Here is a 72,089-nt window from a genome sequence, read left to right as displayed (position 1 = left end):
ATCCAAGTTTAGATTGGCGCCGTAGAAAATGGAGTTAATGCATGATGCTCATGTTTGTCAGAAAAATTCGCTTTACTGATATGCTAGAAAACAAATAAAAGAAAAATTAATTTAGGGTTAACACAAGAGGGGGAAGCAATATGTCTTTGGAATGCAACTGCAATACACATTTTGAGGACAAAGAGGTTAATACAACACTCAACAAAAATGTACAAGGTAGTCCGGCAGTAGACGAACATTTTAAGCATTATCTGTATAGTGTACACATGCAAGCTAGCAATATCTATTTGGCTGTTAATGTACTATAAGACACCTAATTGCAGGATAAATATTTTTTCACAATACTTATCGTACTGCATATTGTCAATGCAATGCTTTTTCATGTAGGTGTCCATTCAAAAAAGCATTACGTTTAAATCAAAATATAACTTTCTATACTTGATTGATATAATGGAATTGTTTGGTATATACGCAACATACATACATTCAATGAATAGTTTTATTATAATAAAGTTAGTGGTTAATATAAATATAGGTTGGAACATATTGTATTGTATTTTTAGAATGAAGTTGAACAAAGACGACACGACATATTTGAAGAAATCTCCAAGATGTTTCACGAAAATCCATTGATGCAACAATTGGTGATTGGTGATAAAATATTTGTAAATGCTAAAGACAAATATGACCCGGAAATGGCGAAAATTAAGGTTGCTATCATCCGCGAATCAGAGAGGCAACCAACATGGGGAGAACCCCTCCCAAAATGCTTTATCCCTTTGGAGTTAGAATTTGCATCACTGATCAGACGAAAAATTCCTCTAATTACACTAGAGCATTTGAGGAAAATAAACTCATTGCAGCCGATAAGACCACTGTCAGAAGCTGAGTTGAAGGTATTTCTGAAATTTCAGCACTCAATTGGCAAGTTATTGTACTTTGATGAACATAAATTGGACGACCGTATTATTTTGTCTCCAACCCTTCTTATCGATGCATTTAAATCAATTGTTACAGACAGGCAATTTTGTGAAGGCGACAAGAAAAGAGAAGAAATATGGGATGCAATGGGCAAGACAGGGGTGGTACCCAAACACGCAATAGAAGACGTTTGGAAGGGAAAGAAATATGTAAAATTTTACCAAGACAAAGATTATCTATTAAATGTCATGACCCATCTGGATATATTGGTTGAACCGATGAGATACAATTCTAACCGAATGCGGATCCCTGCTGATGTTTACTATGTTGCTAGTATGGTACGAGCTAAAGATGATTCTGGATACCTGCAGTCAGCTGGCTTTACACACAGGAGTATTGCCATAGCCTTTCAATCATTATCATTCATGATACCTCCTGCATTATCCTTCAGATTTATAAGCTACTGCTTATATGTCTGGGCGGTCAAGACATACGGGCAGTCCAACAAGGACATGTTATTCCATAGGTCGGGGGTATTCACCATTGATCCATGTTTGGATATGTATATTGCCTGTGAAGATGAGATAATCATTTCTCGTCTTGTTCATACCACTTCAAACACACTCATAGCGAGAGATGTAGCTTCCAGCATCTGTGAATGTCTAACATCAGCCTTAGAGAAAATAAGTGATCTGTATATTAGAACAAGTAGTGATCAGACTCAAATCAGTGATACATCTTTTGTGACAAGAATGTGTTGTAACTCACCCGATAACCCATGCTTCCTGCAAGTTAACGATCTTACTGACACAGACCAATTGTGGATATGTCCTTCGCATGGCATTGAACATAGCATACACACAATCATGTCATGGATTGCAGAAAAGGTAGTACATGTTATTCAAAGTTAGTGTGAACTACAAGCAACACACTTATATAAATACACTCATAGTTCTATACGACATTTAAATTTTACACCGACAAACGTGCTTATTGTTGAGAATTATATCTATAATACTAAAATTACGAGGTCCAATTTGTCAGCCGTCATCATGTAAAAACGACGAATCAAAGAATTCAACTTTATATAAAACTAATATAGTACAAAGGTGTAGATTGAAAATTACACCACTCAAGGCCCTTTTGTTTTCCACGTAATTAATATTGCCAATAATTAAGAAGTTCCGGGTCGAGTCCGACACCGATACCGATAGCAGTAGTATATTCACCTGTTACCGATTACCTTATCTGTACGTTCCGCATCTGACAGGCGCACCACCAAACGGTGTATTCAGGATTAATATGCTATATAGTATTACACGGGTCATAATCACAGGGTTGCCACTACTTAATTGTCAAATTGTTACCTATCGTAGTATTTTGAACAGTTAGACTTTCTAAGATAACAATACGAATACTAAAAATCTGGACTAAAAATAAGGCGTATAGGTACAGTTTTCAATTTGTTAACGGACATGACGTAAAACAGCGAATCAAAGAATTCAACTTGATTTATAACTAATGTAGGACAATACTGTTGATTAAAAAATACTCCATTCCAGGACCCTTTGTTTTCCAAACAATTAATATTACCAATAATTGATAAGTTCCAGTTCGACGGGTTCAAACAGAAAGATTTGAAAGCAGAGCAAACTGTGTATCTTATAATCGGCATGACTTTATCAAATGACAATACTATAGTTATATACTTTAATTTAGTCACGGACCTGCGATATCACGGGTGTGTTCTAGTAATATTAAACATTACACTCCGAGTGAAATTGTCTTGCCAGAGACACAATGATATGTTTGTCAGCTAACCAAAAGGAAACAATAACTTAATGATAATGACGATGATCAATGTAAACACATTTGTTTGGCTGAAATGCTAGACATGGTTTTCTTCAAGTTTGACTTTATCTGTCATGCCTGTTAAATAGATACAAATTTAAAAATGAAAAGTTTATAAATGTATTTATCCCCGAAAACCAATTAAAATACGGAAAGGATTAATTCTTAATTTCAAACGGTATATACACTGATATATGCTAATACAAAACAAGTTTTTTAAATTTGACGATCGTTTTTTAATTTTAATCCCATCCATTTGAGGGTAAAACGAATAGTTTTCTGTATATATGTTTATACGTATGTACCGAAATGATGTAAAAAAATAGTTATCTTGCAATGCAACTTAATTTCATTTTCTTCTCAGGATGAAGTGAAGTGTAAACCAGGGTGCACAGGTATTGTACATGTTTAGAAATATATGTTTAAATATTAGAAATTATTATAAAATAAGGAATGTATCTCCCTCATGTAAAGCTCTGATTCCGTTCATGGATTTGGCTATACTTTTTGGACCTTTTGGATTATAGCTCTTCATCTTTTATATAAGCTTTGGATTTTCAAATGTTTTGGCCACGAACATCACTGAAGAGACATGTATTGTCGAAATGCGCATCTGGTGCAAGAAAATTGGTACCGTTAATTGTATTACTACCACTGGGTCGATGCCTCTGCTGGTGGACTATTAGTCCCCGAGGGTATCACCAGCCCAGTAGCCAGTACTTCGGTACTGGCATGAAAATACGGATTTTTGTGTTATTAAAATTTGCTGTTACAAAATATTAGAAATTATTATAAATTAAGGAATGTATCTCCCTCATGTAAAGCTCTGATTCCGTTCATGGATTTGGCTATACTTTTTGGACCTTTTGGATTATAGCTCTTCATCTTTTATATAAGCTTTGGATTTTTAAATGTTTTGGCCACGAACATCACTGAAGAGACATGTATTGTCGAAATGCGCATCTGGTGCAAGAAAATTGGTACCGTTAATTGTATTACTACCACTGGGTCGATGCCTCTGCTGGTGGACTATTAGTCCCCGAGGGTATCACCAGCCCAGTAGCCAGTACTTCGGTACTGGCATGAAAATACGGATTTTTGTGTTATTAAAATTTGCTGTTACAAAATATTAGAAATTATTATAAATTAAGGAATGTATCTCCCTCATGTAAAGCTCTGATTCCGTTCATGGATTTGGCTATACTTTTTGGACCTTTTGGATTATAGCTCTTCATCTTTTATATAAGCTTTGGATTTTTAAATGTTTTGGCCACGAACATCACTGAAGAGACATGTATTGTCGAAATGCGCATCTGGTGCAAGAAAATTGGTACCGTTAATTGTATTACTACCACTGGGTCGATGCCTCTGCTGGTGGACTATTAGTCCCCGAGGGTATCACCAGCCCAGTAGCCAGTACTTCGGTACTGGCCTGAAAATACGGATTTTTGTGTTATTAAAATTTGCTGTTACAAAATATTAGAAATTATTATAAATTAAGGAATGTATCTCCCTCATGTAAAGCTCTGATTCCTTTAATGGATTTGGCTATACTTTTTGGACCTTTTGGATTATAGCTCTTCATCTTTTATATAAGCTTTGGATTTTAAAATGTTTTGGCCACGAGCATCACTGAAGAGACCTGTATTGTCGAAAGGCGCAACTGGTGCAAGAAAATTGGTACCGTTAATTTTATTTTATTTATATTGTTGGATAACTTATTTTCTAGTTTGATTGATTTACGCACATTAAGAACATCTCAAATAGTTACATTTGTATAGTTGTAATCCAAAAAACTCAGTTTGATATGACTATTGCATTTATCGATGGACATAATTTTTATTAAAAAAATACACAATTTGTATGATAGCACAAAATTTGTTTTCTGGTGACAAGATAAAGAACATATTTAATTTCGATGAGTCTGACTTGCATTTTCTAAGTAACTTCTGCATCAGTATTGACGCCATTAAATGAAAAACTGTTCATACTTTCGTATTTGAAGCAATGATAAAGTTTGAATACAGTTTGCTTTCAACTCCAGGAAGCAAATATAACCTTTATGCTGAGCCTGTCTCAGCTAGTATAACCATGGGATTGTATCGCAATCTCGGCAAATTATAAAGAATAACAACTTGCGTGTGAAGCTTGTAGATTATAATTCCACCAGAAATGATACAGGAGTTTTACAGAGTGTGTAATGTTTGGTAAACTGAAAGAAATAAAAATACAATATTTTACAATATGTACGAAAGAAATATATGAATGTTTAATGCAATAATAATATCAAGTCAAAAACGAAAGTAGAATTCTCAGTTCAATTCATAGAAATAAACAATTACAGTTCGTATTGTTGAATAAACGTGGAATCCAAGTTAACGGAATTAACGGTATATATATTTAACAGTTTATAATTGATTTGAAACGTACTTGACGGTGATTTGTCACAATATCCGCAGGAGCAGTTTTGTCGTGGCATCCATTTGCAATAGACCGGTGAGGAAGAGAAAGTAAGCACTAGTGAAAATACGGAGAAGTCCAGATTATTTCCGGAAAATGCGGATGTCTAAAAATCCAATCAGATAGACTATACAGTGAATATAATTGCGGATATGATCCAGAATACTCCCCGTCTGAAATCTACCTGATATCACTATTATTCCATAAGATATAACACATATGAATGTCACTATATAAATCCAGAGATATATACATATATTTACACAGGAGAGTTCTCTATGAGAAGAATCATGTCCACGATAGGGCGTGTGTAGGTTGTGGCTTTTCCATTAACGATAACTCGCACTTCTGCTTTTCGGACATGTTCGTCTGAACTTTTAAATGAGTTCACTATAATTCCAACGGGCCATTGGGTACGGCAAATGTTTTTGTCCTTAAGAAGAATGACGTCTCCTTCGATGAGATCACGGCGATCTTCGGTCCATTTTCGTCGTTGTTGTAGTAACGGCAGGTATTCCTTCCTCCAACGGGACCAGAAAACACTGGCCAGAGCCTGTACTCGTCTCCATTCGGCAAGACAGAGATCTCGTTTGTCGAATTCCCCAAGATGGTCTGAAGTGAAAACGTAGTCGGTTTTCTGTGTCAATAACATAGCCGGAGTTAATATTAACGGATTCTCTGGATCTGTTGATACCGGTACCAGAGGTCTAGAGTTCACTATTGCTGAAACTTCTGCCATTAGTGTGTTCAGCACGTCATGTGTAAGGCTTCTTCCGGCTGCGTTTAGAAGCATAGAATCAAGAATTCTTCTGGTGATACCAATCATTCTTTCCCAGGCTCCACCCATGTGGGACGAATGCGGCGCATTGAAGATCCAAGTTGTACCAGAATTGTACAGAAAGTTCTTGAAGGGTCCATCTTCAACGTTGATTGAGTCAATCTTTAAATCGTCGATTGCGCCAATAAAGTTTATTCCACGGTCAGATCGGAAAATCTTTACTTGGCCTCTTATAGCGGCGAATCTCCTGACAGCGTTTATGAAGGCCGAAGAACTCATTTCCTCGATTAATTCGATGTGAATAGCTCTTGTCACTAAGCATGTGAATAAAATTGCCCAACGTTTTGAGTTGGCGTATCCACCACGTGTTTTACGTGAAATAATTGTCCAGGGTCCAAAGGTGTCTATTCCAACGTTAGTAAACGGAGGTGAAGGTTCAAGACGGTCCTCTGGCAAATCAGACATGATTTGATACTCAGTTTTTCCTCTGAGTTTGCGGCATGTCACACATTTGTGAATAATAGATGAGATTAAGCGTTTTGCTCCTACGATCCAAAATCCTGCGGATCGAATCGCTCCATCTGTGAAATGGCGACCTTGATGTTTTATCTTGTTGTGGTAGTGTCGAACTAATAATGTTGCTACATGATTGCGTCCAGGGACGATCAATGGTTTCTTTTCATGGAGGTTCAAGTCCGATTTTACAATACGTCCTCCAACTCGTAATAGTCCTCGTTCATCCAAAAACGGATTGAGGTTAGCTATCGGGCTCCGCTTATTAATTTGTTCCTGACGTTTTATACAATCTATTTCATCTCCATAAACTTCCTGTTGTGCAGATATTAAGATGAAATTTTCGGCATTTGAAAAACTATCCACAGAAGTCACTGATGATGCCTGTTTTGACCCGTGTAAACGAGAGAAACGTTCCAAAAAGGCTATCGCTCGCACAAGTGATGTCCAGTTGGAGAATCGATTGAATCTATCAGTTCCGATACCTTTATGCTCAGGTGTGGAAAATGTTTTTGCAACATTAACAGTTGCACGGATTTCTCCATCTTCTTCTGGATCTATTAGCTGGTATATATCCTCAGAATTCTTCTGTTCTGAGGAAAGAAGTTGTTTTGGTCCTAATAACCATTCGCTGCTGTGAATTTCATGGGCTGGTACGGACCTTGTTCCCGAGTCTGCGGGATTACAGTGAGTTGGTACATAATTCCATTGACTTGGAGAGCTAAATTTTCTTATTTTCTCTACTCGATTGGCGACATAGATGAAGAACCTTCTTGTCTCGTTACTGATGTAGCCTAGGACTACTTTACTGTCTGTGTAGAATTTTACAGTGTCTATATGTAAATCTAAATTATCCATGATGGTCTGTGTTATCTCGACTGCTAATACTGCAGCAGATAGTTCAAGACGTGGAATAGTATGACCACTTGTAGGTGCAACTTTAGCTTTCCCAAGAATGAAACCTATGTTTGGTTCTCCACTACTGTCGGTCGTGCGTAGATATGCAACAGCTGCTATGGCTTTTTCTGATGCATCAGAGAAAACATGTAGCTCCTTTGTGGCGGTTTTACTGAGATACGGCACGTAGGTACGTGGAATGCGCAGTGTTTCGATAGCTTTTAGAGTATCTCTCCAAGATTTCCACTCATCTGCTGTCTCATCAGTGAGAGGTTGGTCCCAATCGACGGTTTCTGATACTATTTTCCTTAATAGGAGTTTCCCTTGTATAATCACCGGAGCCAAGAATCCCAGAGGATCGTAGAGACTGTTTATCGTTGATAAAATTCCTCTCCGAGTGATCGGTTTGTTTTCTGATGATAATTGAAATAAGAAGTTATCGGTGTTTACGTCCCAGCTGAGACCAAGACTACGTTGTAGGGGTTTGCTGTCGCATTCTAAATCTAGATCTTTAAGATTTGAAGCCAAATCACTGGCATGAAATGCAGACATAACTTCCGCACAATTAGAGGCAAACTTGTGAAGGCGTAAGTTTCCATATCTTGCTAATGCTTGCTGTGTGTCCTTCATGAGCTTAACAGCTTCCTCTTTAGTGGGACATGACGTAAGACCGTCGTCGACATAGAAGTCTCTTGTAACAAAGCTAGTCACGTGACTACCAAACTCTTGTTCTGATGCTTGAGCTGCTTTTCTGAGTCCAAGCGTAGCAACAGCAGGTGACGGACTATTCCCGAAAACATGAACTCTCATGCGGTATTCGACAAGGTTCTTCTGTAGGTCATTGTCTTTATGCCATAAAAATCTCAGATAATTTCGGTGGTCTTTTCTGACAACAAAGCAGTGAAACATATGTTGAACATCTGCAGTTACTGCGACCATTTCTTTCCTGAAACGCAGCAGTACGCCCAAGAGATCGTTGGTCAAGTCTGGACCTGTAAGCAGGACGCTGTTAAGTGAAACTCCGTTACATTTGGCGGAAGAATCAAATACACCTCTTATCTGATCGGGTTTCTTCGGATGATAAACACCAAACAATGGCAAATACCAGCACTCCTCATGTTCGTGCAATGGTGGAGCAGACTCTGCATGATTATTGTCTAGGATTTTACTCATAAAAGTAAGAAAGTGTTCCCGCTTAACTGGGTTTCTATTCAAACTGATGTCTAACATATTAGCACGATGAAGAGCTTGTTGTCTGTTGCTTGGCAATGGCTGTCTTGGCACTCGGAACGGCAACGGTGCTACCCAACTTCCTTCCGAGTCTCTTACAAATTCGTTGTCCATCTGCTTCATGAACATTTTGTCCTCATATGACTGTCCAGGCTTGTCATCGTCTCTTGTTTTTTCAGAGTGGCGATTGTAGGTCTTTCGTTACGGGGTCTGTGTAGTTTTCCCGGATGTCAAACTTGCTTGTGCATGGTTGAAAGGTTGAAGGTTGTCCTGTAGGCAAAATATTGGTTATTTTGACATTTAACTCAAGAGGAACATGCTGCTTGTTAATGCAGGTTTCTCCTATCACTACCCAACCAAGTTTCAATTGTTGTGCATATGGAGTTCTGGGTGGTCCTATGCGCTGATCGAGGACATGGTGTGCCTCTATAAGGTCTCTGCCAATTAAGAGAAGAATTTGGCAATTTTCCTCTATTGGTGGAATGCTACCTCTAAGTTCTTTTAAATGAGGGTGGTGCATTGTTACTTCAGGAGTAGGTATTTCGTCCCTATTATTGGGAATATGATCACATTCAATCAGTACGGGAAGGTCAAACTTGTCATTACCATTGATTGATTCCATGACGAAACCTCTTCCTCTTTTGCCGGAAGTGACTACTTTGCCGGAGCATGTTGATAAAGTATAGTTTTCTGGTTTATCTTTGACGTCGAAAAGATTAAAGAATTCGGGCGATGCCAGTGACCGGTTGCTTTGGTCATCAATGATGGCGTACATGCGAATAACTTTGTACTGGTTATCTTTGTGATAAACATTCACAGGAAGTATTTTAGCACAAGATTTTCCACTATATGTATCTTTGCAGATCTCAGTACAGGTAGAGTTAACTGAGGTTGCCTTAGTTTCAGCCGATTCTATAGGCTCCCCGCCGTAGGCTTGCTTAGGCGATCTAGACTGTGAACTTGCAGGTTGCTGTGGTCTAGTGATGTGAAGTGCGGTAGTGTGTTGTTTACTTCCACATTCTTTACAACTTATGCTTGCATTGCAATCCCGGCTTCTATGTGTGGTAGAATCACAACACTTGTAACATACATTGTTTTCTTTTAAAAGACCTTTGCGTTCCTCTATTGACTTGGCTCGGAACGCTCGACATTCATTTAAGGAATGTTTTGTATTGTGCAGAATACAAAGACCTTGTTTGCTGGCGTCTCCAGATTGCTGCTCAACTGCTGTTTTAAATTTATGAGCACCAACTTTAGTCCTAGGGTAAGACGTAGACCTTGGCGCAGCACCTTTTGTATTTGGTGTGGCTTTTGACCCAAAGATGAACCCAGGATCATTCTTTGTTTTACTTATTTCCCTGATGAAGGCAGAGAATTCTGTGAAAGGTGGAAAGGCAACTTCATATTTGGACTTGTATCTTGTAGCCCTTGTTGTCCACTTTTCTTGGAGTCCGTACGGTAACTTTTCAACAATAGGATTAATCCCAGATGAGGAGTCAAAATATCCTAGCAAACATCCCAGCTTGGGATTTTCCTTGTGATATTCTATTTCTGATAGAATGTCAGATAGTTCGTAGAGACGTGTGTTGTCCTTATTTGTTAAGGTAGGGAATTTGGCAAGTTTACTCATGAGAGAGGCTTCCAACATTTCTGGAGCACCATACCGCTCGTCAAGCCTCTTCCATAATCTCTGTATCCCTATGGTAGGATTATTGGCGTTCGACGCTCTTATGCTAATGGCGTGTTTAGCAGACTCTGGACCGAGCCACTTGATCAGTAAATCGATCTGTTCTGAGTCAGAGACTTGTAACTCATCAGTCACATTCTTGAAGCTTGCTTTCCAAGTATGGAAGGATTCTGCCCGATCGTTAAAGCTCGTTAACCGGGAAAAAAGCAGGTCCTTACGTAAGAGGAATCTAGTTATCTCCGATGTGAGGTTGATTTGTTGCTGGTGTGCAACAGGGATCTCTTCTATTATGCCTTGTTTTTGGTGTGAAACAGGGATCTCTTCTATAAAGTCTTGTTTTGGGCGTAAGACAGGGATCGTTTCTTTAACACCCTGCTTTTGGTGTTCAGTAGGGCTCTCATCTGAAAGGCCTAGTCTTTGTATGCCGGTTACTAATCCCAGATCTGGGATAAAGGTAACTTCCGGTGACTTAGAATCGGAAGGTAAGACAGCAGATGTCTGTGACAGCAAGTTCAGTGCCGCGGACGGCACGAACGCTGGTGCTTCGTGGCTCAGCTCAATTTTAACAGGAAATTGCCTTTTCTTTTGAGGTGCTGTTACTTCCTTCAAAGCTGTTGATACAGGAAGTTTGTTGACAAAATCTTGCACACGCTGGAGCGGGTCTTCCTTTTCGTCAGGTAGTTCGCTAGTTGGCTATCATCGTATTCCAGGATACGAGCCTCGGCTTCTGCGGCTGCAGCTTCTCTCTGTGCTTCAAGAAGGTCAAATTTGGCTTTAAGTTGGGCCTTATCTCGGCTTACTCGTGCGGCTTCTTGTTGCATTTGAGCCTTCCTGCGCATAGCCTCTTGTTCTAACTGAACTGTTCTCTGTGCGGCCTCCTGAGCGACTTCTTGTTCCATTTTTGCCTTTTTGTGTGCTGCTTCCTGTTCCATTTCAATTTGTCTGAACAGGGCTTGTTCCTCTAACATTGCTTCCTGTTGTAGGATAATGGCATGTTTTTCTACAAAGGCTATTTTAGACATGGCAGCCTCTGCCTTGGCACGCTTTCTCCGTGCTAGGCTTGACATGTCTGACACGTTAGAGCTACCACTGCGTGAGGTTTTCTTACCTTTTGAGGTCTTTGTTTTAGTGGATTTGGCCTTTGTTAGGGCGAGGCGATGCTTGTGTAGTTTTTCCATAACAAGTTCCACTTTGGACAGACGTAAATCCAAAGAGAGTTTACATGCATCAATTTCTTTTTGACTCTCCAATGTTCTGGTCCTTTTCAGAAATTCTAGGTATTCATCTGTGAGCCTACGATAATTATTGCAGGCTTTAACAAGTTTGTCTTGGACTGTTAGGAGTTGCTGGAGATCGTTAGGGGGCGCTGTTACTTCCAATAACTGGGATTCAATGTCTGCCCAGAGAGCCTCTAGTTCCTGACAGAACTTGTCACGTTTTTCGGTGAAATCTCCTTGTCCTTTTTCCGTGAGGTCACGAACTCGCCTTGCCTCGGGATTTTCATCTGCCTGGATTGTATTAGATGGATTTTGTAATAGTTCTAAATCTGGAACCTTTCCCTCTGGGGTCTGTATCTCTTCTTGTTGTTCCTCATGACTGGGATCCATGTTGACTCAACGTTGTTAGGTTGCTGTCGAGTATACACAAGATATGTAGTCCACTGTCAGTGTAAAGGTATGTAAGTTGCTACGTTGTCGTTCCTTGTCTGGATATGTAAAGACAGGTTGTCGTCAATTTACTATGCTGAGCCTGACTCAGCTAGTATAACCATGGGATTGTATCGCAATCTCGGCAAATTATAAAGAATAACAACTTGTGTGTGAAGCTTGTAGATTATAATTCCACCAGAAATGATACAGGAGTTTTACAGAGTGTGTAATGTTTGGTAAACTGAAAGAAATAAAAATACAATATTTTACAATATGTACGAAAGAAATATATGATTGTTCAATGCAATAATAATATCAAGTCAAAAACGAAAGTAGAATTCTCAGTTCAATTCATAGAAATAAACAATTACAGTTCGTATTGTTGAATAAACGTGGAATCCAAGTTAACGGAATAAACGGTATATATATTTAACAGTTTATAATTGATTTGAAACGTACTTGACGGTGATTTGTCACAATATCCGCAGGAGCAGTTTTGTCGTGGCATCCATTTGCAATAGACCGGTGAGGAAGAGAAAGTAAGCACTAGTGAAAATACGGAGAAGTCCAGATTATTTCCGGAAAATACGGATGTCTAAAAATCCAATCAGATAGACTATACAGTGAATATAATTGCGGATATGATCCAGAATAACCTTATTTTGTAAATGCTTGGTTTTTGTGTAACATAACTGGTCATATAGCTTGTCAAATGTTCGGAAACTAAGGTGCCTTTGGCCAACAAAGTTGGAGTTTTAAAAATATTCAAAATGTAGGTAAGTCATATGGCGTGTAGGAGGTCGTAACTCATCAAGTGCTATCTAACAAATACCTCGGGCTTTTGACTTGGAACGGGTGCAAAATTAATTGGTAATATATAAACAAGACGTGGTGATATGTTTGACAATGAGAGAACTATCCATAAGAGTTTCAAATGACACCGACATTAAATTAGCCGTCTTTCAATCTGATAGGTATTAACTTCTCACTGGAGAAGATGAATTTAAAGAATATAATATATTTCATTTTAGTTTAAGTTTGAAAGCAATTTTGTGGTAAAATTATGTATAAGTTTTCCCTGTTTAATGTTGTTTTTATACATTATGTTCAGTTTCGGAATAATGCTATTTATATCACAGTAGTATGTATATGTTCCTTTTGGTGTTTTTGGTGAGATGCATCTCTTCTAATAATTCAAGGGCTATTTTGTGTTAATAAAACCATGTTGGTATTTATAAATATGCAGTATTTTCTATACAGTTACTAAAAAAGACTTCATGAGAGCGACACCATCAGACCTACACTTACGTCGTCTGTCCTTATTGTACAGTTCATTTGAAGCTAAAGAGATGGCACTACATATGGGATTGTCGGACAGGGAAGTTGAAACCATATTGGAAACTGAAGATCCAAAGACTGCATGCTTTGAAATTTTAAGACAATGTCGAGATAGCATGGTGGTGACATTTGAAGACGTCAAAGCGGCGTTACAGATAATAGGAAAAACAAGTATCCACATACTTTGCAAGGTACATCTTTTATAATGAATCTCAACATATAGAAACAGTGTTTGTCTAATCAGTGCACTTTGTTTTAAGTGATATATTTTATAACAATTTCAGCCTGATATATTTACCTATGACGAAAAAGTCCATAATAAATTCGTATATCGCATATATTACGCATACTGACGGTACCGAAGTCAATATGATAAATATGAATGTAAGTTTAAGATTATAATAGTATGCATCCTATTAAATTCCTATTGAGGCTTTCAAATAAGTCATAAGTAATCATCTAAATATAATGAGAACAGCTCTCAGACGTGATTGATGCATTTGTGATATAAAGGTATTTCTAAAGTAAAACATTACAGAGAAAACAAGCAGAAACATATATATTCTTTTGAACAAAAAATCTTAACTTTTTTTCCCGTGAATAGAAAAAAAAAACAGAATTACACCTTTCAGACAAACAAGTATAATTCGATATGTAAGTTGCCAGAACTAAAGTATAATTTGAAACACATCTTGCTAATAGACAGCATGAAAATTATATATATATACACATATAAGTAATTATAAGAATGTGTTTGTCTCTATTCTGATGACCTTTTTTTTTAATTAGCACTAGGCATACTTATATCACATGCACTTTTACTGTTTTTTACATGAAAAATGTGTTAAATTATATAATTAAAGTTGTGTAAAAGGTAGTTTTTTTTATTATTCTAGCTTGTGAAAGGCAAGCCTATTTATTTTGGTAAGTAATATATATACAGCATTCTCCTATCAGAATGATAAACAGAAAAAAACACAAAAATACTGAACTGAGAGGAAGATTCAAAACGTAAAGTCTCTAATTAAATGGAAATATTAAATGCGTTAACACATCAAACGAATGGATTAGAACTGCCATATTTCTGACTTAGCAACGGCATTTTCTTATGTAGGAAATGGTGGATAAAACCAGATTCTATAACTAGCTTAACCTCTAACTTTTATGTAACATGGTTGTAGGTATGGAGTTTCCCTTATATTAAGAATCAATGTTAAGATACATGTATCCGTGAATTTTATTGCACCTTCATTACATGTACAATGATGAAACAAAGTCATTTTAAAAGGTTCAATAAACAAGGGGAAATATATTACATTCTACAATTGAACATTTGACAGACAGTATTGTAAATTTATACAATGTTTTGATAAATGCGAAAAATATAAGATTTTTTATAAGACGTGATGTATCGTCACATTAGTTTTTAAGTAATCAGTGATTTCCAATAATAAATAGTAATATTTGAAGTTACATAATCTACATTCAACAAGCTGACGGTAATTACACAAACAAAATTATTAAATCCGGTCAGTAGTGATTTGATTAAAACCAATGACCATGGTATGTCTGTTTGTATTTGATCGAAGATATAATTTACAATCTGTAAGACTTCTATAGAATCACATGTAATGCATTTGTGTCCTCTGCTTTTATATGACTTTCAAAACACATGCATCTCGTTTAGAGTATTGATTGACATAGAGTTGAAACAACAGTCATATGTTATAATTAATTATAAACATTGCTGTTTCAAAAATAAGACCAGTAGCTTATCTTCGTGTTTACATCAATAGTTTTTCATTTTTCGAAATATTCGAAATATTCTACTAAAATACTCAACATGTAGCACATATGTTGTTGTTTTTTTATCTATCTTTAAATAACACAGACATGGAACCTGAGAAGTGGGATCTGGTACCTACAGCAGAACACATTGACAGATTGGCTCCATTGGTTGGGAAAAACTCCCTCCCGTTTCTAATTGAGCTTGGAATGGATTTTAATACCTGGGAACAGATCAGCCACAGACAAAATGAAAGAGATTTGGTTCGACTGAATCAGGATATCTTAGAAGAATGGAGATTCAAGTTTTGTAGGAAGCACAATCTGAAACCAACTTTACGAGAAATCGCACGTGCATTCAGTAACATTGGCAAAAATGTAAAAATCGTTGAAAACACATTATCAGATTTATTTTAACTTTTTTGTTTTTGTATTAAGATTGCGTTTCTCTTGTACGCATCCGATAAACACTATTCAAAACATTGTATAGAAATTATCTGAGAATAGATAAAGTTAGAAAAACTGTTATTAGACCGTTGGTTTTCCCGTTTGAATGGTTTTACACTAGTAATTTTGGGGCCCTTTATAGCTTGTTGTTCGGTGTGAGCCAAGGCTCCGGGTTGAAGGCCGTACTTTAACCTATAATGGTTAACATTTTAAATTGTTATTTGGATGGAGAGTTGTCTCATTGGCACTCACACCACATCTTCCTATATCTTGTTACCGCCATCTTGGATTATAAAAATAATAGTACGCAATCGGCCTAGTTCGTTTCAAATTTTGTGACAGATTTGAAACCAATGTAAGAAGATTTGGTGATATATGTATTTTTTGTTTCAGCAAATACCAAATATTTCTTTTGTTCAAATCAATTTTCAACTTACTAACTTAAGCGTAGTTAGCACAAACAGTATTTTTTAATGAATTAAAGTTAAAAAAAAATTGCATTGTTTACTTCTAGCAAGAAAACAAGTTCGGTGGCAACTTTTTTTTTTTTTAATTTCTTAATGTAATTATACTACAATTATTTATCATTGGTACCAAGAGTATAAATTAATACGCCAGTTTCGTCTACATAACAATCGTCAGTGACGCTCAGTTGAAAATAGTTTCAAGAAAAACATTTGTTCGTCTTTCATTTCAAAATTGTATTTCACAGATTTCATTTTATTAACATAAAAGGGTTTATTTTATATATATTTTTTAGAATTCCACTTTTTGAATTGGCCTTGTTTGTCATTTGTTTCTGCTCATCTTTTTTATATTACGTTCATCTTGTATAAACACTTAAAGCTTTTTTAATAACTTTTTAACAAAGTTAAAACTAAAATTACAATTTCATGTATGCACATTTAATATTAAAGACTTAATTAAAAGGAACTGTACACATTCTCATTTCATTTGTTATGTGATGTTGTGAATTGATGTGTCCTAGATACATTGAAACAGTGGATTGGTATGCATTTAATACTAATACTAAACGTGTCTCTATCAACAAATTTCAAAATCAAACGTTCATTGTCTGTGTTAACGCAAAGAAAATGTTCAAGTATAAACGTTACTTTAGTTAATAAAATAGCCCGCATGTAATGAGCATGCAGGTACCTACCATTTGAGACGGAATTACAACCACCACTTTTGTATAATGTCCAAGATATTCGCGCGTTTCTTTTCGTGTTCTGTTCGTCCTATAAAGTCATATGTGTATATCAAAACACGCTTTGAAACATAAACACTAGATATCCATTTTTGTCTTTATGATCTGTTGTTGTTGTTGTGTTCGTTTTTTTTTTTTTTTTTGGCTTATTATTAGAATAATGGAATGCACAAATGATATAAACAATAATTCAGCAATGTAAATGTATATGAGACAATAACTGAAAAAGTATAATTTTTATCAATAAGAACAATAATAAAATGTCTTTAGACTCGGTATTTTAATAGCACAAATCAAAGAACACACATTTAGGATCTAGGAAATGTTATCTGTAATTTAAACAATTACTTATCTGGAAACAATGGCAATTCAAAAAATGGTACAAACCAAATCCAGGTATTTCCTGTTACCAAAGTGAATCAATTTTAAAAAAGTTTTTAATGGGAATAAGGAATAAGTTTAAGACACTATTTGTGGTTCACTAGTATATCCTGAAACAGTTTATCAAATGCCAATTATTGATTTTAGCATTTGCAATACGAAAGGTTTAGAAATATATTAAAATATAGTCAGATATGTCGGTTAAACTTGAAAGAATCTTGAGTAACAGGACAACGGTAGCAGGACAGAGTTGGTAACAGAAAGGATTTTTTTCTCAAATACCTCATTTCAGATTGGTCACAAAAGCAAAGAATGTCATTTATCCTTTGAAACTGTATTTGCAAGATGAAAAATTCTGCCAAGGTAATAAAAAATTCTAAAATAAATTCCTTTCTGTTACTATCTACTATACTAGAAATACACAATGTTCTCTGCTGTTATCTAAAGCAAAAAAAACAACATTTTTTTCATTCAATATACTGTGTATTATTTTGAAATGTATTTAATATGGTGGTGATGATAACTTGTATTAAATGAAATGGTTGGCTTATAGTAGATTAACTTTTTGATTCATCAGTGAAATTGTCTTGAACATCCTTCCTGTTTTTGATAATGGTTATGCTGTTACTTTTTATCAGGTAACATGACAGAACGTTACAGAAAGAAATTACGCCGTACTTTTTGTTCATTTACTCGAATTTTGCAGAAGTTTTCTTCCATCTACATATCAATTTGATAAGATACTATAAAAACACACGTACTGTTATAGTGATGACAATGAAATATTCTCAGAAGGTACACAAAAAGGCTGTAACAGGAGAGAACAACAAAATTATTTTTCTCCAAATTCTGATCTTTGGGAAGTTCATTTTTTTCAAACTGGCTGCTATTCACCTTAACATGTGGGTCATAAAAAGGAATAACATGTTTGTCTATCAAACGTGTTCACAGGTGGAAACAAACCCAGCGGTAACAGGAAAGAAATTACCTCTGGGGACAACATTTAAAATACCCTTAACACTGCAAAATTTTCTTACATGCTTTAGTTTTAACTGATGAAAGATGGTACATGGAAATTAGACTTTTTCAGATATTGTCTCATATACATATTGAGGTGTTTTTATTGCAAAGGAATATATAATGTTGTGTACAATTTGGTTGCTATATTTTGCTTTGTATTTTGTTAGTTAATTTGTCAATTATGTTTTAGCTCTTCTTTTCATTATTTAGTCTTATATCTGTATATCTTTGTTTTATATTCTTATCTATAACCTCTAAGTTTGTTACGGAAATGTAATGTTTTCCAGGCAGCAAACAATCCATGTATCGTTGATTTAAGGTTCATATTTATATACCTTTATTTTTTTCTGGAATATGTTTTACACTGGGGAAAGTCCTAAACGAAAGATAGACTGCTGGTCTCATGCTGGTTACATCAATATGCTTATGTTCAAATGAAGTATCATAAAATGTTGAAGATAACAAATCAAGGTCACAAAACCGAAGGCGGACCTAACGTTCCATGTTCCTCTCCTGGCAAGCAACATCTCACTAGATTACTAATTTCAAGGACTCATAACTCCTAGCAGAGTCAACTGATCCCTCAGTTATTTCGGGATATTCGTTTTTACAAACGTCTTCTTGTACGTACATTTTATTTGCACAGACTCATACAACTTTTGAATGTTGTTGCAAATGATTTGCGATGACAAACTGTTGCAGTAGTATGTTGAGGTCAAACACTACTAGTATATAGGCATAATTCGTCAACGAAAATAAATAAACAGATATATGCATTGAAAAAGTATTTCATTTTAACTACAAGGCTGCATTAAAATCTGTTGTGAGTTTTCAATGGAGTTTTCGTGACATGAAAAGAGCTGACTGACTATGATAACGGAACACAGTTCCGTGGGGTATGATATAAACTGAGGAAAATGATCCTGGTATTTCTTCTTTTTGTATGGGTAAATATTTAGCATAGGTACCAGGCTTAAAATTTGAAACGCCAGACACGCCTTTCGTCTTCATTAGACTCAACAGTAACGCACACATCAACATAGTTAGAAAGCCTAACAAATAAAAAGTTTAAAACTAAACATGAAATCATGTAAAACATTTTGATTTCATTGCAACAGACCCCATGATGTTGTAGCAGACCTAATTATAAGTTTTTTATTAATTTATTTAGACAGTTTTTTGTTTCTTTTTTGTTGATTCTGTCGAAATGTTTAAAAATATAAACCATTTCAAGTAGAATTATATTATTTACTTATTATATAAATATAGCTTTTATTAATATCATAAATATACATTTGCTTAATAATAAACACTTTGAAATAAATGTCGGTGTTTCTTTGATTTCTATCTTGTGGATGTCCATGATTTGTTAAATAAAGGTGGGTCGCATATCAGTGATGAAAAAAGCAAAGACAATTAAAAAAAAAGCAAGTGGGGATACCCTTGGTTTTCAGTTAAGATGTTATTACTACATCGGGATCTCTTTCGCGTGTTGTGTTTTTGTATGGTTTTTCTCTTACTGAGGTGTAAAAAATGTTTCTATTATTACATTAGCGTTTATGCAATGATGGTTATTGAAGAAGCATTGCTTGGCTGACACATATTGTCTTGAATTGTGAACAAATCATTTCCTAATGGTAAATGGACCACCGTTTGATAAGTATTTATGTTTTGTTATAGCTGTTGAAGATGATAAAAAAATGAGATCATCATAATTAACTAAGAGCAATAATATATTGCAAAAACAAAGGGCTCTAACCAGAAATACCGTAAGAAAGTAAAATATAGAAACAAAAATTTTGCAATACAAACAACTTGAATCTACGTTTACATGAATAAGATTGCATTATCATAGATCAAGATATATGAATTACTTGGCTCCTCTCTGAACCTTTTAACTTTTAATTAAAGTTCGATGATACAGTTATCAACAATTTGTAATGTTCAATAAAACGAAAGTATCTACTTGGTTAAAATGGTTTTGTATCTGATAACATCTCTATTGTCAAGAAAAGTACTTGTTAGGAATACCTCATTGGGGTATATGCGAATGATTCGTTCACATAGCACACATAAAATATTCATGTGTCAATTACTTTATTCTGTTTATTAAGGTCACCCATATTCTTGGTGATATTATTCCGCATTTTCATGGTAGGGCATCGTATAGCTAACTATATGATCCTATGCTAAGGGCTTTCCTGTGGCCTACAATCGATAACGCAACCAACACTGATATGTTTTTTCAGTTCTCATGAATTTTCATACCTTACATCTGAATCAGAGTTGTCTCTCTCTAGGTTTCCTTGTTACAAAAATGTACTTCTTTTTTCTTTAATATTCTAACTGGTCATGCTCAATTGAAGTTAAGGTATTTCTTGAACAAAATCCTGATAAAAAAATAAGACAAAATTTTAACATACTATATCGCTATATTACAACAGAGATCAGTTGTGTGGCTAGGTATGCGATCGGGATCTATACTTCATCACATGGAGGATAGTCACTATGGTAACAGTTTTACACCTTCGAGGCCTAGTCCAAAGTCAGCATTAAAACTGAATTGCAATCGGTATTCTTTACCTTCATGCACTTGATTGAGTTTTCTATATTTTTTATATGGTTTTCTAAAAAGTTATACATGTCACCACGCTGTAAAAATATTATTGAAAAAGCGCAAATGTTTTTTTTTTATTTTTATTGATTGTCCGAAAAAAAACTATAAAATAACTGTTCTCTGGCCATTACTAAATATCAAATGTAAGAGTTAGTAAAATTGAGAATGGAAATGGGGAATGTGTCAAAGAGACAACAACCCGACCATAGAAAAAAACAACAGCAGAAGGTCACCAGCAGGTCTTCAATGTAGCGAGACATTCCCGTACCCGGAGGCGTCCTTCAGCTGGCCCCTAAACAAATATATACTAGTTCAGTGATAATGAACGCCATACTTATTTGCAAATTGTACACAAGAAACTAAAATTAAAATAATACAAGACTAACAAAGGCCAGAGGCTCCTGACTTGGGACAGGCGCAAAAATGCGGCGGGGTTAAACATGTTTGTGAGTTTTTGTGTTTCAGTTGTCTTCCTTTCCTCGGTAGATTATATATATTTTGCTTAATTATAATCGAAACTCACCATCATGTCCATTGATTTTTTTTCTCAAGTAACCACTAGGCCGTTTTTGTAGTGATAACTTGATTACCAGACCAAATATTTCATGATTTTTTTGAATTATTTCATATTCAAGGACTGTAATTTTGAAAGAGAATGGGATTATGAGATTCCAATAGTCCAATAAACATTGGAAGTATTATAAGAAAGTATTAGAAGTGCAACCAGTTAATGTGTCTAACCTCTAAAAAGTAAAATCACAAAAGTACTGAAATTAGAGGAAAATCAATTCGGAAAGTCCATAATCACATGGCAAAATCAAATAACAAAACGCATCAAATACGAATGGACAAGTACTGTCATATTCCTGACTTGGTACAGCCATTTTCAAATGCAGAAAATAGTGAATTACACCTGGTTCTATAGCGCTAAACCCTCTCACTTTAATGACAGTCTCATCAAATTCCGTGCTATTTACATTGATGCGTTAAATAAACAGAAACAATACATACAATAGTCAAAATATAGGTACATCAGTCATCATCGTATAACAATTTTAAAAGGGACAATTTAACAGAACACAAAAACATCTACTAGCTACGAACATATTCATTGATTTGAGTGTCTGACGTCAGAAAATTTTATACAATGCATAAATTTGTCGTTCAATGAGCATACAAACAATTTTAAAATTTACATAGGCAATGTTAGCATACAGGGTTAAAATATCCAAAGTATGTAAGAATAAATTTCAGAAATAGACCGAAATTTAAACTAGTCCAAAAGTTATATATAGAATTTATAAGAATCCACAAATAGTTAATTCCACTACGAGATTGAATGATTTTGACGTTTGTGGTTCAACGTATATTGTAATTCATAATTATTATAGAAATATATCATAATGACATAGAATAGAACAATATCATACTGACGGGATCTTTTAAAGTACAGAGTCATGTTATAAGAACAAAAGAAATACAAAAAGTCGCATATACAAAACAAACCACCAAAAAATGAAAGCCAATAGAAACACATTGACGAGATGTATAAGTACCGAGCCACATCAAACGGATATCGCATAAAACTATTCAACAGTAAAAGTAATATTAATAATAGAACAAAGACAAATGAAAGATCTATAAAACACGTTGTTAAGATGATTAACAACATCAGTACGCAGAAGTTGATACGGAATATTTATCAAAGGCCTTGGTACCTTCCGATGAACTTTTTTAGAAAAAAGGACGAGACGTTCGTTGACATACCCCTGGTTCATCAACTTTCTACTCAGACACTGATGACGTTTTTCAAAGTCTGAGTAGGAGCTGCAAGCTCTTGAATATCGAACAAGTTGGGAAATATATATCCCATATGCAGGTGAAGTTGGTATATTGCTACTAAGGTGGGGGAAATTTATAATTTCAAAATTAAAATCGTCTCGTTTGTTATAGATTTTGGTACTGACATGACTGTGTAAGTCAAATTCGTGATATAAGTCTAAAAATGAGGCAGACAAAGCCGTGTCTGTTGTTTCTTTAATCCCTAATTCTGAGGGATATATTAATGGAACCCAATCAGAAAAGTTCGGATTGTTTATGGAAAGAACATCATCAATATATCTGAAAGTGAAATTAAATAATCTGCTTCTTTGATCCTCTTGTTTTTGACAAGTGTCTGGAGGAACTTCGATTCATATGAAAATAAGAAGAGGTCGGCAAGAAGAGGCGCACAGTTTGTTCCCATAGGAATGCCGACTATTTGTTGGAAAAGTCTACCTCCAAACTCAACAAATATGTTGTCGATAAGAAACTTCAGCATACTGACCACTTGTTCTTCTGTGTAGCATGTTTTATCTTTTTGTTTGTCACTATCAACGAAATATGCCTTATGAAATCCCAAAGATATAAATTTATAGCGTATGCTACCATTTTTATGTTGAAAGGCATTGTGGATTATTTCTTTTAGGCGATTTTTCAATTTCACATGGGGAATGGTGGTATACAGGGTTGAAATATCAAAAGTTTTGATGGAACTAATTTCAGAAAAAGACCGAGATTTAAAATTGTCTAGCAGATCTCTAGAATTTTTAAGAATCCACATGGTTAATACCACTACGCGAGTAAATGTACGTAAGGGAATAACTCACAGATTTTAATCCTTTGGAGGATACACTTGTTTAATATTGCATTAATTTTGTCATTTTTGAGAAATCTTTTTCGTAAAGTAAAATAACGTAGCATGAGATGGGGGTTTTTGAATTTTTTTATTATGGCCTGGGATTATGTTTTTTTATGAATTTTCCAGTTTTTAGCTCACCTGGCCCAAAAGGTACACTTGAGCTTTTTTTATCACTCGTTGTCTATCGTCGAAGGGAATTGTCCGTCTTCGTCATCAATTTATTTTTTTACAATAATCTGCTCCTCCAAGTAAAACTACTGGGTCAAATTAAACAAAACTTAGCTTGTTCTGTTAAACTTAACCCTGCTAGTCCGATCAATTTTCTTTATAGAGGGATCTCCCCATACATGATTTACCTTATGTGTGTATCTCCTCCATTACCACAAAAGATATCCACAACTGCTTTCTAAATTGTTCAGTATATCTTCATCATACTTTTGTCTTTTTTTTACCGAGGCAATCCGGTGATATCTTGCAGAAGTAATACACATTCACTCTTGAATTTCACGGTTTGTCAATGTTACTCATAAACTATGTGCTGTAAAGACCTAAGATATTTCGATTTTATATCTTTCGTTGATAACTAGGAAACGCATGTCATGGTGAAAATGTAATACTCTAAAGGTTGACTATTGTTAGTGCATGCATCTCCCTTTAAACAACGAAAGCTAGATAAATAAAAAAACAAGTTTTGAGTTTTTGACAGGAAACCAATAGATTGTTAAGTATCACTGGTATGAGCTTTGTCAATGTCTCAGATTCACCATGACACCGTTCTGAATACTTGTTCTTCTTGCTCGATTTGTTTCTGTCTTGCATTTGGCAAGTACTAATTTAAACTCTGCTGCCAAATGGTAACCTTTAAATCTTGCGAAAACAAAATGTGTTTGTAGAATAAATCTGTGCGTCTTTTTTTGTATTCTAAACTAATTCAATCTGAAGGAAGGGTTTGTATATACCATGACGAAGTATGTGCTACACGTGGTTTCGCAAGGCGATTGTAATTGTACATTAATGAGTATATCACTGGTAACCATTGTATTTTTCAGAAGGACGTATGTTGTTGGTCAATTGACAGCTTTTTTTTAAACTTTCACACATTCCATCCATATATTTGTTTTAGGGGCATGTTTCTTTTAAACTTTTTTGGTTTCACTAAAAAACGACAGGTTTTTGTCAATAATATTTAGCAAGACTTCTCTTTAAGTTTTACTAAAAAAACAGACAATAACACGTTGTCGATATTCATCGTTTTTCAGCATTTTTTTTCAAATTATCTGAAAATATGTTTTTACATTCCATTTTTGTTCTTTATATAAGAAAAAGACCGGTGTATTAATATATCTCAAATTATCTAAAAGAAATAATTAAATTCAATATTCTATATGCAAAATCTTCCGTAATGCAATATTTCAATTTACCTGAACAAAAATCTTTAAATTAAATATGTTAAAATAAATCATTTATTCAGAAATATTTCAAAATATCTAAACAAATGTCTAAATGTAATAAACATAATATATTTTATAAATAAATAAAAATACTTCAAATTATCTCAAGGATTGTCTCATTTCAATTTCTAAATATCATTTTAAACGCAACATATATCAAATTATCTGAATAAATGTCTAAATTTGATATTTGTTTTTGTAAAAAAAATCACAAGCAAACTGTGTACTAAGATTTTTTAATCATCCGAAAAAAAAAATTGAATTCAATATTTGTATTTGTTTAAAACCAACATCCGTTATGCAATAATTCAATTTATCTGAAAACAAATTTTCTGTTATGTGAAGACTGTCGTGAGATAAATACACACAAAAGCAAGTATAAGAATATTGTTGGAGGTTATGTAAAGACTGTGCTGAGATGAATACACACAAAACACTAAGTATAAACATGTTGTTGCAGGTTATGTAAAGACTGTCCTGAGATAAATACGCACAAAACACCAAGTATAAGAATGTTGTTGTCTGTCATGTGAAGACTGTCCTGAGATAAATACACACAGAACACCAAGTATAAGAATATTATTATCTGCGAACCTACATATGAGGATGGTGTTGTCTACTATTGTGATAAGGATGTTGATTATACACAATCAATTGTTTCTAAGAAAGGAAATACAATATGTCTCCAACATATCACAGCATATTTATTCCGAAGCCAATGGCTTACAAATATTAGTATTACTACAAAAAACAAAGCTTGTTACATAAATGCACAATCAATGGGTCACAGTAAACAACAATTTAATGTGTGTGTTTCTTCATTAATCTCATTGTTAAAATAAATATCATTTTTCTATTTTCTTCTTTGTCGATAATGTTGATAATGATCATTTTTCCACATCATCGATAATGTAAATGACGCTCACGCTTTCGTCTTTGTCAATAATGTTGATTATGTTCACTCTTTCCTCCGGATCGATAATGTTGATGATGTTCATTCTTTCCCATTGGTCGATATTGTTGATGATGTTCATTCTTTCCCATTGGTCGATATTGTTGATGATGCTCACGCTTTCCTTCTGATCAATAATCATGATAATGTTGATGATGTTCATTTTTCCCCCTTGGTCAATACTGTTGATGATGTCCATTCTTTCCCATTGGTCGATATTGTTGATGATGTTCACTCTTTCCACCTGATCGATAATTTTGATGATGTTCATTCGTTCCTCTTGGTCGAAAATGTTGATGATGTTCACTCTTTCCACCTGATTGATAATGTTGGTGATGTGCATTCTTTCCTCCCGGTCGGTAATGTTGATGATATTTACTCTTTCCCCTTGGTCGATAGTGTTGATAATATTCACTCTTTCCCCTTGGTAGAATGTGTTGATGGTGTGCACTCTTTCCTTTTGGTCGATAATGTTGATGATGTTCACTCTTACTTCCTGATCGATACAGTTCATGATGTTCATTCGTTCCTCCTGATCGAAAATGTTGATGATGTTCACTCTTTCCACCTGATCGATAATGTTGATGATGTTCATTCTTTCCTCCTGATTGATAATGTTGATGATGTTCACTCTTTCCTCCAGGTCGATAGTGTTGATGAAATTTACTATTTCCCCTTGGTCGATAGTGTTGATAATGTTCACTATTTATCATTTGTCGATAATATTAATGATGTTCAATCTTACCTCCTGGTCGATTATGTTGATGATGTTCACTAATTATCCTTGGTCGATAATGTTGATGATGTTCACTCTTTCCTCCTGATTGATAATGTTAACGATGTTCACTCTTTCCTCTTGATCGATAATGCTGATGATGTTCACTCTTTCCCCTTGGTCGATAATATTGATGATGTTCACTCTTTCCCCTTGGTCGATAATGTTGATTATGTTCACTCTTTCCCCTTGGTCGATAATGTTGATTATGTTCACTCTTTCCTCCTGATTGATAATGTTAACGATGTTCACTCTTTCCTCTTGATCGATAATGCTGATGATGTTCACTATTTCCTGATCGCTAATGTTTATGATGTACAATCTCCCCTCCTGTTGATAATGTTGACGATGCTCACTCTTTTCTGTTCGATAATGTTGATGATGTTCACTCTTTCCCCTTGGTCGATAGTGTTGAAGATTTCCACTCTTTCCTCCTAATCGACAATGTTGATGATGCTCACTCTTTCTTCCTGCTTGATGATACTGATCATGTTTACTCCTTCCTCTTAGTCGATAATTCTGATGATGTTCACTCTTTCCTCCTGGTCGATAATTTATGATGTTCACTCTTTCCTCCTAATCGATAATGTTGATGATGTTCACCCTTTCCTCTTGGTCGATAATTATGATGATGGTCAATTTCTCCTCCTAATCGATAATGTTGATGATTTTTTCACTCCTCCTTTTAGTTGACCATGTTAATGATGGTCCCTCTTCCTCTTGGTCGATAATGATGCTGATGTTCCCTCTTTTCACTTGGTCGATAATGTTGCTGATGTTCAGTCTTTCCTGTTCGATAATGTTGATGATGTTCACTCTTTCTTCTTGTTTGATGATACTGATCATGTTTACTTTTTCCTCCTGGTCGATAATTTTGATGATGTTCACTCTTTCCTCCTGGTCGATAATGTTCATGATGTTCACTCTTTCCTGTTGGTCGAAAGTGTTGATAATGTTCATCCTTTCCTCTTGATCGATAATGTTGATGATGTTCACTTTTTTCCTCCTGATCGATAATGTTGATGATGTTCTCACTCTTTCCTCCTGTTGATAATGTTGATGATGCTCACTGTTTCCTTATCGCTAATGTTTATGATGTTCAATCTTTCCTCCTGTTGATAATGATGATGATGTTTACTCTTTCCTCTTAATCGATAGTGTTAATGATGTTCACTCTTTCCCCTTGGTCGATAGCGTTGATGATTTCCACTCTTTCCTCCTAATCGACAATGTTGATGATGCTCACTCTTTCTTCTTGCTTGATGATACTGATCATGTTTACTCTTTCCGTCTGGTCAATAATTCTGATGATGTTCACTCTTTCCTCCTGTTCGATAATTTTTATGATGTTCACTCTTTCCTCTTTATCGATAGTGTTGATGATGTTCACTCTTTCTTCTTGGTCGATAATGTTGATGATGGTCAATTTCTCCTCCTGATCGATAATGTTGATGATTTTCTCACTCCTCCTCTAAGTCGATCATGTTGATGATGTTCCCTCTTTCCTCTTGGTCGATTATGTTGCTGATGTTCACTCTTTCGTTGTGGTCGATAATGTTGTTGATTTTCACTCTTTCCTCCTGGTCGATAATTCTGATGATGTTCACTCTTTCCTCCTGGTCGATAATGTTGATGATGTTCACTCTTTCTCCTCGGTCGATAGTGTTGATAATAATCACTATTTATCCTTTGTCGATAATGTTAATGATGTTCACTCTTACCTCCTGGTCGATTATGTTGATGATGTTCACTAATTATCCTTGGTCGATAATGTTGATGATGCTCACTCTTTCCTCCTGATTTATAATGTTAATGATGTTCACTCTTTCCTCTTGATCGATAATGCTGATGATGTTCACTCTTTACCCTTGGTAGATAATGTTGATGATGTTCACTCTTTTCCCTTGGTCGATAATGTTGATGATGTTCACCTTTTTCCCTTGATCGATAATGTTGATGATGTTCACTTTTTTCCTCCTGATCGATAATGTTGATGATGTTCTCACTCTTTCCTTTTGTTGAGAATGTTGATGATGTTCACTATTTCCTGATCGCTAATGTTTATGATGTTCAATCTTTCCTCCTGTTGATAATGTTGATGATTTTCACTCTTTCCTGATCGATAATGTTGATGATATTCACTCTTTCCTCTTGGTCGAAAATGTTGATGATGTTCACACTTTCCTCCAGGTCGATAATGTTGATGATGTTCATTCTTTCCTCCTGGTCGATAATGTTGATGATATTTACTCTTTCTCCTTGGTTGATAGTGTTGATAATATTCACTCTTTCCCCTTGGTAGAATGTGTTGATGATGTGCACTCTTTCCTCTTCGTCGATAATGTTGATGATGTTCACTGTTACTTCCTGATCGAGAAAGTTCATGATGTTCGTTCGTTCCTCCTGGTCGATAATGTTGATGATGTTTACTATTTCCCCTTGGTCGATAGTGTTGATAATGTTCACTATTTATCCTTTGTCGATAATGTTAATGATGTTCACTCTTACTTCCTGGTCGATTATGTTGATGATGTTCACTAATTATCCTTGGTCGATAATGTTGATGATGTTCACTCTTTCCTCCTGATTGATAATGTTAATGATGTTCACTCTTTCCTCTTGATCGATAATGCTGATGATGTTCACTCTTTCCCCTTGGTCGATAATGTTGATGATGTTCACTATTTCCCCTTGGTCGATAATGTTGATGATGTTCACCCTTTTCCCTTGATCGATAATGTTGATGATGTTCCTACTCTTTCCTCCTGTTGATAATGTTGATGATGTTCACTATTTCCTGATCGCTAATGTTTATGATGTTCAATCTTTCCTTCTGTTTATAATGTTAACGATGCTCACTCTTTCTTCTTGCTTTATGATGCTGATCATGTTTACTCTTTCCTCTTAGTCGATAATTCTGCTGATGTTCACACTTTCCTCCTGGTCAATAATTTTTAAGATGTTCACTCTTTCCTCTTAATCGATAGTGTTGATGATGTTCACTCTTTCCTCTTGGTCGATAAATATGATAATGGTCAATTTCTTCTCCTAATCGATAATGTTGATGATTTTCTCACTCCTCCTTTTAGTCGACCATGTTGATGATGTTTACTATTTCCCCTTGGTCGATAGTGTTGATAATGTTCACTATTGATCCTTTGTCGATAATGTTAATGATGTTCACTCTTACCTCCTGGTCGATTATGTTGATGATGTTCACTAATTATCCTTGGTCGATAATGTTGATGATGTTCACTCTTTCCTCGTGATTGATAATGTTAATGATGTTCACTCTTTCCTCTTGATCGATAATGCTGATGATGTTCACTCTTTCCCCTTGGTCGATAATGTTGATGATGTTCACCCTTTTCCCTTGATCGATAATGTTGATGATGTTCCCCCTTTTTCCCATGATCGATAATGTTGATGATGTTCACTTTTTTCCTGATGATCGATAATGTTGATGATGTTCTCACTCTTTCCTGCTGTTGATAATGTTGATGATGTTCAGTATTTCCTGATCGCTAATGTGTATGATGTTCAATCTTTCTTTCTGTTTATAATGTTAACGATGCTCACTCTTTCTTCTTGCTTGATGATACTGATCATGTTAACTCTTTCCTCTTAGTCGATAATTCTGATGATGTTCACTCTTTCCTCCTGCTCGATAATTTTTATGATGTTCACTCTTTCCTCTTAATCGATAGTGTTGATGATGTTCACTCTTTCCTATTGGTCAATAAAGTTGCTGATGTTCACTCTTTCGTCGTGGTCGATAATGTTGATGATGTTCACTCTTTTCTCCTTGTCCATAATATTAATAATGTTCACGCTTTCCTCTTGATCGATAGTGTTGATGATGTTCACTCTTTCCTATTGGTCAATAATTTTGCTGATGTTCACTCTTTCCTCTTGGTCGATAATGTTGATGATGTTCACTCTTTCCTCTTGATCGAATATGCTGATGATGTTCTCTCTTTCCTCGTTGTTGATAATGCTGGATGATGTTCACTCTTTCCTCTTGGCCGAATATGCTGATGATGTTCACTCTTTCCTCTTGGTCGATAATGTTGATAAAGTTCATTCTTATCTCTGTCGATAATGTTGATGATGTTCACTCTCTGCTCCTGATCGACAATGTTGATGATGTTTTCACTCTTTCCTCTTAGTCGATAATTTTGATGATGTATTCACTCTTTTCTCTTAGTCGAATATTCTGATGATGTTCCCTTTTTCCTCCTGTTCGATACTGCCGATGATGTGCACTCTTTCCTCCTTGGTCGATTATGATGATGATGATCACTTTTTCCTCTTGGTCGATAATCTTAATGATGTTCACTATTTCCTGATCGAAAATATTGATGATGTTCACTCTTTACTCCGGGTCGATAATGTTTATGATGTTCACTCTTCCCTTCTGTTGATAATGTTGATGATGTTCACTCATTCGTCTTGTTTGATGAGACTGATCATGTTTACTCTTTCCTCCTGGTCGATAATTTTGATGATGTTCACTCTTTCCTCCTGGTCTATAATGTTCACGATGTTTACTCTTTCCTGTTGGTCGATAGTGTTGATTATGTTTACCCTTTCCTCTTGATCAATAATGTTGATGATGTTCACTTTTTTCCTCCTGATAGATAATGTTGATGATGTTCTCACTCTTTCCTCCTGTTGATAATGTTGATGATGCTCACTATTTCCTTATCGCGAATGTTTATGATGTTCAATCTTTCCTCCTGTTGATAATGATGATGATGTTCACTCTTTCCTGTTCGATAATGTTGATGATGTTCACTCTGTCCCCATGGTCGATAATGTTGATGATTTTCACTCCTTCCTTACAATCGACAATGTTGATGATGCTCACTCTTTGTTCTTGTTTGATGATACTGATCATTTTTACTCTGTCCTCCTGGTCGATAATTCTGATGATGTTCACTCTTTCCTCCTGGTCGATAATTTTTATGATGTTCACTGTTTCCTCTTAATCGATAGTGTTGATGATGTTCACTCTTTCCTCTTTGTCGATAATGTTGATGATGGTCATTTCTCCTCCTGTACGATAATGATGATGATTTTCCTACTCCTCCTCTAAGTCGACCATGTTGATGATGTTCCCTCTTTCCTCTTTGTCGATTATGTTGCTGATGTTCACTCTTTCGTGGTGGTCGATAATGTTGTTGATTTTCACTCTTTCCTCCTGGTCGATAATTCTGATGATGTTCACTCTTTCCTTCTGGTCGATAATTTTGATAATGTCCACTCTTTCCTCTTGATCGATAGTGTTGATGATGTTCCATCTTTCCTCTTGGTCGATGATGTTGATAATGAATACTCTTTGCTCCTGATCTATAATGTTGATAATGCTTACACTTTCCTCCTGATCGATAATGTTGAAGATGTTTACGCTTTCCTTCTGATCGAAAATGCTGATGATGTACACACTCTCCTCCGGGTCGATAATGTTGATGATGTTCAATCTTTTCTCTTTGTCGATAATGTTGATAAAGTTCACTCTTTCTTTTTGGTCGGTAATGCTGATGATGTTTACTCTTTCCACCCGATCCATGACGTTCTCACTTTTTCCTCTTGGTCGATTATGTTGATATTGTTCACTCTTTCCTTCTGGGCGATAATGCTGATCATATTACTCTTTCCTTCTTGTCGATAATGTTGATGATGTGCACGCTTTCCTTCAGATCGATGATGTTGATTATGTTCACTCTTTCCTCCGGGTCAATAATGCTGATATTGTATACTCTTTTCTTCTTATCGATGATATTGATAATGTTTTCTCTTTCCTCCTGGTCGATAATGATGAAGATGTTCACTTTTTTCTTTGTCGATAATGATCAATTCTTACAACATTTCCCCCAGGCAAATTATGTTTTCCCCGGAGAGGCTTCATTGATATGATTCATTTTACATCATAATCATAATCATACTGATGGAGGATATTTGTTATCTGAAATAACTATAACGATTACATGTATAGTTGTTTATTTTGTTGTTATTGATTCGTTCTCTTTTTAAACGTGTATATATATTTTAGTTGGTGCACGTGTACACAGATTTGGTGAACAAGAAGAATGGTGACGTTTTTTTATTATTATGTATACTCTGGAGTTTTTGTATATTTTTTGGTTTTTAGTTATTGTAATTTGTTTGTTCGTCGTGTTTATGATCTATTACGGTGTTGTAAGTTTTAGTGAAGCTAAAGATTTTGACTTCCCCTTGGATCTTTTTTATTTTTATTCATGCCGGATTGAATAAAATGCATGATAATGAGACTGTATGTAGAAATATAAAAAAAGTGTATAGGAACCTGCTACAATTTTATGAGCAATCCGACATATCAAACATGTATATAAACTATGCATGTCTCACTCGCCTTACCAATCATTACTCTATTGTTTAATCACAATTACAAAACAGATCTAAAATAGAGCAGCTCGAAATAAGAAAAAAACCACCCAGTTAGTTGAAACACATCATTCCATTAATAAAACAATTGGTGATGGTAACCGTATACATTTATAACGGAATGTTAAGAATGTAAAAAAACAGTGGAGTATGTTTTATGTAAAGTGTTGCAAGGTGTCGATATGAAATGTCGATTATTACATTTTGTTTATGAATATTGATAATGAAAGAAACATGTGCAAACATATGACGCATATGCAAAATCGTTATTGCACACCAGGTCCATCCTTCTACTACGTAATAAGATTAAAATTCGTTATTGCACACCAGATCCATCCTTCTACAACTTCATAAGAAGAAATGCGTTATTGCATTCCAGATCCAACCTTCTACTACGTACTAAGATTAAAATTCGTTATTGCACACCAGCTCCAACCTTCTACTACGTACTTAGATTAAAATTCGTTATTGCACACCAGATCCAACCTTCTACTACGTAATAAGATTCAAATTCGTTATTGCACACCAGATCCATCCTTCTACTACGTACTTAGATTAAAATTCGTTATTGCACACCAGGTCCATCCTTCTCCTACATAATAATATTAAAATTCGTTATTGCACACAAGATCCATCCTTCTACTACGTACTAAGATTGAAGTTCGTTATTGCACACCAGCTCCATCCTTCTACTACATAATAAGATTAAAATCCGTTATTGCACACCAGGTCCATCCTTCTACTACGTAATAAGATTAAAAATTGTTATTGCACACCAGGTCCATCCATCTACTACGTAATAAGATTAAAATTCGTTATTGCACACCAGGTCCATCCTTCTACTACCTACTAAGTTTAAAATTCGTTATTGCACACCAGGTCCATCCTTCTACTACGTTAATAAGATTAAAAATCGAAGAGACGACATCGTTCAAAAACAATTATCATTCTAACTAGAGCTTGCTGTCATACATTGGGGTAAGTCTTTGTTTATTCTATTAGAAACATGTACATGTAGTATACAGTCTAATATACATTTTCGTAAATTAATCGATACCAACGTTTACTCCTACACCTATGCCTACAAGTAACCTTTATGATAATAACTCATCTCAGTGTTTACAGAAACCACAGGCATTTATTGTATAATGTTTTCTAATTGAATTTAAATACTGTATAAAACTTTTCATATTTTTGAATGTTTGTTACTTTTTAATCTCTGTTCAGTTACTAATAGTTTAAGGAGTAGGTTCAGTAAGACCCCTTTTTGCCCCAAAATATAACAGTTTTCGAAAATTGTAAAAATATAATGTTTAAGCTATATTTTGGAAAGTAAAATGCTTCTTCTACATAAATATGAGCTTGTTTGACAATACAATGCACAACTATCGCGTTCTAGCATCATTGAGTAATGCTTAATTTATATCAATTAAAATAGACACTTAAGTGTTTGAAAAGTTTCAAAAACCTTCGTTAGATGAACCTGAATGTTGACCAAGAGTTTAAATCATGCCTCCGTAAATTTTACGGACGCCATTAGCAGTTGGTTGACCGATATGGAATAACCGTTTCATATATGATATCGGATATGTTCATTACGTCGTAACTACAATCCCTTTCCCTTTTATGTGTGTGACCTACCGATCGAATTAGCCAAATTTCAGGATTTGTTATAACATGAGCAACATGACGGGTGCCACATGTGTAGCAGGATGTGCTAACCTAGCGGAGCACTTGAGATCACTCCTAGTTTTTGGTGAGGTTATAGTTGTTTATTATTTAGTTGTCTATGTTGTATCATGTGTACTATTGTTTGTCTGTTTGTGTTTTTCATTTTTAGCCCTGGCGTTGTCAGTTTAGTTTATTTTCGATTTATGAACTTGAGTGTACCTCTGGTATCTTTCTCTTTTTAAATATACGTGTTCATTTCATTGTTTGGGGGGATTGGGGGGGGGGGGGGGGTGAAAAGTAGGGTGAGGATGAATTTAATTTAGTGTTTAGTTTTAGGAATTGTATTTTGGTGAACTTAAACAAAAGTGTTTTTTTAATATCTTTTGCTTTTCTTGATTTTTTTTGCTTTTAGCACTCTTTTTTTGTATAATATTACAATAACAGCATTTGTATCTTATTCTTGAGTCACCGAAACGTCCAGTACAAATACCGAAACCTGTAGGTTTACATTGATTTAATACATGATTTCTCTATAAGAAATAAGATTAATTATGTTCCGCCAATTGTATATATAAAGTCATGCATGCAAAAATAAGATAAAATGAATACAAAATTCAACAAAAACAAAATAAAAGCTGTACATAATGTCAAATCCCTTACGACATTGTGTAAAATGTGGTGCGTCTTGGATGTTATACATGCTGCTCTCTACAGTGCCGAGCTAGCTACTAGCCCTCCTCTTTTGGGTATCCATGGGAGTCTATCAAAGTGTGTTTTCCTTGATCTGTCTCTTAATCAATCTACGAGATTTAAACAACTACAAGCTAATATCGCCTTAAATTAATAACAGGCAGTCCCTCTAGTATTGTTCCGACTCTTAATAACCTTTTGATTTAGTTTGAAGTCTAAGAAAACTGTTTTATAATAATTGATTGTCTTTTTGGCCTTAGCTGTAGCAACGGATCGAAATAACTTCAACGTGTAAGTTATCTTATTTTTAATATTAAGCATGTTTCAGAGATCTACTTGTGTTTGCCTTATCTTAAAACCTTTCACGTTATTTAGTTGTTCGTATACAGAGTTTTTCTTTTTCTGTTGTTTGCATTCATGTTTTTTCTACTGTTTGGTTGTTCATGATATTGCTTTAAATCACTGTTATTTGTAATTCTAATATTTACAATGTAAAAGTTGAGATGATAAATCAGATTTGTCATTTATTTGCAACTTTATGCACAGGTTTTTTGTGTACACACAGTTTTGATTTAAAAGAAAACAGACATGCTTAGAACATACAAAATTAATGCAAACATACTTTAATATCCCTCTCATGGTTAGAAAAAAACGGAATTAATACAACCATAATGTAACAATTCTCTCATGGTTAGAAAATACATAGACTAAAACTTGAATCAGATGCATTTGAAATCGAACAAATATTTGCTAGGATTAAAAAACTTTCGAATACAAAAAGAAATAAAATCACTGTTTATTATTTATTTCTGTTAATGTTTTGTTAAGGACTTAAGCATTATTCGTCAATAAATGTCCTGGGTTTTGTTTTTCTAATGTTATTCTATTTTAAATATATATTATTGTATAACGGCGACAAAAAGTTTACCATTATTTGCGGAAACCTGATTTTAGAGATATAAAATGCATACATATGTATTTACTAAGGATAATAAAAGTTACTCACAGAAGTTATATATTAAAAACAGGTTTGAAATAGACGCCATTTATGACATGGTTTTGTTTTGTGTATGCAATCGTTACATCGTTACGTACACGACATGTAATGTATACAATAACTGTGGCATGTTGCTATCACGGCAGTTAAGAATGGATTTATAAATGTTTAATTTTAAACTTTATATTATACATTAAAAGAGCTGTTTTTTAATTTGAACAAATTGAAGGTTTATCAATTTATGTCTTTTTCTGTATTACTTGTGCTGTGGCATGGATATCTGTCTATTTGACATATTCGAGGATGGTAAAGGGAGGTTATTTTTACACGGAAACACGTGAAATAAACATTTAATAAAACGCTGCTCTGAAAATAAAAATTGGGGTAAAGGAAGCACGAAAAATTAAATCGTGAAAATTAAGGAAAAAAGTACTAGAAGTTATTATTCAGTCGTTATTGGAGATCACACAGTCATGATAATGGACACGAAGACCATGTGGTCACCTTTTCGCTTCCGTGTGTTGCATCCGAATCAGGGAAACAATATTCATAACTTGATCACAATTAATATCCTGGGAACACATTATTTAAAACAATCTCCCGACTGACTTCGAATTTAGTCCTGGTTTACATTTTTTGTATATCTTGAATGTTGGACTAGCACAAGAAGTTAAGAGTACCAAAAACGTAACACGGAAAATGAATAAGAGGAAACAGTAATAATGCATGTCGAACCAATTACGAGAAATAAAACGCCAAAACATGTGGAATAAAAAGGCCATAAATGCAAATCACTTTTTACCACCCTCATATTCCTTTTACATGTTTGATAACCTTGTCAAAACTCTATTTCAATTTTTACAGTAAAATTAAAGGTTCAACTCGGTGAGTCATACATAGCTTCTGACCTTTCCATCTTAAAGTTGTAAACAAGCCCCCCTTTTTATGCGATTAAAATTTCTTTTTACTTATGATTCAATCATATGATTTCAAATAGGCAATGATAAAAATTCATGATACGTTGCAAGATATCTTGGGAATGGTACATGCTATCCTGATCCTGATCCTAAGGTCAATCCCAAGATTGTCCTAATCGTCCCCCTTTTTCACGTGTAAAATTTCAACTTTTCAGTACAGTTTCATAACAACATGATATGCTCACATTTCAAAAATACGATAACTTAATCACAACAATTAATATAAATACTTACGATAAAAATGTAAAAGCTGTATACAGGAAAGATATTGATAAAAACTCTGCAGAAATCACTTATGGTCTCGTTAGTAATGTAATGGTCTAGGACATAAAGAACATAACTGCTGGAATAAAACTTTTATGTGAAATGGTGGCAAAGAAGATCAAGCCAATGATATTAATGTACACAATAACTTCGATATACTCTATTCTGTTTAATGTGATTTTTGTCAAAATGATAATTTAGATTGTATTTGTATTTTGAGGCCTTCTACAAATAATAGTAAATCTTGTACAAATGGTAATAAATATCGAAGTGAAGTATCCATTATCTAGAATGATCAAAATGATTCAGATCAAGAGAATATACTTGCATGTAATTATAACATTAACGTGTCATAATATACAACATACTTTACCTAAGATTGATCAAATCAGATCAAATTTTGAAAGTCTAGGAAAAACCCAAAAATCAGATATCATTGGCATGTGTGAAACGTTTTTAAATACGAAAAAATGTAAGCGGGATTCTAATGAGGTAAATATCCCAGGGTATAGAAATGAACGAAAAGATATGGAAAATAAAAAAATGTGGGGGATGGATAGTTTACTTTGATAATGATATTAAACATGAAAGAATGGCATTGTTAGAGATTGTAAACATAGAAACTGTATGGTTTAAGATTTTTGCAAAACACAAAGAATCATTTTTATTATGTTTTGTATACATACCACCTAATAGTCAAACCTCTTGGTATACTTATTTTGAAAATGAATTTGTCAATGGCTTATCTATAAATGATAATATATTGCTAATGGGCGATTTAAATATTGATTTTGTGAAGCCTCTTCCTTCTAAATAGTCAACTTTTATTACAACATATGGTCTTCATCAAATGGTAGTTGACCCTACCAGAGTTACTTCTTATAGTGTCAATTTAATTGATCATATTCACAGTACAAATCCAACAAGTCTTATCAATGTAGTATTACCATCATACGCCCCAGGTTATCATTATCCTGTTAGCTGTCCTGTAAACAAATTTGCGAAGCTTATTAAAGACATTTTTGATTCACATTTTGAGATCAAATACAGAAACTTCAAAACATTTAATGATGAAATCAAATCAACCATTCGATATTATACAGAAAATCACTGATCCAAACGAAGCAATGGACATGTGGAATTTCTTACTTGTCAATGTATTTGATAAACATGCACCTGTTGTTACTAGACGTGTTAAACAAAAAGTATCAACCTGAATGGTATACTAATGAAATTGGTGAATCAAAATTCCAAAGAGATCATTTTCACAAAAAGAAAGACACTGAAAATTATAAAAAATATAGGAATGAAACTAGTAAATTAATCCGTTATGCAAAAGCAAAATATTTTATGGATGCAATAGATAATGATAAAAACTGTAAAATTCTTTGGAGGCATTTAAAGGATATGAATTCAACAAATAAACAGGATAGATAACGATAAAAACTGTAAAATTCTTTGGAGGCATTTGAAGTATATGAATTCAACAAATCAACAGGAAATACAGGAAATACAAACACGAAGGAAAAGTACTTATAAACAAAAATGATATTGTTAACTGCTTAAATGATCATTTTAGCACAGTAGGTGAAAAGCTTATTTCAAATCCTCACCAAAGTTTTAAATCTGAGAAAATCTTTGTCAATTCAAAAATAATTGATGATACTAAATTCGAATTATATACTGTCACAAACGACGAGGTTCTACAAGGTCTGAAAAATCTAGACACACCTAAATCAACTGGAACTGATGGTGTTGGACCAAAAATTTTAAAACTATCAAGGCCGATTGTAGCAAGCCCCCTTGCTCACATTATAGACCTTAGTTTATGTAGAGGATTATTTCCTAACATATTAAAATCTGCTAAAGATGCTCCCATATATAAAGGAGGGGATAAAACAGACCCAAACAATTATCGACCCATTTCGAGTTTACCCACTGTGTCAAAGTTATTTGAAAAGACTGTCTTTAAACAACTATATCTATACTTAACCACACACAAATTATTAATACAACAGCAGTCTGGATTTAGAGAAAAACATTCTTGCCATACAGCACTCATTAAAACAATTGATACATGGTTAGAAGAATTGGACAATGGAATGTTTTACCGCCATTCTCTTTTTAGATTTTAAGAAGGCGTTTAATACGGTAAATCACAATATACTTTTATCAAAACTCAAATTATACAAATGTGATGACCACTCTGTAAATGGTTTTCATCGTACCTCTCTCAGAGAATGCAAAAAGTTAAGTTAGGAATCAGAATATCAAACTGTGACTTTTGGAGTTCATCAAGGTTCTATACTTGGACCTTTATTGTTCCTCATTTATATACATGACTTACCATTAACCTTAGAATATACAGAATCTGATCTATATGCTGATGATACAACATTACATTTGTCATCTAAATTTATTGTAAATTTAAATATGTGTTTTAATAAAGACTTAGACAATGTTATTAAATGGTGTAAAGAAAATGATATGACGATACATAGCAAGCAATCAAAATGTATGCTTGTTGGATCAGACAGAAAACTGGTAAACTGTAATGAATGTTTATGTGTTTTATCACAAGATAATATCGCTTTTGATAATGTTAAAGTTGAAAAACTTCTCGGAATTCATATTGATAAAAAACCTATCATGGTCAATTCAAAATGATAAAATATGCGAAACTATTTTAACCAGAATATATTTGTTAAAAAGGTTGAAACGTTATTTACCATTAAAGAGTCTTAATTTCTTTTACAATAGCTATATATTACCCATTATTAACTACTGTTGTACAGTATGGGGTCTTACCACACACAATAATCTGGAGAGGATACATAAGCTCCAACGTGCTGCAAGATTAGTTTTATCTGTTTCTTTTGATTTTCCATCAACAGTAATGTTTAAAAAACTTGCATGGATGACTATATTTACGAGGATACACTATTTTCAAGCTGAGTTAATGTTAAAAGTGTATGAATGGTCCAGCACCTGACTATCTATCTATTAAATTTACTGCTTGTGCTGATCTTTATTATTATTGTCTGAGATCGACAACATCAGGACTTCTTCATGTACCGAGACCTAATTCTGATTTTTTAAAAAGAACATTTAAATATTCTGGTCTTATTACCTGGAATAATTTACCAAATAATATTTAGAAATAGATAATTTAGATACATTAAAGACCAACTGTTAAAACTTTCTCACTGAACAGAATAAAGATGCACGAAACTAATGCATATTTTTTCTTCTACTGAATTCATATATCATACGTTTTTTGATTGAGTTAAGTCTGCCAATTGATATTTTATTGTATGTTTTTCTATGTTGCGATGTTATGCTATTGTTTCAGAAAAAGGAAGAAGGTTTGGATCCATTAAAACGTTTAATCCCGCTGCAAATTTTTGCACCTGTCCTAAGGCAGGAATCTGATGTACAGTAGTTGTCGTTTGTTTATGTAATATATACGTGTTTCTCGTTTCTCGTTTTTTTTATATAGATTAGACTGTTGGTTTTCCCGTTTGAATGGTTTTACACTAGTCATTTTAGGGCCCTTTATATCTTGTTGTTCGGTGTGAGCCAGGGCTCCGTGTTGAAGGCCGTACTTTAACCTATAATGGTTTACTTTTTAAATTGTTATTTGGATGGATAGTTGTCTCATTGGCACTCACACCACATCTTCCTATATCTATTCATTAATATTTAAACTGCTATATTTAACTGTATTATGTATTTGATTTTGTATGTATTTTTGTCCGTTTTCTATTTGTATTAATAGTTTTTGAAGGCCTCATGGAAGATTAACATGTAATTGTTAATTGTGCTACCTTCGTTAAATAAAGAATTTTATTATTATTTTATTATTATTTAGCGGATATTCAAACGTTGGCAACAAAAACAACAGCGCATGCAGATATATATCTGAATGGTCTTAAAATATAAATGTTACAATGCCGCGAAAATTCAAATCGTGATTTAAATAGATCTATCCGTTGTTTATATTACAAGTTGTTAACCATTGTTTATATACTTATGTATACGTCTTTCTCTTTGAATTGATAAGAAGAATAGAAAAAAGAAAGAAATGAAAACAAGATATTTGACATCAAGTCAAGGAAAAAGAGGGGGATATCTTTTAAGGAGAAGGGGTTATTCACAAATATTTGATTTTATATTCACTGTATGATACTTTATACACGCTGGTTCTTTTACTAGTATAATGTTTTGGGGTGGGGTGAAATTTTGGAAATTTCTATTATTTCAATATTTGTTGTGCGAAGTTCATGATTAATCAGTAATGCCTATATACACTGCAATTGTTTTATGTGTGATTCTATAATCACCACAACAACTAGTGATAAATCTACTAAATATTTTATTTAATGTGAATATCGTTGTCAATTTAAAAATAATTGTGATGTGTCCAATACTTCTTTTTTGACAATTCTGGTATCCACAACTACTGTGTTTTATATATTGTTTAACCAATGTTGATTCAGTGTTGGTATTTCGACACAATGTTAATTCAACGTTGACACAATGCACTAATTTCAACGTTGAATCAATGTTGAATATTTGTTGATCACTGTATAACCTAAAATCAACAAAGAATCAACGTTGATTCAGCAAAGTGTGCCTGCAGGGATTGTTTTTGGATACACATTACTGCAGTCCCTTTTGCAAAGTATTAAACTTACTTCCGGCGTTCGATACATGGTATACGCTGAGCGCAATAACTAGCATGTAACACAAGTTCATTACGGTCCTGAAACATTTACATTATTCGTGAACAATACAGTAGAATATGTATAATGACTTCAAATAATTGATCATTGATTTGTTATACGCAAAAAATAGTTCGCTGAAATACTTTGAGTGTTAAACATGTTACATAAATATAGGAATATTAATTGCAGAAACTACCTACATAATATCTTTTGTTCATGCTATTGAGATATTTCCTCCATTGGCGCTTTTGAATATGAGGAAAACTAATAAATATAAACACAAATCAATAAGTTATTTATTAAATACTGAGTTAACTATATAACATTTGCGATCACAGAAATCTCAAATGAGAACAGTATTCATGCACCTAAACGAGTTATACGAAAACGGAACTGCAGTGTATAAGTCACAGACAAACAAGGATATTCAAACTCATGTGTCGAAAAACAAATGAAAACACCATGCATGGCGTTAGAAAATAACCAGACAAACAACAGTACTTGCAACAACATATAAACTCACAATTAGGCAATATAGACCCAACCACGAGCCGCAAGTGAGACAAATGTAAATGTCTTCGTTTTTATATCAAACCCCGGACTAGGGAAATCACTTTCAGAAAATTTCCTCTTGTTGCTTGCCACTAAAAATATCACTGCACCGGGTGTGTGTTTCGACAATAATTGTTTCTTCTATATAGACAACAGTAGTATACCGCTGTTCAAAACTTATTAATCGATAGAGAAAAAAAAAACAAATCTGGGTTACAAACTAAAACTGAGGGAAACGTATCAAATATAAGAGAACTACGACACAACAGAGACACAGCACCGAAATGTTGAACACATATTCTTCAATAATGGTTTAACAAAGTACATCTTTTTTGAATTGCATTTAATTTATTAAACAAGCGTTATCTAAAAGTTAGATTAAATGCCAACTTGTTATATTCTATGTTACTACATATTGAGATATACATGATTTAACAAAGACATATTTGATCAGAATAATTGTTAAATACTCCCGCTGTCTTTATTCATATATAGAATATATAAAATTGAGAATGGAAATGGGGGATGTGTCAAAGCGACAACAACCCGACCATAGAGCAGACAACAGCCGAAGTTCATCAATGGGTCTCCAATGTAGCGAAAAAAGTAGAATCACAAAATACTGAACTCAGAGGAAAATTAAATTGGAAAATCCCTTATCACATGGCAAAATCAAATGAGAAATTTTCGTACCTGGTGGCGTCCATTCAGCTGGTCCTTAAACAAATATGTTTACTGTATATTCAGAAAATATTGCGTGCATTTATTTTTGCGATTTTGTCATTTCAAACTTAAATGCGATTTTAATTTTAACGAATCTGAGAAAAATCCATGCTTAATTGTGTTTAAATTATTGCGTGTAAAACTTGGTTGCATTATTCGCAATAATTAAAACCTCGCAATAATTTCTAAATTGACAGTACTAGTTCAGTGATAATGGAGGTCATACTAAACTCAGAGTTATACATAAGAAACTAAAATTAAGAATCATACAAGACTAAAAAAGGCCAGAGGCTTCTGACTTGGGACAGGCACAAACAAGAAGATGGACATGCATGTGACTAGTAGAAGATGCCGAGCAATAACAGAACAACACAGCAACGATACAGCACTAATTATATTGATGGCATCAAATAATACTTAAAAAAATATTATCGAGTATCGACACCATATTGTTATTTATTGTTTCCATAGTCAACTTAGTTTTTGGAGGGGTTCGTGTTGTTTATTCTTTAGTTTTCTATGTTGTGTCATGTGTACTATTGTTTTTTTCTGTTTGTCTTTTTCATTTTTAGCCATGGCGTTGTCAGTTTGTTTTAGATTTATGAGTTTGACTATCCCTTTGGTATCTTCCGTCCCTCTTTTATACTGCTTGATAAAAAAACAGCAGATACTAAGCTAGGTCGAAAAATACCTAATTCCTAAATATTTTCATTAGACCAATGGCGAGTTTGTAAAGCTGGAACTCTCTTTGGGAACAAGCCAAAAGTATAAAGGAAAAGGTGTAGCATCGATAAGATCATCGTTTGCGATACAAAATAGCAACAATTTTAAAAAATCACGATGCGAGTAAGTTTTGTTATTCAGGCATTTTTGTAGACATCAGAATATCTTAACAAAGCCACACACACTAGAAAATTGTAAGCATCAATGCAAATGTTGCTCTGAAATTAATGACTTATCCTTCGAACATTATCGCTTTTTTCCTTTGAAACCAGCTTAACCATTGTATTTAGAACAAAACACTGCTGGCTTTGAATCAATATCGCATTTTCATCGTTCGTCTGTCCCGCTTCAGGTGTAGTTTTTGATGTAGTTGAAGTCCAAGCAACTTGAAACTTCGTCCACATGTTCCCTATGATATAATCTTTGTAATTTTAATGTCAAGATAGAGTTTTTACCCAATTGTCACGGTCCACTGAACATAGAAAATGATAGTGCGGATGAAGCATCCGTGTACTATCGACACATTCTTGTTTATAGTCAGCACTTTGGTGTTGACATGTATATTAATTATATATAAAAAAGAAGATGTGGTATGATTGCCAATGAGACAACTGTCCACAAGAGACCAAAATGACACAGACATTACTAACTATAGGTCACCATACGGCCTTCAACAAGGAACACAGCCCGTTCCGTATAGTCAGCTATAAAAGGCCCGATAAAACAATATAAAACAATTAAAGCGATAAAACTAACAGCCTTATTTATATAAAAAAATGAACGAAAAACAAATATGTAACACATAAACAAAAGACAACAACTGTATTACAGGCTTTTGACTTGGGACAGGAACATACATAAAAATGAGGCGGGGTTAAACATGTTAGAGGGATACCAACCCTTTCCTAACCTGGGACAGTGGTATAACAGTACAACATAAGAACTAACTATGAAAATCAGTTGAAAAGCTAAACTCATCAGATGGATACAAATACAAGTGGGCGTAACCGGGTACTTTAAATCCCGACACAAAAAGACACAAATAACAGACCTGAGAGTGCTCGCAGTTATCAGACGGCTAGTTCAAATCAACTAACAACTCATATAAAACGCATGCATCTAAGACTACACCATCAATTCTTACACATCCAACATCCAATGGATTTAGATTAAAGACGTCATAAACAGCCAGAGAAAAACATGACCTTGTGCAATGCCAAGTTACAGGTATCGACGGATTGTAGATCCATGAATATGTAGATGTAAATAACATACTAGAAATATATAATTAGCTTTTAATTTACTGATAACAAAATCAATATTTATACCAATAAAAACAATATTGAAAGATCTTATTACAGTGTTGAATAGGTAAACTTTTAGAATCAGTTTATTAAAGAGTTTACATGGATCATTTCTAAATTTCCGGGCACAGTTAACAACATGTCCGTAAAAATGAGGATGTGTTTTCCCGTCTGAAATAAGCTTTCTACAGGTACAACCAAACTCCAAAACCAAATCTTTATATCTATGGACAAATTTAGTAAAGGTTTTAAGTAATTTATGTTAACGATATCCCTGGTTTGATAATTTACCAGTAATACATAGAATGCTTTTGTTAAAATCAAAAACGTCACAACAGACACGGGTATATCGAATGAGCTGTGAAATATAAACACCGTTAGATGGTGCCAAAGAAACATCACCATCTACAAATAGAAAATTAACAATAGGGAACGAAAAATTGTCTCTTTTGTGGTAAATTTTAGTGTGGAGTTTCCTGTTTATAACCGATATTTTCTAAATCCAGGAAAGGACAGTTAGTATCGAATACATTTGATTTATTTAAAGTAAGTTCCTTAGGGTAAATTTCACCAGTATATTGAGAAACTCTTGATTATTTAACGAAAAAATATCATCAAGATAACGGTAAGTTTTGTTGAATTAATCAATTAAATGCAATTTCGACGGGTCTCTACAGAGTAGGTATCACCAGCTCAGTAGTCAACACTTCGATGTTGACATGATAACTAAACATGTGGTCATTTTTATCAATTTCCTGTTCACCATCTTTAAATTTTTCGAAAAACTAAGAATTTTATTATCCAAGGCATAGATTACCTTAGCCGTATTTGGCACAACTTTTTGGAATTTTGGATCCTCAATGCTCTTCCATTTCGTACTTGTTTGGCTTTATAAATATTTTGATATGAGCGTCACTGATGAGTCTTTTGTAGACGAAACGCGCGTATGGCGTACTAAATTATAATCCTGGTACCTTGATAACTATTTACACCACTGGGTCGATGCCACTGCTGGTGAACATTTCGTCCCCGAAGGTATCACCAGCGCAGTAGTCAACACTTCGGAGTTGACATAAATATCAATAATGTGGTCATTTTTATAAATATCCTGTTCACAAACTTTGAATTTTTTGAAAAACTAAGGATTTTCGTATCCCAGGCATATATTACCTGAGCCGTATTTGGCACAACTTTTTGGAATTTTGGATCCTCAATGCTCCTCAATTTCGAACTTGTTTGGCTTTATAAATATTTTGATATGAGCGTCACTGATGAGTATTTTGTAGACGAAACGCGCGTATGGCGTACTAAATTATAATCCTGGTACCTTGATAACTATTTACACCACTGGGTCGATGCCACTGCTGGTGAACGTTTCGTCCCCGAAGGTATCACCAGCGCAGAAGTCAACACTTCGGAGTTGACATGAATATCAATAATGTGGTCATTTTTATAAATATCCTGTTCACAAACTTTGAATGTTTCGAAAAACTAAGGATTTTCGTATCCCAGGCATAGATTACCTTAGTCGTATTTGGCACAACTTTTTTGGAATTTTGGATCCTCAATGCTCTTCAACTTTGTCCTTGTTTGGCTTTATAAATGTTTTGATATGAGCGTCACTGGTTAGTCTTTTGTAGGCGAAACGCGCGTCTGGCGTACTAAATTATAATCCTGTTACCTTTGATAACTGTTAGTCATAAACTGTTATTCGTAACAGTACAGAAACAAGTCTGCTATTAAAGGGGCACAATAAATGCCCATGGGGATACCAACAACCTGTCGATAAACTGTGTTGCCGAAACGTACATACATATTATCAAGAAGAAAATTAACAGCTTCAATCATCTCATCACACCTCCAGTAAGTATATCTAGCATATTTACCTTTCTCATTACAGAAGAAGGCTTAAAATGAGTTGCAGGAAAAATATTTGCATTCAGCTTTAAAAAAAGACCATTTAATAAGATAATGTGGAAGTGTAGTTTAAAGAGTAGAAAAATCAAAACTGTCAACAGAATCAAAATGACCATCAAAAGCACGTAATTTATCTTAAACATCCAAAGATTTTTTTACACTCCAAAAATGGTTTATACCACTATGTTCATATATTTTACTACAATAGTTTATGATAAGCTCTTAAATAGTAGTTAATGAACTAGTTAAGAGCACTGAAAGAGTAATTGTAGAACATTTACTGGAGGCCGAGATGAAATATATGGTAATTTTTATAAATTTCCTGTTACAAAAAAAAATGAATTATTCGAAAAACTAAAGATTTTCTTATTCCAGGCATAGATTACCTTCGACGTATTTGGCACAACTTTTTTGAATTTTGGGTCCTCAATGATCTTAAACTTTCCCATCGTCACCAACTATTCGTTTATTGTAATGCATCACAGTGTATGGTAAAACTCAGTCACATCCGTCTTATTTGCGTTTAAAATTTCAAACTTACACTTTACTGGATAATTTGTGTGCTTTAAATAATCAGGAGTTTTCTAATTTTACTGCAAAACTGTACACGAAGGATAACTTGAAATAAATGTTATAATAAGTGGTTACAGATGGGTACGGTCCTAACCTGTACAGCAAGTTAACATGATAACCAGTCATTTGGACTAGTCAAAGTTAACATGTGACCGGATTTAGGACTTGGTCCTAGGACTGTTTTTATGTCTGCCAAAAAGTTAAATTGTCTTGTCATAGGTTTACAGAAGTTAACTTCGAAACCAGTCCATCCGTAAAGTTAACATAAGTTAACTTCAAAACCAGTCCTGCCACAAAGTTAACATAAGCAGAGACATACATATGTCTCTGACATAAGTTAACTTTTGTTTTGACAAATCCGATCGAACCCAGACCTGTTCCCAAGTTAACTTTTGACTGGTCTGCTCAACACTAAGTTAACTTGTAACCAGACGTTCTTCGTCAGTTTTTAAAAAATATTTTTAATATCTTTGTTTCGTAGTATAAACATCGAAAATAAAGTAAAATTAATACTTCCGTTATATAAACAGGATTAGATACAAATATTTGAAAATAAAAACTTGCTTGTTACACAAATTTATCTGTGATCTGCCAATCTATCAATTAAAAAAACGATCTTGGTTACAATATTCCTATACCTATTATATTCAACCATATATGCACTTTATTATGTATATATATGCAAGGACGTATACTTGATGTTTGTTATACGTCCTTGATCTGTGTAGGCACAATCAGTAATATTTTAATTTCAGGAGAAAATTTATCATACAAAATAAAAAATTAAAACACATGACTACAACATTTTGTCTGCACAAATTAAGAGTCCCAGCATGTGCTCCTTATATTCAAAATATTGATATGTAACAAAATTTCAAGAGTTTCATACCTCATGCTGACTTGCAAAACAAAATATTTTTACCGCATCGACCACAACTGACCACATGTGCACTTTAATTTGTAAATCTATATACCCGCATAGTATATCAGCCATATTTTTTATGTCAGGATTCAATGTATAATAGATTGTAAAGCAATATTGCAATACAATAACAAACATTTTTTGTTCGCATAAATTTAAGGTGCTAGAATGTTCTCCTTTTATTCAAAATATTGATACGTAACAAAATTTCAGTAGTTTTGATACATGTACCTCATGCTGACTTGTACAACTAAAATATTGGACCGCATTGATCAAAACTGACCATAGGTGCAGTTTAATTTATAAATCTATATACCATGTATACCCGCATAGTAAATCAGCCATATTTTTTGTATCAGGATTCAATGTACAACACAATGGACAGCAATATTGCAATAAAATAACAACAAAGTTTTGTTCGCATATATTTAGGGTGCCAGAATGTCCTCCTTTTATTCAAATATTGATACGTAAGAAAATGTCAGTAGTAATGATACCTCATGCTGACTTGTACAACAAAATTGTTTGACCACATTGACTAAAACTGACCATATGTGCACTTTAATTTTTAAATCTTTGTGGCTGCATTATAAATCAGCAGTTTTTTTTAAATGTTGTGATGGATTCAACCTGGCTCCTTTATGTCTCCTGATCCCGAAATCCGGGGCTTAAAAACACAATTTCCCGAGGTCCTGAATTTAAATAAAATAAATCCCGGCGCCGAAAATCCGAAAAAAAAATTCCCGGATCCCGAAAGGTTCAATCCCGAAATCCCGGGCTTAAAACACCCGATCCTGGAGTCCCGATAAAGTTCCTATCCCCCTCCTTGTTTTATGTTTTAAGAGTATATCAATTAAACATTAAAAATAATTTTGTTGTATAATATCTAGTAGAATTTTCGGGGGGAAACAATGCGAATGTTGTTTACATATTTTAATTAAAGCTCAAGTCTGATATGAAAACTTTTAAACACGATACTCTATCATAAGCATATCAGTCATCAGGTCTGGTCTGTATTACACCTTATCGCTATTTGTCCGCCATTACTGGATATCACACAAGTTCCCGTGAATAAAACGGAAAGGTCGAAAACGCTTTAGTGGAAAACGCGGAAGTGAAAATGGGTGTTTTATAACTAATATCTCTCGAATCGCTAAAGCTAAATTAATAAATAAAACTGATTTTGAAAGCTTATATAAAAGTCTATAAGATAAAATTAAATAAAATATATTTGAATATTCTTTTTTACCGAAAATTTGACCGGAAGTCTTTCGTATTGTGACTCTGGCAACACATTTTTGAACATTAAAACTTAAATTAACGGAAAGGCATATAACCCGGTCAAAACTGTAAATTGATTCTTAAGGACAATTTAATGACAAATAATATGATATAAAGAAAAATATAAATACATTATATAAAAAGGATAAAAAGTTGACCGGAAGTCCCCCTTGTATATAAATGATGAAGTCAAATTTTCAACTTTGAACTTTAATTCACAAAAAAAAAATAGAGCCCTACTTCAGTCGTCGATTCAATTTGTTTATGTTAAATATTTTAGCTTGTTCGGTCATTTAAGACGCCAAAATTGAAGTTTTAGTACGAGGAATATCTCAAATATGCAAAAAACCCTACTCAAAGACACATACCGAGACACCAAGCCGATATAATCTGGTCATCTGTGTGCTGTTTAAACTCTTATGATGTCATTTTGACGTTATGAACAAACTTTCTGAAAATATTTTACATACTTTGCATCTTTGTAAAACACATGTTGTGCAAAATATATCAGTGAAGAGGATTTTCCGCTCTTTGACCTGTATTACCCGTATCTAAACGTGTACATACATCGTGTAATGTATGTTTTAAATTGTGTATTGTTGCGGTGGTTTAGAGGGGAAGACGAACCATCAGATAGTCGCTTTGATCTACGTTTTGTGCTTAAGTCTTGTAAATGTAGATGCATATTGATAGAAATGTGCATACATTAATCAATAAAGTGAAAAGCTAATGTAGTTCAATGATAATTCAAAGAGAAACAAATGATCAAAAGCTGTCCAATTTGACACATACCTAGTGATTTCGATATTTGATAAATATAATTTCAGTCGTTGATTTTATGAATTAAAATGAAATAATTTGCTTCTGAATTGTCTGCCCATAGATGGCGTTTATGTTAAGTGATTTGTGTGATTTGGCGGTTAAATCATTCGGCACGACAGGGTCTACTCGATAGGTCACGTTAATTTTTCTAGCTGTGTTAGTTGATTTAGTACGTTCGAATGTAGTCTTGGATTATGAAGGTGAACCCGATATTTTATTGAGAACTGTTTTAACTGCTTTAAATCAATAAAGTAGAGGTATTTAGCCAATTGTTGGTGATAGAGAGACGGATAAATTTGGTGGACTTATGGTTGAATTGCAAGGTGATAACCAGTTGATGGAGTATCATGTGAAGAGATAAAGAAAAAGGGAACATACTACTCTTGTGGGTCCTAAACACATTACAGGTCCAGCAGTCCATATGTCAACAGTAGTAAATCAGCCACCCAAACCTGGGCTCAGTGAAATTTTGAAAGATGAGTATTTAAATTATCTATAAATTTAACTATGATAGATTGATTATAATTTGACCAATGATTATATTGAATATCAAGTAGGTCAATCTGATATTATTGTTAAGGATAGACTTAGCAGAAACATTCAATTTTAGATGGATATTGATACGCCTATATTTATTATAGATAATATTAGAGATGGTTGTATATTACCTTTCTATTCAAATACAATATCGATCTTTTGTTTGTTAAATAATTTATTAGTTTTGAAAAATACCTCTTTTGTAAAATCAGCGGTTACTGATTTATTAGCGATGATGTAATTGTAGAGATGTCAAAAATTCACTTTGCTGTGAATCCTTTAACTGTTTCTGTTCAGTCTAAAACTAACTAAACACGCTTAGTATTAGATTTGAGAGAGAATATGACAGATATTTGCGGAAGACCAGTGTAAATTTTGAAGATATGCGTATTGCAAAACATTACATTTATCCCAATTCATATACGTTTAGGTATGATAAACATTATGCACAACAGCATGTCTATATGTTTCCATCTCATAGTAAATATCTATGATTTGCATGTGACTTTAACGGTGTTACTGCTTGTTATATTTTTACTAAAATATCTCATTAAAATGGAGAGGAGAAGGAAAGCAGACTATTATGAACTAAGACGATGCATTCGGTGCACATGACGATGAGGAATTATTTGATACAATAAGTAGCGGTTTTATACCTAAGGCTGAAAAGTTTTTGGACTACTACTAAAAACCTAACATATTTAAGGACCTTTTTACTATTCCTGACAATTGTATAGACAAGATAATGAATAGCATTTCATACATTGATTTGTGTTTAGCAAAACGGAAAAGTATTTGCTAGGAAGGTAGCTTCTTTGTTAGGACAGCTTATATATATTTCTCAAGTTATAGGCGATTTTGTATATTTATTGACAAATTTGTCTAATGAAATAAATAGTATTCATTCATGGAACAGTAATATACACTTTTCTGTAGACAGTATTGGTCTTATTAAAAAAGATTTTGGTTTAAAATGCACATGAAGCCGATTAATGTTAAACCTTTTTAATCTGAAGTTCTTGCCAGACTATAGAGTACAGCGAAAACCCATGTAATATTGTTCACGATACGTGGTAAGAATGTGGGGTTTCTACAAGTTCCAAGTGGAAGGAGTTCACAGTAGTGAAAAATGTATTTTTGTCGTTGATAAACTTTTTAGCTTGCAACAATATAAGATTAACCGCAATCAAAATGTTGTTAGTAAAGGGAGCACAACATCAATATTGCAAAAGTTAACTTTTAGACATTTTAGCATATTTATTGCTCAATGTTTTTATTTACATGGTAGTGAGTCTATGTACTGAGAATACCAGAGCAGATTAGCTAGTCAGATTGTTGATTAATATGATTGGCTATAGGCTAATTCTGAATTTGTATTTCAGATAGGTGAATCACTTAGGGGACCTCATGAGGTTGATTAGTTTCCCTCTGATGACAATATTAAATTGATAGTTTTTTATTCCAGATTTTGGAATGATAATTCGTCACGAATTGACTCTTTCACGGTTGATTGGCGAGGGATTAACGGGTTGTTCGTTTCACCTGTTTCATTGTTCCCACAAGAATAATTGTATATTCGACAGTGAAAATTAAACTGTTGGTACTTTTACTTTATACTGGCTCTCTGCTGGTTTTTGGCTAAAACCTTTTTTCATATGGTGATGGTTTAATTTCTGAAGTGACAAATTTTATGGAGCTTCCTACTTACAAACATGCTTATATAGCTGTTTTGAGTGAAAAGGCCATATTTGGCATTGTTAATTTAACATTTGCATATTAGCATTAATGATGGATTTGTCATCCAGTTATAGATCACCTTAATGTGAGCATGTATTATAGATCACTTTGATGTGCGCATGTATATGATAGATCTCTCTTGATCTCTTGCATGTATATGATAGATCTCTCTTGATCTATTGCATGTATATGATAGATCTCTCTTGATCTCTTGCATGTATAGGATAGATTTCTCTTGATCTCTTGCATATATATGATAGATCTCTCTTGGTCTCTTGATATATATTACTAGCTTTACTAGAATTTGAATTTCAGTTAGTTTTTTTAGTTGAGATTTCATGAAGTTTGCGGATAACTAAATGCATAGTACTTAGCTGATAGTTACAATTTTAGATTGCTTTTACTAGTTATGTTTCATTTTTTAATTACAAATATAGTTTTGCAGGCACTCTGCGGAAGAATTGCTGGATTTACCTGCTTCGCTAGTTAGCAAAGTGTATTTACTCTCAAACCTAATGTAGAAATCTCGAACAGTTTGTACTTCTAAAGGATATTCAAGTTGTCAGAGTCTTTTACGATGGAATAATTGGCCTGAATCAAACAGAATTGAAAATGGTTATGTTGTACCAGCAAAAGCTTTTTACGTTGCGAATATATTTAGCTGCATTGACACATTCGAGAAATACTGTTAGTCCAGTTGAACAACCGTTTTACTCTTTACAGTGGATACATTCTCTTATTGGATTATCATGTTTATCGACGAATTCGTCTTTAGTAATTAACCTACTAGATGATGTGTTCGCATATATTGGCTATTCCTACGAATATAAAGGAGTCTGTTTCGGTAGATTTACTGCATGAAATGTGGGATGCTATGTTTTCTTTTGGTGACTTGTATAATCAGCGTATTTAATATTTGTAAGTGTTTCATTGTTTTTGCGAGTTATGAGTTGCTTTATATTCGACGAAGTGATTATTTTAAGTTATTTTAGATCACTTTATGTCTATTGTCATTTAACGTTTCAAAACAGGCATATACAGATTGAGAGATGGCGATTCAGTATTAATTGTTAGTACTCATTCGTATAAGTGTCAGTGAAAACATGGAATTATTTTTGCATTGGGCTGATATTTCTAGCAATTTTGACGAGTTTATTTTATTTATTTTTCGGATTTTGACCAAATGTTTAGATGTTGATGTTTTACGTTTAAATATGTCAGTGTCATACTTTTGGATGCGAGAGCTCTTTATTGGAGTTTTCAGTCGTTTGTTCTTAATATTAAGCGTTATGGGTTTTACAGTTTTAGGTCTGATGGTGCTAGTGCTTGTGCTAATTTAGGTTTACCATACTCTTTTTAACAGACACGGTAGATGGTGTTCCGAAGCGGCAAGCGATATTATCGTGAAATATTTTTAGATAATTTCTATCGCATTATTTTCAGATTTGTATTGCATGATATAGATCACCTTTTAAATTTTCCCGTTCTTTGTGTTTTCGGCCCTCGGCTCTGTCGTGTGGTATTGCACTTTACTCTTTTTTGTTATTTATAAGTATGATTATTATCAGTGGTTGTGATATATGGGTGATAACGGAAGAAGAAATATAATTTCAGTCGTTTGATTTTATGAATTAGAATGAATGTTCTTCTGAATTGTCTGCCTATAGATGGCGTTTATGTTAAGTGGTTTGTGTGATTTGGCGGTTAAATCATTCGGCACGACAGGGTCTACTCGATAGGTCACGTTAATTTTTGCATCAATGCTATTGATATTTTGTATCATGCATTAAGAGACTGATTGATTTACAAATGATTGTGTGTATTGAAATACTTGTATATATATATATATACTCGTTTATATTTTTTGTTTGGGCATGTATCATATTTTCCCTCCGGTTTATATGATCCGTTCATCCTATATATTGACTCTTAAAATTCAAGAGTTAATCTAAAAATGAGGGTACTTTCTCTAAAAAATGAGGGTACTTTTTATATGGCCTTCCAAATACCGTTTCGATCCCTAACATCACTGAAGAGACATTTATTGTCGAAATCCGGATATGGTGTACTAAAGAAATATTGACACCGAATGTTTGTGGCACATCATCCTGTCCACAAGTTAACAAATTTTTTTTCTGTGACGTATTAAATTTATATTAACATCTTGTGATCAATTTTATTTGGCAATCGTCAATGGCAGTCAGCAGGGTTAAAGAACATCAGTTGTTCGACCTGTTAGTCAAATGCGTTTTGTTTAAATATACTTTTTCACGCTTTTGGTCTTTTGGAAAATGTTGTTTGTGCTGTTTTTAGACCCTTCTACAACGAAATTTGTTTGACATGCACACGTATAAAAATTGCGGTTTTTATCCAACGCAGTCATAGGTTTGAACGTAGTTTTCAATTTAGACTCGTTTATATTTTTTGTTTGGGCATGTATCATATTTTCCCTCCGGTTTATATGATCCGTTCATCCTATATATTGACTCTTAAAATTCAAGAGTTAATCTAAAAATGAGGGTACTTTCTCTAAAAAATGAGGGTACTTTTTATATGGCCTTCCAAATACCGTTTCGATCCCTAACATCACTGAAGAGACATTTATTGTCGAAATCCGGATATGGTGTACTAAAGAAATATTGACACCGAATGTTTGTGGCACATCATCCTGTCCACAAGTTAACAATTTTTTTTTCTGTGACGTATTAAATTTATATTAACATCTTGTGATCAATTTTATTTGGCAATCGTCAATGGCAGTCAGCAGGGTTAAAGAACATCAGTTGTTCGACCTGTTAGTCAAATGCGTTTTGTTTAAATATACTTTTTCACGCTTTTGGTCTTTTGGAAAATGTTGTTTGTGCTGTTTTTAGACCCTTCTACAACGAAATTTGTTTGACATGCACACGTATAAAAATTGCGGTTTTTATCCAACGCAGTCATAGGTTTGAACGTAGTTTTCAATTTAGACTCGTTTATATTTTTTGTTTGGGCATGTATCATATTTTCCCTCCGGTTTATATGATCCGTTCATCCTATATATTGACTCTTAAAATTCAAGAGTTAATCTAAAAATGAGGGTACTTTCTCTAAAAAATGAGGGTACTTTTTATATGGCCTTCCAAATACCGTTTCGATCCCTAACATCACTGAAGAGACATTTATTGTCGAAATCCGGATATGGTGTACTAAAGAAATATTGACACCGAATGTTTGTGGCACATCATCCTGTCCACAAGTTAACAATTTTTTTTTCTGTGACGTATTAAATTTATATTAACATCTTGTGATCAATTTTATTTGGCAATCGTCAATGGCAGTCAGCAGGGTTAAAGAACATCAGTTGTTCGACCTGTTAGTCAAATGCGTTTTGTTTAAATATACTTTTTCACGCTTTTGGTCTTTTGGAAAATGTTGTTTGTGCTGTTTTTAGACCCTTCTACAACGAAATTTGTTTGACATGCACACGTATAAAAATTGCGGTTTTTATCCAACGCAGTCATAGGTTTGAACGTAGTTTTCAATTTAGACTCGTTTATATTTTTTGTTTGGGCATGTATCATATTTTCCCTCCGGTTTATATGATCCGTTCATCCTATATATTGACTCTTAAAATTCAAGAGTTAATCTAAAAATGAGGGTACTTTCTCTAAAAAATGAGGGTACTTTTTATATGGCCTTCCAAATACCGTTTCGATCCCTAACATCACTGAAGAGACATTTATTGTCGAAATCCGGATATGGTGTACTAAAGAAATATTGACACCGAATGTTTGTGGCACATCATCCTGTCCACAAGTTAACAATTTTTTTTTCTGTGACGTATTAAATTTATATTAACATCTTGTGATCAATTTTATTTGGCAATCGTCAATGGCAGTCAGCAGGGTTAAAGAACATCAGTTGTTCGACCTGTTAGTCAAATGCGTTTTGTTTAAATATACTTTTTCATGCTTTTGGTCTTTTGGAAAATGTTGTTTGTGCTGTTTTTAGACCCTTCTACAACGAAATTTGTTTGACATGCACACGTATAAAAATTGCGGTTTTTATCCTACGCAGTCATAGGTTTGAACGTAGTTTTCAATTTAGACTCGTTTATATTTTTTGTTTGGGCATGTATCATATTTTCCCTCCGGTTTATATGATCCGTTCATCCTATATATTGACTCTTAAAATTCAAGAGTTAATCTAAAAATGAGGGTACTTTCTCTAAAAAATGAGGGTACTTTTTATATGGCCTTCCAAATACCGTTTCGATCCCTAACATCACTGAAGAGACATTTATTGTCGAAATCCGGATATGGTGTACTAAAGAAATATTGACACCGAATGTTTGTGGCACATCATCCTGTCCACAAATTAACAATTTTTTTTTCTGTGACGTATTAAATTTATATTAACATCTTGTGATCAATTTTATTTGGCAATCGTCAATGGCAGTCAGCAGGGTTAAAGAACATCAGTTGTTCGACCTGTTAGTCAAATGCGTTTTGTTTAAATATACTTTTTCACGCTTTTGGTCTTTTGGAAAATGTTGTTTGTGCTGTTTTTAGACCCTTCTACAACGAAATTTGTTTGACATGCACACGTATAAAAATTGCGGTTTTTATCCAACGCAGTCATAGGTTTGAACGTAGTTTTCAATTTAGACTCGTATATATATATATATATATATATATAAACGCCTAAAAAGTGTACATACATGTAACAACACCAATAACACAAAAAGGAACTATAAATGTAATTATTTATAAATATTTCGGATAACAGATATCCTTCGTCAGTCAGATTCTGATCTTAAATGAATCATCTTTAAGTCTTCTTAGATTAAACTTTTACTAAATCTTGAAATTTATACAATAAAAAAGGCAAACCGAACATCCGTTAAGACGCTTGCACCATTCCAAAAATATGTTGAATATGAAATAGGTTATATAACTAATTACATCAGAGAGTTCAAATAAATGTTTAAAATAAAAATAATAATGTGCGATATGAACTAGCACAATTCTAAAGCTTTAACAGTGTCGATAATTATGATGTTACAAGAATGATTGCGTCAATAAAAATTCCAAATAAACAGCATTGAACGGTCTTATTTCTAAATAAACAGCACTGAACGGTCTAAATTTCTAAATATTTCAGATTTGACAACTGTAGTGTAGTTACATTAGAGTCTGCGATGTTTAAAACAAACGGCCGTTTAAAAATAATAACAAATTTTGACTAAAGTAAAATAGTTGGACGTGGCTTGGTACTCATACATCCCTAAAAAAATTAAGCAATTTAGATTGTTATATTCAACAGATATATTTTAGAGATGAGTAAGGTAAAGAAATAAAAGCGGAGACTGTAATAATAAGTAATATAACCCAGATGTGAAGCACTGCATGGTGTCGAATTACATCTTTTCATTTATCCCATTTGGTGCCAAAGTTGTTAATTTTCTTATCCAAAATCTTTCCCGAGTAAGTCTATCCTCCCTAGACCAGGCAGAGTTGTGGTCAATGATAGTAATGGTCAGTCGATTGAGATCTGCCTTAGTGTGGCCAGGGGATCTCAAATGTCGACTAAGAGGGAGGTCTGGCTTGCATTGGTAGTCGCTACGATGACCGTTCATTCGTTTGTGAAACGGCTGTTCTGACTCGCCAACATACTGTTTACCACATTCACACTGTAGGAGATACACAACATTTGTAGTCTTGCAATTAACATTGCAAAATATGGTGTAGTCTGTACCAGTGGAGTGACTGTTAAAAATCTGGGTATCCAGTATTTGTTTGCAAGTCAGACATCGTTTGTTTCCACAACCCTTACAAGAGCCCACTGACGAAGAGCCTGCTTGAGAGCATAACTCAGCTCTCACCAGCAAGTCTTTAAGGCTTTTGGGCCTGCGGAAAGCCAGTACAGGTGGCTCGGGAAAGATCTTGGATAGTTTAGGATGTTTTTCGATATCTTTCCAACTTTCGCGGATAAGGTGAGACAAGTTGTCAAATTTTGGGTGGTAATTCAACACAAAAGGCACCCTCCTGTTGACCTTTTTGACTTTATATTGTAAAAGTTCATCTCGGCTGATGTTGCTAGCACGAGAAAAACCTTTATCAATGTCTTTCCTTTTGTAGCCCCGATGTTTTAGGTGACCGCGAAGTTCTTGTAGTCGTTTTTTGGCAACATCGTTGGTGGAGCAAATCCTTTTTATTCGTATGGCCTGGCTGTAGGGAATGCTCTTGGTGCAATGTTTAGGGTGACACCTTGAAGGAGACAGATATTGATGTTTGTCTGTGGGCTTGCAATACAGATCTGTAAATATGTTTCCATCCCTCAATTGCGTTGTAGTGTCAAGAAATGTGATCTTAGAGTCAGAGATTTCATATGTGAATTTTATTGAGGGATGGGCATGTTGAATAAACAAATCTAGTTCTTGTTCAGTATTATCCCACTTCATGTCAATATCGTCAATAAATCGGAACCAAGAGAGGGGTTGATAAAGAAAAGAATTGAGAATTCTCTGTTCTAATTTCCCCATAAAAATATTGGCATAAGACGGGGCCATCTTTGTTCCCATTGCTGTTCCATTAACTTGGAGAAAGTGCTCACCATTGAATGTGAAGTTATTGGATTTTAATACCAAAGTTAGAAGCTGGATGAGACATTCAGTTGGTGGATGTAAGGTGTTACGAGAGTTCCAGACTTCCCTACAGGCTTCTATACCATCGTCATATTAGTATAGAGGGAGGTAACATCAAGCGAGACAAGGATCGTTTCAGGTGGGAGAGGGTTCAAAAATTCCATTTTTTTAAGATAATGTGTTGTATCTTGTATATATGATTTTCTACGTGTGGTCGGAGATGAAAGTCAATAAATTCGGATATTTTCTCTGTAGGGTGGTCATTGGCGGAAACAATTGGTCTACCTGGATGATTGATTTTATGTATTTTGGGCAGTAAATAGAAACGCCCCGGCTTTGATTTTTCCGGTTTTAAATATTTAAATGTGGTTTCATCAATGTATCCCTGTTCACACATGTTTTTCAGGTTTGTGGTGATCTCTATGTTAAATTGAGGTGTGGGGTCAGAGTCTAATTTCTTATAGAATCTCTCATCAGAGAGTTGACGTTCCGCCTCTTGAATGTAGTCACATCTGTCCATGACAACAACATATATATATATATATATGTTGGGTTGATGTTTAGACGAGTTGTACGTCTGAGTCAGTGACAACCCTATAACAGATTTATCGATCGGATCGCCAGCAATGATGGTGATACATGGCTGTGTACATTATGTATTATATATATATATATATTTTGTATCGGGACGGCTACAATGCAGGCGATTTGGTGGCACGATATTTCAGTGGCATGGGTTCGGATCCCGGTGAGGGAAGAACAAAAAGTTTGCGAAGGCAAATTAACAGATCTAACATTGTTGGGTTGATGTTCAGACGGGTGGTATATATATATATATATAATGTATATGATGACTTTTCGTTCTGATTCGAAATTTGTATACAATAAATATTATTTAATGGTTATTATTAAACCAGCGCTCGGCTCTGTCGTGTGGTATTGCACTCTTTTTTGTTATTTATTAGTATGATTATTACCAGTGGTTGTGATATATGGGTGTTAACGGAAGAAGAAATACCGATACACACAAAGGGATATGCAAACATAACTGACCTTTTTAATATGTTGTGTCATGAAAAAAGTCGATAAATGACATAAATGGTTGTTTTATAAAATATGCCTGTTTCTACACATCTAAATTAAGATGTTATTTCGAATAATTAAAACAGATGGAGTTGTTTTTAAAGGTTTGTGGGATATATATTTTAGTTTTATTTCTAAACTCCTATCATAAGCTTGTATTAATACAGTTTTTATTCTTTTCGTAAAATAGCTGGTCGTGTATTTTTACTTTTTTTTACCTAGTCATGAACGTGACTGTTGTAGCCTAAATGAATTGAAATTCAATCTCTTTTATTTAACGCCTGCTGATTCATTTAAATAGTATATTTTCTATAAATAATGACATCCTTCGTTTTTGTTATGTGATGTGTCGCACCTTTTATTTGGGCATACCACAATATTTGAAATAATAAGTAAATTCGATAGAGCTTTGTTACATGTTCAAACAAACATTTGAAGAAATCAATGCAGATATCGATGGATTATGTTGAAATGATAAAATAGGGCAAGCAGGTCGATCAGAGACGTTTTTGACGTTACAGTTTGTCCAGGTTAGTTATTCTATTTGTATACTGAAGCTGTCAAAAATTGTAAATGATAAACATACATTATAACGTATGACTAAAATTATTGGAAGATCTTTTAAAGAAATAATTACTAAATACTTCTACTTAGATCTAATTCCAGCTTTTGTACAAAGGCGGGAGCATTATTTTTGTTGTAACAAAAGAATATGTTTACTTGAATATTAAGTTTGTCGAAGCCTGCACGCTATGTTTTCCAAAGCTTACATGTGGTTGAAATCCGTCAAAATTGTCAACATTCCCCAAAATCTCTATATTTTCCTTTTTTTAGTTGTAAATTTCAACCTATGTAAGATAATAATACCCTGACAAAAGTAATAATATTTCATTTGTTACATTGACTTGAAACATTTTTATCTGAAAAAAAATGGCTTGATATTCGGGGCCTACCGACCTTACTCCCTTTGCCTTATCATACAATGTATCTGATCCCAACTTGCTTGCTATGCCTGTGTGTGTTTTTACTGCGTAGATTTCATTACAAGTAATATAAATATCACTTCTTGTCTTTACGAAAATTCATAAAACCCTCTCTGTTACTATGAACTTGCTTTTAGTAAATGAGCTTAGCATATGAATCTAATTTTATAAAACGAAATTTCTGCGAAATGATGTTGTTGTCTTGACATGGCAACGAAACAAGGTGACGTCACAAGTATGATTCCGTATACAAAAAAATCAAATGTAAATACCGGGCGTTTTAAAGCTTCATGTACGCCTCAGAACGAATAAAACTACATTGAAAGAAACAATACAGTCATGTGAAAAATGCGATTAAAAAAAAATCATTGAATAATATAATATAACTATTCTTATTAAAATTAAGTAAAGCGGAACAGCCAAAACAGTATCGTACATAATGTTGTATGTTAAGGATTTAACGGTTAACAAATTGTCGAATTTGTACTATTAGAATCGAAATAATTCATGGCAACCAGGGTAAAATAATTAAATAGAAATGCCCAAACCCATGGTTAAATGAAAACAAATCTACGGCTGCCATGAATTATTTCTTAAATCATCTTAATATCACCTAGTCTTCAAGGTAAAATATCTTAACAAGTATGCTTGCCTTTCAATTTCATACATTCACGTCAGCCTTTGCCTATATACTTGCTTGATTCTTGTTTGTTTGTTTTATAGTATTTATCAGTTTCATTTTTAATGTTTGTATCATCAAACGTTTTATTGTTAGTTATATTAGTAAAATGACACAAAGGGTGACTAAGCAGGGAACAAGGCAATGACGCACAATGAGCGCCATTCATTATAACAATAAGAATAAAGTGCCTAGAAAATCAACCTAACGAAGTTAGAGTAGATTTGATTCATAACTTCCTCCCCGGCGCCGGGGCTGGAACCTGTACTTTTTATTTCTAACTACAACGACAACACCGCCTAGCATTGCGCAGAGACCTTATCCCCTCCTCTAACTCTAGCTTATGAAAATAAGCTCGCGTTTCGGGAGGTGTTACCTTGTCGTAGGAATTAAACAAGGATATGTGATACAATACACGAAGTATTCTTTTTAGTGTACATAAATGATCATTTATTCATCTCTTCAGTATAATTACAGGATGCTAATCTTTTTTTAGAAGCATACAATCACTGTAATTCAATATATGTATATCTCTGCCTATGTGTAGTGACAACTGCAAATTATACCTTGACCATCGGATTTCTTATGATTAAGAAATACCAGGCGTTAGAATATGTATAAAGTGCCTAGAAAATCAATCTAACGATGTTAGAGTAGATTTGATTCGTAAGTTCCTACCCGGCGCCGGGGCTGGAACCTGTACTTTTTATTTCTAACTTCTACGACAACACCGCCTAGTATTGCGTAGAGACCTTATCCCCTCCTCTAACTCTAGCTTATGAAAATAAGCTTTCGTACGGGAGATGTTACATGTACCTTATATATATATATATATATATATATATATAAACGAGTCTAAATTGAAAACTCCGTTCAAACCTATGACTGCGTTGGATAAAAACCGAAATTTTTATACGTGTGCATGTCAAACAAATTTCGTTGTAGAAGGGTCTAAAAACAGCACAAACAACATTTTCCAAAAGACCAAAAGAGTGAAAAAGTATATTTAAACAAAACGCATTTGACTAACAGGTCGAGAACTAACGATGGAAAAAACAATACATACTCATTTGACCAAATAGGAAATAATTGCGCCACATTGTCTAGACTTTCAAGATACTTTTAGATCTTACACACACAATAAGGCATATAGACATAGTTATCTTCCGTCGATTTTAGTGGTCTACCAAAATAGACCTTAGTGTTGACAGCGTATTCACCCTGAGCATTTATTCATTTATATTGTATGCATATTATGGTAGTAAAAAGAATTGATAGGTGCAGTACATTGATTTATGTTTAACACATTCTAACCCTTGAACACTTACTTGTTCATATTATGAGTAAGAGAGGGAATACTTGTTTGTATGCCCCATCTACGATAGTAGAGAGGCATGATGTTTTCTGGTCTGTGGGTCCGTTCGTCCGTTCGTCCGTCCGTCTGTTCGTCCCGCTTCAGGTTAAAGTTTTTGGTCAAGGAATTTTTTGATAAAGTTGAAGTCCAACTAACTTGAAACTTAATACCCGTGTTCCCCATGATATGATCACTTTAATTGTTATGTTATGTTTTGACCGCAATATCACGGTCCACTAAACATAGAAAATGATGCAAAATTCAGATTAAAGTTTTAGTTAAATATTTTGCTAAGGTAGTTTTTGATGAAGTCACACCAACTTGAAACTTAGTACAAATGTTCATTAAGATATGATCTTTCTAATTTTATTTCCAAATTAAAGTGTTGACTTCAATTTCACGGTCCACTGAACATGGAAAAAGATAGTCCAAGTCGTGCATCCGTGTACTCTGGACACATAATTGTCATTATTGTGATTAAATTTGCTTCATGAGTACACTCTACCGTTCTAATCTTGTTGAGATAGAGCAGGTGCAGGTTTGTTTTAATTCAAACTTTATTATTTTTTGGAGCAATGCACTGCTCCTTAACTGTGTTTTCGGGACAGCGAGAGATGAATTCAGTAGATGTATATTTTGTGCATTGGCAACTTCCCTAAATGGTTTGCGGGCATTGACATGTCAAACAACAAGAAATTAAATCATTCCAATCTTAATTTAATAGCAATTGTGTAAAATATCGAATTTTGGCATTATATGGCAAAACAAAATATTTTTAAACAGTTTTCATGTTCGTACCTTTTTTATCCGATAAGGTTTTAATGATATATTGTTAGCATTGTTGTGCACTCTAAAAGTTTCTTTAAATTGTTTGCGAACTCGAGAGAAATGTACATGATCTCCGAAAAAATATTACTTAATGTGTCAAGCAGCATGGTTCATGAAAGTCAAATGTGAGGAGTTTCGTACATACATTTTGAAGCTCACAATAAGTATTTCACTTCATCTTTAGAAACCTACATTTAAAAAAAGTGAACCTGTGGCATTTTATAAATAAAAGAAATAACTTTTTTTGATGTTGGAAAGTAATCGATTAAAATATATGTATGTTGATAATAAAACTACAGGCACGATTTCCTCTGAAAAAAAATGTGCATCTATTTATACTGTTTGTCCTTTACATTCAAACGTATTGTATCATACCATCGTTAACATGAGCAAAATACATGTGTATTTCCTATACCTTCTGGATACTATGAATGTTAATATGTGTTACGGCTAAAATGACTAGTTAATAATTTAACAAGACCCACACTTATGATATTTGTAAAGTTCCTTTCCATTTAAAATACATTACATATATATCGGTAACTTAATTGTAACAAATTAAGATTACACTTTTTAAATTATATAGTGTCACAGTTCAACTTCTTAATATAAACATGAGATGACACATTCGCGTGTATAACACAACACAGAATAATTTATAAAGCAGCTGTATGGTTTTTAAAAAGAATATGGTAATATGAATAAACCTATCATAGATACTGTACAACATTTACATATGTTTGACACGACAAAACTATTATTTTACAACCACATTTCTTATCGTGTAGACTTAAATCTGTAATCCGACTCTTTTTAATGACTTGCAAATAAAGCGTATGGATATGCCATTTCTTGCGTCAAATTTCTCATCAGTTTAAAATATCCCGACACGAATGAGAAATAAAACCTGTTTATCCTGTTTGATAATCTGTGACAAATGTGTTTAACCGGAAAACAAGCTGTGGTTTTCTTATAACAATAATTCAGATATATAAATAAAAAAAGATTGTCCAATGTTATTTTTAAAAGATTCGCTAAGAATATCCATGGACTGGACACTAGAACATGTAGAATCTGAAAGTAGTATAACTCAAAGATCGCGTTGACATTATCGTGTTTATAACTTTTCGAATAAAATTGAAAAAAAAATGGAAAATGTGTCAAAGAGACAACAACTCGACCAACGATAAATTAGCCGAAGTCCACCAATGGGTCTCCAATACAGCGAGAAAATCATGGAGAACGTGCTTTGATTTTTGGTTAACAAAAATTGTCATTTTACATACAGTTCTTCTGTCAATATAGATAAATGTTCCAATCTAACCAGAATATATTTGACACGTTTTGCATTTCTTAAATACACATGGAAAACGATAACTCTTAATAGCGAGGTTTGTCTTCACGTTGATCTAAAGTACCAGTATCAAAACGCATAACTATATGAAACAATATCTAAAACAAATATATTTTTGGGCAATATGTGAAAATGTCTTTGGAACCTGTATTTAAATAGCACAAAACTGGAGAGAACGTCTTTTTAAAACAAGTCCCTACTTTTCAAAGTTTAAGAAAAATGCATCATTACAAACTAGTGAAAATTGGAAAACGAAGCAATTTTTCTTTTGCAACTTTCATTTGTTAGATGAAAAATCTGTCTGTAATGAAAACCAAATCAAAAATGAATTATGTTCTGTTACCTTCTCCTATACTATAATTGCACAATGTTCTCTGCTGTTATCAAAAGTCATTCAATAGACAGTATATTACGATGGGAATTAGTTAAAACAATAATAAGAATTTATATGACATAAACTATGTGGAATGTAAAAGGTCGTATTTGTGTTATATCAGTACAATTGTCTCAATCATCCTTTATGTTACAGATTATGGCTATGCTATGCTGTTACTTTTTTTATCAGGTAACATGACAGAATGTAACAGAAAGGAATATCGCAACAATTGTTGTCCTTTTATTGAACTAGATGGATGTCTAATTAAATCTACATATCAAATGAGATTTTTTAAACTGGCAGCCATTCAAACTGTACATGTGTAGTCATGCATATTACAATTGGAAACTAATTTATTTCATTCGAAATTGAATATTCTTTGATTAATTTTATATATCACAAAAAAACAGAAGAAAATCTGATTGTTTGGAGGGTAAAACATATAAATTATGAAATTGTTTTGAAAGAAATATAAGAAGACTCAATGTTATATACCTTTATTTTGTGCGATAAGTGTTTCTCATTAGTGTTTGTGTTTATGCCCCACCTACGATAGTAGAGGGGCATTATGTTTTCTGGTCTGTACGTCCATTCGTCCGTCCGTCCGTCCGTCCGTCCGTCCGTTCGTCCGTCTGTCCCGCTTCAGGTTAAAGTTTTTGGTCAAGGTAGTTTATGAAGAAGTTAAAATCCAATCGACTCCGTGGGTAATTATCAGGAACATTATTTCTGTCGACATTTTCTCTTCGTGTTCCTTTTGCTCCTGTAGTTTCATCGTCATCACTATCCCAGTCTTCAACTTCAAATATCGGCCGTTGAACTGGTTTGAAATGCTTGGCGAAACCCTTCGGGTATTCCGTAGTAGTTTCGTTTACATCAGTAGATTCTTTCTCCCGAGTATCAGTCTCTGGCAATTGAACATATCCCGATGATAAGCCCATGTTTTCCGATGTTTAACCGGGTAACTCAAGCTCCATGTGCCTTTGATTAGGCCTAGGGCTCGAGTACGAGGGCATTTCATCTGAGTAATGGGGCAATCCAGGTTTAGTCATAACATATTCCTGAGACTTCTGTACAACCCGAGTCCATGCTGTTGTGACAAGGCCACTACTGAGTGTAAGCAAAATAACCTATATTTGCCAAAATTTCTTCCAACCATTTCCTCCGTTTTTTTCCGTATTGCTCCTCTCCTGGATAACTCTATAATGATTTTTTCTTGGGTAACAGTGCTCGATGTTCCAGCGATACCGGACCTCTGGCATAGTCTCCGAATGAATATCATTAAGAGTGCGTCCAGTGGCAGGCGAACTACCTAACCCAGAATCTGCTGGGGAAACTTGATTTCTAAAGCAATTCTGCCTTACCTGAGAGAGCGTTGGAGCCTGAGTTGATGTCCGCGTTGTTCTTCTTGGTGTTTCCATTATATTATTACAAGTTAGTTGAAGTCACACACAGTAAATCCCACCGCTGCCACCAATGTGACGAAAAAGTAGTCTAAGTATGAGGACTTAAACTAAAGTGTGTATTCTTGTGTTTGTGCTTTGTTGTTTGGTGTCTACGTTTCACACGTCCACGGACGACAAATGCCAAGTATACTCTTTAACAGGGTAACCCTAAAAATCTCTGGTAGCGTGATTAAGGGAATCCTGGTCACACAAATAAATAAATGGATCCTGGTGTAGTTTGAACTAAGTCTTGCAAGTTAACATAAACACAAAGTCGATTAAAAGTTCAATATTGTATTATTCAAAATCCAAAGTACATATAACAGTAATACAAGTTTACAACATCTTAACTGCAGGCTCAACAATACGGTGACATAATCCTAAATCTCCTACGTACACTCCTCTCGTACACAAAATCGTCTCTCTCGTATATCGTATATCGTATCTACTACTATTTTTCTCATTTATACTACTCTTTTATCTCCATTATAATATGGTTAAATGACTCTGAACAAAGAAATATTCTACAGGAGCTATATTACAGGAGCCCGGAGCCCGGAGCCCGGAGCCCGGAGCTAATGTCATTCAAGGTTAAGGTCAATCGAGACGACTGGACCAATGGAAGATAGCACATGTTATTCCCTTATTCAAAAGTGGTGACAAGTCATTACCGTCTTACTACAGGCCAGTCTCCTTATTGTCATGTGTGAGTAAAGTCTTAGAAAAGATTGTTTTTAAAAATATTTTTAACCATTTACATGGAAATAAATTATTATACAAGTATCAATCCGGATTTATTCCAGGATGCTCAACTTCGCATCAGTTGATAGAATTGTATATCAACATTTTGAGTGCACTAAATGAAAAGCTTTTAACAAGCATTACATTTGCTGATATAAGCAAAGCATTTGATACTGTTTGGATTAAGGCTTTATTACATAAACTTGAAAAATATGGTATAAAAGGAGACTTGCTATGTTGGTTGAAAAGTTACTTGTCTAGACGATCTCAGAGAGTTGTCATAAAAGATTCATTATCAAACATTGGAAAACTTAACGCTGGTGTGCCTCAGGGGTCAGTATTAGGACCCTTGTTGTTTTTAATATACATAAATGATATAGCTGATGGTATGTCTGGATTCGGAAGGCTTTTTGCAGATGATACTTCAATAGGTCATACTGCACCTGATGAATCCACTTTGAAAAATTCAATCAGTAGAGATCTTGATTATTTAAGTAAGTGGTCAGAAAAATGGCTAGTGAAGTTTAATCCTAATAAAACTGATATTATGATATTCAGTTTGAAAAATATTTACAGTGATATTACTTTTGATTTTGGTGGTGCTACATTGAAACCAGTTAGTGCACTTAGGTGTCATATTTAGTAATGATTGTAAATGGAATAAGCATGTTGATAAACTGATTGAGAAAACTACGAAGCAGCTTAATGTTTTACGCAAACTAAAATATCGACTAAAAAGGGAATATTTGGAAAACATTTATATGATTTTTATTCGTCCGATACTTGAGTATTCATCAGAAGTTTGGGATAATTGTGGGAACACAAATTCTGATCGGATAGAAAATATTCAAATCGAGGCTGCTCGCATAGTTACTGGATTACCAAGTTATGCTAGCCGAAACGCTATTTACAGGGAGACGGGATGGGAAAAATTAATCGTAAGGCGGGAGGTAAAAAAAATGGCCATGTTTTATAAAATTATGAACAATCAGGCTCCAGATTATTTACATGACTTGGTTCCAGAATTTGTGTCTGATATTAGTAATTACAATTTACGAAACAGACACAATATCACTATTCCAGTGAATCGTTTGTCGGTTTATCAACATTCTAATTTCCCAGCATCCATAACATTGTGGAACATTTTAGATATTATTATTAGACAGAGTCCTACATTTTCAACATTTAAAAGCAAATTGCACATGTTATACTATAAGAAAAAAAAACCTCCGAGTCATTTTTGCTCTGGAGACCGCTTACTATCTGTATTACATGCAAGGTTGCGAAACCATTGTAGCACTCTTCAATCTGATTTGTTTAATGCAAACTAAGTACAAGATGCCAATTGTTTATGTGGCTTCATCAATTAAGATGCTAAACATTATTTATTATATTGTAACACTTTTTCATCAGAAAGACTATTAATGATGAATGAAATCAATGTTTTTGCTATCAATATTACAATTGAGTTATTGCTCTCTGGTGATGAGTCTTTGAGTTCTGAAGAAAATGATAGTGTATTTCTATCTGTACAAAAGTATATAAAAAGTACCAAGCGTTTTTCTCAACTTTGACAACCTTATTCTGTAACAGATCTTACTAGAACATAATCAATGTATGTATGCTCTTGTGGGAACAATAATCGAATGATCTTTATGATTGACTTTTGTATTCTGAAACGTTTCAATGGATTTAAGTAAAAAAACAAAATTGATACTTACAATTACGTGTAGATTTATTCCGTTTTTCTGTTAATCCGTAACTATAAACTATGAGTGTGCAATTTACATTTAAACAAATTCACACACACACATGACTAAAGTCACTTGTCATGTACACTAACATATTTAATTTACAGTTCGGTGTGTTTGCATTTATTTCTTCTGAAAATAGGCGCATTCGATTGGTTATATTAAGTGTTAAATATAAATATCCATTGATTCGATTCTAAAAATTTATATGTAATTTATTTTTTATATCTTCATGCTAAAATAATAATTGGTTAAAGTCAGATTTATGTAATGTTCAATCATGTGTATATTTATGTATATATTGGAGAAGACGTTACTAAGTTGGAAAACTTGTGTCTAATCCATTTGTCTCTTTTTGGAACAATAAAATATGTTTAAACTAATCGAGACGAAAAGGGCAGTGGTCATTGTTAGTATTAGCTTTATTTAAAGTAAGTTTAACAGGATACATTGCATTAATATACATACTGAAGTCGTCATTATTGAGAGCCAAAATATCATCCAAATATCTAAAAGTATTATTAAATTTGTTTATCAGATGTTGTTTCGATGGGTCTTTGCTTATTTTTGTCATAACTCATAACAATACAAAAACAGGTCCGCAATAAGTGGTGCACAGTTAGTCCCCATTGGAATTCCGATAATCTGACGATATACGGAATCCCCAAAGCGAACACAAATGTTATCTAGTAAACATTCAAGGACATATATAGTATCAAAACATGTCCAATTAACAAACTTTTATTTGTTTATTGCTACTTAAAAATGACCTAAAAAAGTTTGAACATATATATTCACATTCTGATTTTTTGAATGCCCATTTAATTAGGTGTGTGAATTTTTTCTTAATGAGAATGTGAGGCAATGTGGTATACAGGGTAGAAAAATCAAAACTTTGAACAGATTCAAAATCACCAATATAAGCATGCAATTTATCAAGTACTTCCAACGAGTTCTTGACACTCCAAAAGTAATTTATTCCACTTTTTTCGAAGGCCTTATTTGAACAATTTATTATCAGGTTTTTAATTGTACCAAGTGTGCTGGTAAGAAGAATAGACAATTTAGTAGTTGAACAATGGCTTGAAGACGAAATAAATCTATATTTGTAAGGGGTTTTGTGTAGCTTCGGAAGCCAATATATAGTTGGGACTTTCATTGTATTTGGCTCTGCTTTTAAAGCGGTGGCTAAAAGTTTATGTTTGTTACAGATTTCATTTTCTGAAAATGGAGTCAGTTGGAATGTTGGTGAATTGGTGATTTCCTTTTTCAGAACCTCAATGTAAAATGTAAAACCTCAACTCTTTCAATTTGTTTGTTAGTTTGGAATGTAGAATACTTGTGTAAAGTGTAGAAAAGTCAATTGTTTTAATACTATTACAAGA

At 33.9% G+C, this 72,089-nt stretch overlaps 3 protein-coding genes across 3 annotated transcripts; all 3 read right to left on the bottom strand.

Moving 5' to 3' along the window:
• Nucleotides 1–4,896: 4,896 nt before the first annotated feature.
• LOC134694835 (uncharacterized) lies at nucleotides 4,897–6,709 on the bottom strand. The gene is made up of 2 exons (XM_063555903.1): nucleotides 5,203–6,709; nucleotides 4,897–4,984 (listed from the first exon to the last, which is right to left on the bottom strand). Exon 1 carries the CDS (start codon nucleotides 6,473–6,475, stop codon nucleotides 5,492–5,494), a length of 984 nt encoding a protein of 327 aa, XP_063411973.1. The 5' UTR covers nucleotides 6,476–6,709; the 3' UTR covers nucleotides 4,897–4,984; nucleotides 5,203–5,491.
• A 19,334-nt stretch (nucleotides 6,710–26,043) lies between these two features.
• Nucleotides 26,044–26,580, bottom strand: LOC134694556 (histidine-rich glycoprotein-like). The gene has a single exon (XM_063555570.1). It carries the CDS (start codon nucleotides 26,578–26,580, stop codon nucleotides 26,044–26,046), a length of 537 nt encoding a protein of 178 aa, XP_063411640.1.
• A 65-nt stretch (nucleotides 26,581–26,645) lies between these two features.
• Nucleotides 26,646–31,945, bottom strand: LOC134694555 (repetin-like). The gene is made up of 7 exons (XM_063555569.1): nucleotides 31,488–31,945; nucleotides 31,051–31,237; nucleotides 30,582–30,769; nucleotides 28,649–29,116; nucleotides 28,107–28,329; nucleotides 27,495–27,686; nucleotides 26,646–27,218 (listed from the first exon to the last, which is right to left on the bottom strand). Exons 1-7 carry the CDS (start codon nucleotides 31,943–31,945, stop codon nucleotides 26,646–26,648), a joined length of 2,289 nt encoding a protein of 762 aa, XP_063411639.1.
• Between the last annotated feature and the right edge of the window lie 40,144 nt (nucleotides 31,946–72,089).

The sequence above is a fragment of the Mytilus trossulus genome, chromosome 13, assembly GCF_036588685.1.
Source record: "Mytilus trossulus isolate FHL-02 chromosome 13, PNRI_Mtr1.1.1.hap1, whole genome shotgun sequence".
Lineage (NCBI taxonomy): Eukaryota > Metazoa > Mollusca > Bivalvia > Mytilida > Mytilidae > Mytilus > Mytilus trossulus.
The sequence above is the reverse complement of the archived record's forward strand: the minus strand, read 5'-3'. Positions and strand labels throughout refer to the sequence as shown.

What these genes read in the sequence shown, in the direction of transcription:
- LOC134694835 (XM_063555903.1), bottom strand. Translation starts at nt 6,475, where the DNA reads ATGTCTGATTTGCCAGAGGACCGTCTTGAACCTTCACCTCCGTTTACT.
- LOC134694556 (XM_063555570.1), bottom strand. Translation starts at nt 26,580, where the DNA reads ATGATAAATAGTGAACATTATCAACACTATCGACCAAGGGGAAATAGT.
- LOC134694555 (XM_063555569.1), bottom strand. Translation starts at nt 31,945, where the DNA reads ATGGAACATCATCAACACTATCGATCAAGAGGAAAGAGTGGACATTAT. An exon ending in ATTCTCAACAAAAGGAAAGA is followed by an intron (nt 28,330 to 28,648) that starts GTGAGAACATCA and finishes TTATCGACAAAG; the next exon opens with GATAAATAGTGATTATTATC. An exon ending in TTATCGACCAGGAGGAAAAA is followed by an intron (nt 27,219 to 27,494) that starts GTAAACATGATC and finishes ATTATCGATTAG; the next exon opens with GAGGAAAGAGTGAACATCAT.